This window comes from Oncorhynchus keta, chromosome 27, assembly GCF_023373465.1.
Source record: "Oncorhynchus keta strain PuntledgeMale-10-30-2019 chromosome 27, Oket_V2, whole genome shotgun sequence".
Lineage (NCBI taxonomy): Eukaryota > Metazoa > Chordata > Actinopteri > Salmoniformes > Salmonidae > Oncorhynchus > Oncorhynchus keta.
Genome location: NC_068447.1, coordinates 22,436,174 through 22,498,553, shown reverse-complemented (window position 1 = coordinate 22,498,553; position 62,380 = coordinate 22,436,174). Strand labels below are relative to the sequence as shown.

Below are 62,380 nucleotides of genomic sequence, written 5' to 3'. Positions count from 1 at the left end.
AATCCTCTGTACCATGCTCTCCTTGACACTTCCCACATCTTGGAATCTCCCTCCTATACAGTGCATTTGAAAATTATTCAGATCCCTTGACTTGGTTCCACATTTTGTTACATTACAGTCTTATTACATTTACATTTTACATTTAAGTCATTTAGCAGACGCTCTTATCCAGAGCAACTTACAAATTGGTGCATTCACCTTATGACATCCAGTGGAACAGCCACTTTACAATAGTGCATCTAAATCTTTTAAGGGGGGGGGGGTGAGAAGGATTACTTTATCCTATCCTAGGTATTCCTTAAAGAGGTGGGGTTTCAGGTGTCTCCGGAAGGTGGTGATTGACTGCGCTGTCCTGGCGTCGTGAGGGAGTTTGTTCCACCATTGGGGGGCCAGAGCAGCGAACAGTTTTGACTGGGCTGAGCGGGAACTGTACTTCCTCAGTGGTAGGGAGGCGAGCAGGCCAGAGGTGGATGAACGCAGTGCCCTTGTTTGGGTGTAGGGCCTGATCAGAGCCTGGAGGTACTGAGCTGCCGTTCCCCTCACAGCTCCGTAGGCAAGCACCATGGTCTTGTAGCGGATGCGAGCTTCAACTGGAAGCCAGTGGAGAGAGCGGAGGAGCGGGGTGACGTGAGAGAACTTGGGAAGGTTGAACACCAGACGGGCTGCGGCGTTCTGGATGAGTTGTAGGGGTTTAATGGCACAGGCAGGGAGCCCAGCCAACAGCGAGTTGCAGTAATCCATTTATTCTAAAATGTATTAAATATATTTTTTTCCTCATCAATCTACACAATGTGCCCCATAATGACAAATCAAAATAGGTTTTTAGCAATGTTTGCAAATGTATTAAAAATACAAATATAACATTTACACAAGTATTCAGCCTATCCTCAGTACTTTATTGAAGCACCTTTGGCAGCAATTACAGCCTCAAGTCTTCTTGGGTATGACGCTACAAGCTTGGCACACCTGTATTTGGTGAGTTTCTCCCATTCTTCTCTATAGATCCTCTCAAGCTCTGTCAGGTTGGATGGGGAGCGTCGCAGCACAGCTATATTCAGGTCTCTTGAGAGATGTTCGATCGGGTTCAAATTCAGGCTCTGGCTGGGCCACTCAAAGACATCCAGAGACTTGTCCCGAAGCCACTCCTGCAATGTCTTGGCTGTGTGCTATGGTTGTTGTCCTGTTGGAAGGTGAACCCTCACCCCAGTCCTGAGTGCTCTGGAGCAGGTTTTCATCAGGGATCTCTCTGTACTTTGCTCCATTCATCTTTCCCTCGATCCTGACTAGTCTCCCAGTCCCTGCCGCTGAAAAACATCCCCACAGCATGAAACGGCCACCACCATGCTTCACCGTAGGGATGGTGCCAGGTTTCCTTCAGATGTGACACTTGGCATTCAGGCCAAAGAGTTCAAACTTTGTTTCATCAGACCAGATAATTTTGTTTCTCCTGGTCTGATAGTCTTTATGTGCCTTTTGGGAAACTCCAAGTGGGCTGTCATGTGCCTTTTACTGAGGAGTGGCTTCCGTCTGCCATCTCCACAGAGCAACTCTGGAGCTCTGTCCTGAGTGACCATTGGGTTTTTTGTCACCTCCCCGACTAAGGCACTTCTCCCCCGATAGTTCATTTTGGCCGGGCGGCCAGCTCTAAGAAGAGTCTTGGTGATTACAAACTTCTTCCATTTATTAAGAATGATGAAGGCCACTGTGTCCTTGGGGACCTCCAATGCTGCAGAAATGGTTTGGTAGCCTTACCCAGATCTGTGCCTCGACACAATCCTGTCTTGGAGCTCTGCGTACAATTCCTTCGACTTCATGGCCTGGTTTTTGAAATGCACTGTCAACTGTGGTGCGACCTAAATGTGTGTTCCAAATCATGTCCAATCAATTGAATTTACCACTGGTGGACTCCAATCAAGTTGTAGAAACATCTCAGGGATGATCAATGGAGTCAGGATGAACCTGAGCTCAATTTCAAGTCTCATAGCAAAGGGTCTGAATTTTTATGTACATAAGGTATTTCTGTTTTTTATTTCTATTACATAAGCAAAAACGTCTAAAAACATGTTTTTGCTTTGTCATTATAGGGTATTGTGTGTAGTTTGATGAGGAAAATGATAACTTAATTCATTTTAGAATAAGGCTGTAACGTAACAAAATGTGGAAAAAGTCATAGGGTCTTGAAAACTTCCCGAATGCACTTCTGCAACATGACCTTAAACGTGGCACCTGAAACACCGCAGCAGATTCAGCACAAAAGCTCTAACAGGATAACTGAAATGTCATAACATGACTTTGTCAGATAAAGACTGATTCAAAACTCAAAAGGACAGACTTTGACACCTCTGTTTATCACCACACTCCCCACCAGGCCCAAATGATGGGTGTCACAAACATCAGGAATCTTCAACTTCAATTGCTCCACCTACCAGCTGACTTCATCAACCCTTTCCCTTAAAAAATATATTTTAATAATTCCTCCTCAGGGAAAGTCTATGCTTATTGACCATGTACACAGTTTAGCTGATTTTATAGCGGGTGCAGCAAAATGCTTGTGTTTCTAGATCCTCACAGTGCAGTAAAATGTCAAACACAAATAATCAAAAACGAGAAATAAAAAATAAAAAATGTCAGAACTAATCCAATAACAACCTAAATAATACTATCAGTAATCCAAATGCAATCTATGTGTATATACACCAAAAATATATACTAAGAATTACTTGTACAGCAGTAGATATATTACAGTGAGCTATGTCAAGAATCCAGTATATGAATACACAGTGTGAAAAACAGTATAAAATAAATGGTACGTGTCCTGGGTTTAATGTCTATATACTGTATACATGGGACAGCTGTGTTGACTGTGTGTGTGTGTGTGTGTGTGTGTGTGTGTGTGTGTGTGTGTGTGTGTGTGTGTGTGTGTGTGTGTGTGTGTGTGTGTGTGTGTGTGTGTGTGTGTGTGTGTGTTTGTGAGTATGGATGTGTGTGTGTGTATATGTGACTACAGGAGTCTGCTTGTGTATGAGGTGTGTGTGTATTTTGTATGTTTGTCTCTTACTACGTTTTTGATAATTTCCAATTATTATTACTCAATTCTATAGTTTGGGTAACACCAGTGATTTAAGTAAGAAGGTAATGCCACATAAAACAATAATCTGGTTTCCATTACGTGTAACTGTAGTACTGAATATTGAGCTGATAAGCTAGCACCAACTTTCTGAAGGACCTAGCAGATTTGTTAAACAGGTTTCATATTTTGCCTAGTTGATGTTACAGGGACAGTCAGTACAGAACATGTGTAACGGATGTCGTCTGGAGAGGTGCAGTGTGGTAAGTGTTCATGTCTTTTTTAATAAACAAACTGAACACTGGAACAAAACAATAAACTATGTGAACAAAACGAAACAGTACCGTGTGGCCCAAACACTCACATGGAAACAAACACCCACAAACCAAAAGTGAAACCCAGGCTACCTAAGTATGATTCTCAATCAGGGACAACAATTGACAGCTGCCTCTGATTGAGAACCATACTAGGCCGAACTCAAAAACAAAGGAAGTAAGGGCAGAACGTGACAACATGTGTCAATGCAACAGGTCAAAATGATAAAATTAGAAGAAAGGGGCTTTTGGATTCTTTACTATAGAAAGTGCCTATTCCGCTTAACGTGACACTGTATCATCTGATGTGTCTGAAGTATGATTCTGTTTTTATCAAGACTTCCTGCCCAAGATGAAGTGAGATTAAGTTTAAGAAAATCTTAGGACTGACTAAGATGTAGCATAGTGAAAACTAAGTAAAGTGTTTTTATTTTTTTCTTACAGGACTGATGAAAGCCCACTTCCAAATGTACCAATGATTCTGTATCTCTCCCTTTGAAATGCTTCCTGAGGCACGTGCCTTAGGAGAGCAGTTATTGAGACTGTGTACTTTACAGTTTAAAGGTACCCTGATCCGGCTGTTTAGGGAGCTCCCAAATTAAATAAGGCCTGGCCATTTTGTTTGTTTTTACCCTACATTTTACCACACACGCCAGCACCCACACATAAACCCACCTGTTATGAATATTTGTTAGTGGTGTTAATACTGTGTTTCATTTATTGTGTGGAGTTTAATATGGTTGTATTGGGGTTTTCCCAGGCTAGAAAGGATGCACCTTAAAGGGCACACAAAGGACATTTTCTGAAGTATCTATTGTCCGGGTTTTGCTTGCCCATATGTAAAGTCTCTTGATAAGAAATATACTGGGGGGCCTCCGGGGCGGCGCACAATTGGCCAGCGTCATCCAGGTTAGGGTAGGGTTTGGCTGATGGGGGCTTTACTTGGCTCTTTGTGCTCTAGCGACTCCTTGTGGTGGGCCGGGCGCCTGCAGGCTGACCTCGGTTGTCAGGTGTACAGTGTTTCCTCCAACACATTGGTGGCGGGGGTTAAGAAGCGCAGTTTTGCAGGTCATGTTTCGGGGGACGCATGACTCGACCATGACTTCGCCTCCTGAGCCAGTTGGGGAGTTGCAGCGATGAGACAAGATCATATTGTGGAGAAAAAGGGGGTAAAATACAAAAAAACACTTTAGGTGTGTCCAAACATTTGACTGGTACTGTATATATACTGAAAAACCCAGTGTAAACCTGGTACAACATTTTTTTGAAATGTTAGAAATGTCTTTAAATAATGAGTCTGAAATACAGGGAAAGAAAAGGGAAAGAAACACTCACTTAATGGGGTTGAATGACCTCTGTCCTTTGTATAAATGTAATATGTTCACACTGATAATTAGGAAGAAGATTATAATTTATCAGTAGTCATATGTGTGATTCGGACCAGGAGAAGGAGAGAGAGAGAGAGCGCTGCCCCAGCAGTGTTGTATTTTTTGGGATGCACGATATGAGTCATGTGTCAAAAGGGAAGAAGTGTATGTTATCCCTTTAACCCCCTGACCCTGTAACTCTGTGGTGAGATCGCCAAGATGATAAGGGAGCCAATTTAAAAAATGGTTTCAACTGTGTGTTGTTATTCTCTTTGACATTTGTGACCCGATTCAGGAAACTAGTCATATGTCGCAAGTCACGATTTCACAGGAAAGCTGTTTGAATGTAAAATATATTTAGCAAAATATGTTTTTTGGCACGGATGCCTCCTCGAACATGTGAACTTTCATGTGCCTTAATATCAAATGTGTATGCCATCTGTAAATACGATTAAAATTGTTAAATTACGAGCCTAGTTGGTTTAGCCACAGAAAAAGGGGGGCAACCTTCCCGCTAGCCATGACTGGCGGAGATAATGAGTGGGCTGGACATGCTGAGAGATGAAAGAGGAGGAAGGGAAGCGCTGCTAAGGTACACAATAGTGCATTTTGGTAGATAGAAGGTGCTCTTTGGTAAAAGGGGTAAATTGGTCATCAAAAATAAAGGAGGACCAAGGCACTCTTCATATAATTAATTAAAATGCCTTTATTAGTATGGCATGTTCAATAGAAACAATGTTTTTTGTCGGCTGCATGGCCTTCATCAGGGAGTACAAAAAAAAAGCAATACAATGTCCTCTTTTGAACAGCTTTTCCAATTAGCCCTAATTGGAAGAGGGAGTGGTTACACAATTAATTGGACACACCTAGTAAGCAATACTTTACACATTAAAAGGTTAAATACTGTAGCTATGTTATCATAAAACTACAACTCCAAGTATCTAGAAGTATTAGAACACCAAAAGGTAGTTCTAACCTTAAATATGACTGGGAGAAGTGTCAAGAATAAGAAAGCAATATATTCCATAGTACACTAGAACACAGCAAACATGAACAACAACAGTCTAAACATAGCTGAGGGCAATTGAGCAAAATGTCCACTAGATGACAGCACATAGACCCATCACATCCCTACAGGAAGGGTGAGCAATCCATATTGTCATTTAAACCAGGGTATTTAGTGGCCTGTAGTTTGTAAATCCATATCTTCATTTAAACCAGGGTATTTAGTGGCCTGTAGTTTATAAATTAACTACTTTCCCTTTGGTTTAACTGTTTAAGACGTCCCCTTTTCTAATAGAGGCCGGAATATGATCAATACCCATAGCTTGTAGGGAGGCAGGGTTGCCATGGTGTAGGGACTTGTAGTGCCTTGCCATGGGGTAGTCTTCATTGCCTACCCATATTGCATACTTGTGTTCCGCTAAGCGGTCTTGAGTGGTTTTACAGTTAATGAAATGCTTGACGTAATACTCCATCTTGTGGAGTGTCAACAAAATACTTCTTCTGTGCAATATTACTGCAATGGTTGCAATGGTTACATTTAAAAGAGCCCTTGGGTTTGTGGTCAAGACAAGTTTTGAGAGTCACCCGGAAGATAACTGTGGACTAATTTGTCATTTAGGGTCGGACATCTCTTAAAGCTTATGACTGGTGGCTCAGGAAAGACTTGGCGTAGAAGCGTATCACTTTGGATGATTCACCAATTAATTTTAATTATTCTATTAATGTTCTCTGCTTCAGTGCTGTATTTTGTAACAAAATACACTCTCTCTGATGTATCACGAGGCTCTCCCCTTCGCAACAAGTTCTCTCTGTCAAGTAATCCAGCCCTTATACCGGCATCTTTCAGGACCTGAACGCTGTAGCCCCGATTCAAGAAGCGATTCTCCAATTCAGCAGATTTGACACTGTAATCTGTTTCCTGATCACAAATTCTGCAGACTCTTTGGAATTTGCCATATGGAATATTTATTCTCATCTGTAGGCTTCCTAAAGATTGATGTGTGCAAACAACCTTTGTCATTTTTACTAATGTTGAGGTCCAAAAAATGAACGTTATCCTTGCTGTACTCCATAGTTAGTTTGATGTTAGGGTTAATGTTGTTAAGGTATTGGTGGAAGGAAATAAATTAATCTTCTAAGTCGGACCAGAACAGGCAAACATCATCAATATAGCGTCCCCACCATATAATCCTGTCAAAGAATGAAAATTAAGTCATTTTCCCATATACCCAAGTACAAACCAGCGTAGGAAGGGCTGTAAGCTCCCATGGCACACCCTTTGACCTGTTTAAAAATACGGTCCTGAAATATAAAGATGATATGATTAAGAGTCCATTCAGTCAGTGAGACAATGAATTCTGTAGGAGGCATCTCAGTTTCAGGTCGGGTAATCAAGAAATGGTGCATAGCTGCCAAACCTTGTTCATTCTCAATGGTGGTGTATAGAGACTCCACATCCATGGGGACTAAAAAGGAAGCTGTACCTATATTGTTCAATTCCCTCATTTTGTTTAACACATCTGTGGTATCTTGAAGATGGGCTGGGAGTGACGTCAGAAAAGGCTTGATAAAGTAATCAATGTACTTAGAGATGGGCTCTGTCAGACTTTCATTACCACTAATGACTGGTCTGATGAGGGATTTTCAAGATTTTTGTTGACTTTTGGAAGAAGGTAAAAAGAAGCCATACTGCCATTGAAAAGAAATCTGAACTCATTGTCTGAAATGTAGCCATTCTCCTTAGCTTCTGTGAGGATCCCTTTCAATTCAGAAAGGATCCCTTTCAGAAGCCTACCTTTTAGGGTTGAAGGTAAGAGATTGGTAGAATTCATCATTGTCTAATTGACGGTAGGCTTCTGTCACATATTTGTCTTCACTCCACACTACTGTAGCACCACCTTTCTGGTGTTATGCTCTCCACATTCTGGAGGATCGATTTTAGAAATAGGTGAATTCGAGTATGATAGCTAAGGATATGGAGAAAACACCAGTCTGGATTACATCATCAAACTAAGGGCATTTATTAATGGCATCAGACAGGAGACACATCCAACCATGATGTATACTGGTAAGATAGTCTAGCTAGCTACATTTTCAGATAATACACATTTCAGATTTTGACAGAAAGTGGTTTCATTTCAAGTGTACTGTTAACGTTAGCTAACGTTAGCTGGCTGGGCTGCTAGCTAAATTTGTGCATAGTTTTTTTCTTTGTATCTCAGACACATTTGCTTGACTGGTTAAAGCCATAGAACCTGGTTAGTTAGCTACCTGCAGATTCATGCAGGGTAGTAACATCATGAGTTGTGATTATGGTCCATTGTTTAGCTAGCTATCTAACGTAAACTCACGTAAACTCGTACATCGCCTTGGTCCGTACAATTGCCCTTATTTTAGCGCCCGACTTCCAGATCAACTGTAATGTCAATACCATTGTAAAGCACAATTTCTCCCCTTTCCAACAGAATCAATTACATGACCTAAACGCTGCCCGTTTCTGTATAATTCAAGCAGGCAATGAGCCCCGTCGTGTCTTTTTAAAAATGGCGGGTGGGGAAGCGAAACTAATGCGTGATAGTGAGAAGGAGAGATGTTGTGTGGGAAAATTGCTTTTTTTCACTCGATCTGTCCAACTTATCACCTATTCGCCTCTAGAATGTAAATAAAACACTATAGAGTTTATACAATGTTTCATTACATACCTATTTGAAGGTTTATGTCGAATTTTAATCAGGTTTTTAGGACGGTGCTAAAGTGATCTTAGAAGTAAAGAGCGGCTTTGAGAATGATGATCGCTTGCAATGATGACGCAAAAAAATGACTAGGTATCCCCCCTTACCCCCGTCACTGTCCATTTCTTGTTTTTAAAGGATGATAGAAGTGCTACACCTGGTAGAGAGAGATTGTAAGACAGAAACAGTTGCTTTATGCGTGCTGTACGTTACGATATGACACGTCAAGATGTAACGGAGGGTCAGTTTTTAAAACTTTTCTCCAATACTATAGAGCCATTACCATGTCGATCAACGCTTGAATAGAAACCTAGTTTACACGCCCGATTTTGACGTCAACACAGTCGCTACAGTCCCATTAATTTTTTTGTAGCCTCGTATGAATGTTGCGGTTGCGCACATTTGTACGGAATATGGTGAGTTTACGTTAGCTAGCTACATGTCTTAACAAAAGACTTCAATTTTGACAAAGTATTTTCTTTTCACGTTAGTGTACTGTTAGCTAGCTAGCTAACTTTAGCTGGCTGGCTCGCTATCTAACGTTACGTCATGCGTTGGGGATTCAGTGTTTACCTAGCTACCTATCTATCTACATTTCTTAACAAAAGACTCTCATCCTAGTGTGCCAGAATCCAAAATAACTGATTAATTTTTGAATGCTCAACACCCATTGAATATGTCCTGTGTCAGTAAATGTTGGCAACAAAGCGTAATTCAATTGTTGCCAGCAGCACAGTTACAGTCACCAACGCTCTGAACAACATGAAAACTGCCTAACCAGCTCTGCTAGAAGGAGTAAAATGGTCAGAGTGGGGTGTTCTCTCATTATGTGTCTGGAAGTAGCTAGCCAATGTTAGCCAGTTAGCTTGGGTGCTTGACTGTTGGTCGGAGCTTTCAGAACAACCCTTACTTACGCTAACCCCATTCCGTACAAATGTGCGCAACCACGACATTCAAACGAGGCTGCAAAGAAAACAAATGGGACTGTAGCGACTATGTTGACATCAAAATCTGGGGTGTGAACTAGGTTTCTTTTCAAGCGTTGATTGACATGGTAATGGCTCTATAGTATTGGAGAAAAGTTGAAAAAACTGACCAGATCGAGTGAAAAAAGCCATTTCCCAACACAACATCTCTCCTTCTCACAATCACACAATAGGTTTAGCTTCCCCACTCGCCATTTAAACAAAGACCCAATGGAGCTCATTCCCTTCTTGAATCATGCAGAGATGGGCATCATGATGGTCTCGTCATTGATTCTGTTGGAAAGGGGAGAAATGGTGCTTTACAATGGTATTGATGGAAGTATTACGTTTTTGGGGCACTAAAATAAGATCAATTGTACGGACCAGCGCGATGTACAAAAGTGAGTTAGTTTACGTTACTTATTGGCCAGAGCATCCAATATGCGCTCTGAACGCAAAACACTCTGAATTTACGAATGGACAATCTGACAGCACAGTTGCAGTCACCAACCCTCTGGATAACATAACAGCCTAACCAGCTCTGCTAGTGCGAGTAATGTTCAGTGAGATGTTCTCTCTCTCTTTCTCTTAGATGTCTGGAAGTAGCTGGCAAGTTAGTACAGAACACACGGGCAACCCTTAAATAGATGGGTGGGGCTAAGGCTTAAGAGGGTGTGAACAATGCTGAATGGGTGTAGACAAAGAAGGGCTCTCCAATTGTTGTATCAAAACATTGAAAGACGGTTTAATCAAAAGTGAGTTCGATCATCTTTCAAAGCAAAATTATTTTCCCATTGTTTCCTCAAATGCAATTTATGATATACCATTGTGTAGCTCTGAGTCTCTACTTGTATATAATGTAAAAGCAGAAATTCAAATGTTGCTACATAAGACCGAATCCAAGTGGTGAGTCACATTTGTCTTAGATATTTGTATTAAGAATATTGGTAGTAGTAATATTTTGTCATACAGTTAATAGTTTTTCTGGATTTCCTGAATCAGAAATGCCCTAAACACACTCTCTCCCTCTCTCTCTCCCTCCCTCTGTTTATTTGGGGTATCATTAAAAATGCATTGAGATACCGATCTGTCATTGACATGCCACTCGCGTCATAAGCTCCAGCTGAAATGTTATTGCCAGAATCCATAAATTAAATGATGTAATGAAGCATATGTGTAACTGTATGAAGGGAAGGTCTTAAGTTAAAACATTCTACTGCAATGGTTTAATAGGTAAGAGCTATGGAAACAATCTGATTCTACAGATCCCTTGTGTGTATTTTAGATTGTACAACCCAGAGTGAAAGGTTTGAAAGAATTAAGTGTCTGGTTTTATATGTTGATTTTGCTTACTTCATAGAAGAACCTCCTTTTGATAGAAGCTATAATCTAATGATTACCTGAAAATTGAACGATAATTATCACAGAGTGATAAGAGGGGGGAATGTGAAGGAACATTATGTGCTTTTCTAATAACCAATTAGACTAGGTTCATGAAAGTGACTGATTGATCATGAATGGGAGGAATCCTCAGTATTAGTAGAAGCAATTAGGCAGTACACCCAGAACATTGTTTTGAGAATGGAAAGGGATATCTCAGTTTCAAGGTCTCAGCTTGGAGAGAAGAAGCCTCGTGAGCTATTGGTCGGTTACATGCATGAACCAAAAGTTAATGATGAAATAATTATGAATAATGAATAATGTAAATCATGCAACTTGTCTGTCTTTTGAGTTAATAATATGACCTGAATTGTTTCAATGTGTACATATTGGATTACATGATGTGGCTTACTTTCTGTGATGCCTTGGATAGAACAACTGTCTGAGATATACAGTAATTAAACAATAGTAGTCCTAATACTAAATAAATTGTGAGAAATGGCTTGACATCCACTGTGCGGAGGTGGCAGAGATGATGGATTGCTGAAAAAGAATGAGAGAGACATAACATAAAACTTATATTTCAACTGATGATTTCTGCAGCTATTGAAATAGATATGTAGAAATATGATTTCACAACTTATTGTATGTGTTATTTACCAAAACAATGTGTTTATGTTTCTCTGTTAATTTTTCTGAATGGCTGTCCCATTTACTTTTTGAATGAGTGTCAGTCAACGCTGACTCAGTGTGTTTGGTGACTGGTGATGCAATGCATTTCCGCGATGTCTCCATACTGCTGTACTCTTTGTTGCTACTTGCCAGACCATTTCACTTTTAACTCTTTATAACAATTTAATCAGAAGTCAGGGCATTCCTATTTCTTGCACTTCGCCGTGCAGCACAGTGCTGTTGTGAAGGAGGTTGTCAAGGAAGTACGTTTGTGTTTATACAGGTCCTCCCTCTCTCACCTGCAGTCAACCAATCATGTCAATGCGGAGCTATACGTAGCCCTACACACTGTTAAAAAACTTGAGGCACACGGCAATGTGCTACGGAGCTGAAATTGGCTCCAGAGGCTCCGCAATTGCGCCACACTATCCATAAATTGTGTCACACCATCCATACGGCGCCCAATCAGCCTACTTTTCCAACATGATTGAGGAGAATTAAAAACAATACATTTATTTTTGATACTGTTGCAAAGCTAACTAAAAATCACATTCTCCAAGTGAGGATGACCTTCACTTCAGCAGTGATCAATTGACGAAAAGATCATGATCATTATAAAAAAAATGACAGACTCCTCTTACAGGAGTTTCTCCAAAACTCAGTTGTCCTGAGTCTGCATAAAACAGCCAGGAACTAGGATCAATGGAGACACACAAGTTTTTAAAATCCTGTATCTCTCAACACATTCACAAAAATAGTAATGGCCTCTAAACCCTCCAGCTGCCTACTGGACCGTAATCCAACGGAACTACTGACAGAGAAACTTCTTGTGCTTTGCCCTCCTATGTTGAACATAATAAATGGCTCCCTATTCTCCAGATGTTTACCAAACTCACTTAAAGTGGCAGTAATAAAGCCTCTCCTGAAAAAGACAAACCTTGACCCGGAAAATAAAAAAAACGATTGGCCTATGTTGAATCTCCCATTTCTCTCAAACTTTATAGAAAAAGCTGTTGCGTGACATTTCACTGTCTTCCTGAAGACACATAATGTATACAAAATGCTGCAGTCTGGTTTTAGACCCCATCATAGTACTGAGACTGCACTCGTGAAGGTGGTGAATAGTCTTTTAATGGCGTCAGACCAAGGTTCTGCATCTGTTCTTGTGCTCCTAGACCTTAGTGACGCTTTTGACACCATCGAACACCACATTCTTTTGGAGAGATTGGAAACTTTAATTGGTCTACACGGACAAGTTCTTGTCTGGTGTCGATCTTATCTGTCAGAAGATATCAGTTTGGCTCTGTGGATGGTTTGTCCTCTGACAAATCAATGATAAGTTCTATTTTAGGACCATTATTGTTTTCACTATATATTCTACCTCTTGGTGATGTCATTCGGAAACACAATGTCAACATTAACTGCTATGCGGACGACACACAGCTATACATTTTGATGAAACATGGTGACGCCCCATAATTGCCAACCCTGAAAGTCTGTTTCAGACACAAGGAAGTGGATGGTGGCAAATGTTTTACTTTTATACTTGGACCAAACAGAGATGCTAGTTCTAGGTCCCAAGAAACAATGAGATCTGCTGTTTAATCTGACAATTCATCATGATGGTTGTACAGTTGTCTCAAATAAAACTGTGAAGAACCTTGGCGTTACTCTAGACCACAATCTCTTTTTTGATGAATATATCAAGAATATTTAATGGGCAGCTTTTTCCATCTTCATAACATTGCAAAAATCTGAAAGTTTTTGTCCAAAAATGATGCAGAAAAGCTCATTCATGCTTTTGTCCATTCTAGATTAGACTACTGCAACACTACAGTACTAAAGTACTAAATACATTTCAGTTAGTGCTAAATACCTCTGCTAGAATCTTGACCAGAACCACATTTTTGATCATATTACTCCAGTGCTGGCTTCCTTTTAAGGTTAGGGCTGATTTCAAGGTTTTACTGCTAACCTACAAAGCATTACAGGGACTTGCTCCTACATATATATCTCTCTGATGTGGTCCTGCCATACATACCTACACATACACTACAGTCACAAGATGCAGGCCTCCTTATTGTCTCCTATAGAGCTCAATTTTGATGGAATGGTCTGCCTATCCATGTGAGATAGGGAGACTCTGTCTCGATCTTTAAGTCTTTACTGAAGACTCATCTCTTCAGAAGGTCATACGATTGAGTCTGGCCAAGGGGTTTGAAGGTGAATGGCAAGGCACTGGAGTGATGAACCGCCCTTGCTGTCTCTGCCTGGACTGCTCCCCTCCCTAAACTGGGATTCTCTGACCCTATGACGGGGGCTGAGTCAGTCGCTCACTAGTTCTCTTCAATGCCGTCCTTAGGAGGGGTGCGTCACGTCGTGCCAGGCTTTTTATGCAATACTCGACTTGAGTGGGTTGAGTCACTGACATGATCTTCCTGTCCGGTTTGAAGCCCCTTCAGACTTGTGCAGTGGAGGAAATCTTCATATACTCAGCCTTGTCTCGGGGTAGTAAGTTAGTGGTCTGTTGATATCCCTCTAGTGGTGTGGGGGCTGTGCATTGGCAAAGTGGGTGGGGTTATATCCTGCCTGGTTGGCCCTATCTGGGGGTATTGTCTGACAGGGCCAGAGTGTCCCCAGACAGAGTGTCCTCAGCCTCCAGTATCTACGCTGCAATAGTCTATGTGCTGGGCGGCTAGGGTCAGTCTGTCCTATCTGGTGAAATTCTCCTGTCTTATCTGGTGTCCTGTGTGAACTTAAGTACACTCTTTATCTCTCTGGACCTGAGCCCTAGGACTATGTCTCAGAAATCCTGGCTGTCCCCATCCCCAGTCCACCTGGTCATGCTGCTGATCCAGTTTCTACTGTTTTTCCTGCGGCTATTGGAGCCCTGACCTGTTCACCAAATGTGCTAACTTGTCGTGCTGCTGCTCCAGTTTCAACTGTTCTGCCTGTGGCTATTGAACCCAGACCGGTTCACCGGACATGCTACCTTGTCCCGGACCTGTTGTTTTTTACCCTATTTCTCTCTCTCCCTCTCCCTCTTTACCGTACCTGCTGTCTTGACCTCTGAATGCTCGGCTATGAAGAACCAACTGCCATTTACTCTTGAGGTGCTGACCTGTTGCACCCTCTACAACCACTGTGATTATTATTTGACCCTGCTGGTCATCTATAAACGTTTCAACATCTTGAAGAACAATCTGGCCTTAACGGCCATATACTCTTATAATCTTCAACCGGCACAGCCAGAAGAGGGCTGTCCAACTCTCACAGCCTGGTTCCTCTCTAGGTTTCTTCCTAGGTTCCCTCCCTTTCTAGGTAGTTTTTCCTAGCCACAATGCTTCTACATCCACATTGCTTGCTGTTAGGGGTTTTAGGCTTGGTTTCTTTATAAATTAATGTGGTTGATTAATTACAGGCACACATTCTCTTTCTCTCTGACATGCAAGAGTTCAAACAGTTTATCTTTCTGTTGCATGAGAGCGGTGAAAGAGACCCCTCCCTCTCTCACTCTGTTCCACCTTTTACTCGCTGTCGCACTTTAGCAGTTGATGTTATTCTTCAATAACACAGACACCAAAAAAAATCAGGAGTAGAAAAATATATTTATTCAAAGAGAACAAATCATAGTTGTTATGCTGGAAAGTAGATGCTTATTCTTCCCCGTCCTCAGTGTTTTCTCCACTGAACAAAGAGACAGGATGTAGTTTCTACCCAGACCTAGCCTGTGGTTGACCAATTAGCATTCCTTGCAGTAAAATTGACGCAAATCAAATCAAATCATATTTATTTATATAGCCCTTCGTACATCAGCTGATATCTCAAAGTGCTATACAGAAACCCAGCCTAAAACCCCAAACAGCAAGCAATGCAGGTGTAGAAGCACGGTGGCTAGGAAAAACTCCCTAGAAAGGCCAAAACCTAGGAAGAAACCTAGAGAGGAACCAGGCTATGTGGGGTGGCCAGTCCTCTTCTGGCTGTGCCGGGTGGAGATTATAACAGAACATGGCCAAGATGTTCAAATGTTCATAAATGACCAGCATGGTCGAATAATAATAAGGCAGAACAGTTGAAACTGGAGCAGCAGCACAGCCAGGTGGACTGGGGACAGCAAGGAGTCATCATGTCAGGTAGTCCTGGGGCAAGGTCCTAGGGCTCAGGTCCTCCGAGAGAGAGAAAGAAAGAGAGAAGGAGAGTGGCAGTGGCCAAATACCAAGTATCCCATTTCAGGCTCAATGTATAGACAATTTGGAACAATGAAAACCTTCCACATGTAGCTATGAGTCCCGGACTGAAATTCCTACACAGATCCTAATCAGATGTTGAACTGAAAAGCACTAGTTCTATTGCTCTCTAGCCCTCTTGACCTCTAGTCCGCTGCATTGTGTATTTATCTTAGAACATTCTTACACGCACATACCTCAGAGAATCATACTCCCACTTTCAGTTTGTGTCATGCACACACACATGCAATCACCTTAGCATATACTGTTGCCTTTAGACAACATATTATGAGAACTGGTTTCACAAATCCCCCTTCTCTGAGTAGACAAATTGTTTGGTCAGAGGGTCGCTTGGTCCAGTGTTCCGGAAAGCAAGTTCTTACTTGAAAAGGGGCCAACAATGTGTCCCAGTGGACTAGAGGCAGAGGGGTACAAGAAAACTAAGTTCCTCTCTAGGTTTCTTCCTAGGTTCCTGCATTTCTAGGGAGTTTTTCCTAGCCACTGTGCTTCTACATCCACATTGCTTGTTGTTTGGGAATTTAGGCTGGGTTTCTGTATAAGCACTTTGTGACATTTGCTGATGTAAAAAGGGCTTTATAAATACATGTGATTGATTGATTTCAGGCACACATTCTCTTTCTCTCTGACATGCAAGAGTGAAAATAGTTTATCTTTCTGTTGCATGAGAGTGGTGGAAGAGTGCCCCTCCCTCTCTCACTCTGTTCCACCCTATACTCTCTGTCACGCACATACCTCAGAGAATCATACTCCCACTTTCAGTTTGTGTCACGCACACACACATGCAATCACCTTAACATATACTGTTGCCTGTAGACAACATCTTATGGGAACTGGTTTCACAAATCCCTCCTCCTTCTCTGAGTAGACAAATTGTTTGGTCAGAGGGTCGCTTGGTCCAGTGTTCCGGAAAGCAAGTGCTTACTTGAAAAGGGGCCAACAATGTGTCCCAGTGGACTAGAGGCAGAGGGGTACAAGAGAGCCTGGATCCTCTCTAGGTTTGTTCCTAGGTTCCTGCGTTTCTAGAGAGTGTTTCCTAGCTACCATGCTTCTACATCCACATTGCTTGTTGTTTGAGGTTTTAGGCTGGGTTTCTGTATAAACACTTTGTGACATCTGCCTATGTAAAAAGGGCTTTATGAATAGATGTGATTGATTGATTACAGGCACACATTCTCTTTCTCTCTGACATGCAAGAGTGAAAATAGTTTATATTTCTGTTGCATGAGAGTGGTGGAAGAGTGCCCCTCCCTCTCTCACTCTGTTCCACCCTATACTCTCTGTCACGCACATACCTCAGATAATCATACTCCCACTTTCAGTTTGTGTCACGCACACACACATGCAATCACCTTAACATATACTGTTGCCTGTATACAACATCTTATGGGAACTGGTTTCACAAATCCCCCTTCTCTGAGTAGACAAATTGTTTGGTCAGAGGGTCGCTTGGTCCAGTGTTCCGGAAAGCAAGTGCTTACTTGAAAAGGGGCCAACAATGTGTCCGAGGGGTAAAAGAGAGGGCCTACGAGGGCGACAAATTAAATTAGGCTTAACAAGGACATTAAGAGGGAAAGTACCTGAGGATTAAAGAACATTATGGTGAAGTGGTAATTCACAGAGCCAGAGCACAAAGGATCCAACCAGTGCATTACTTCAAGAGAGAGGAGAGGTCATCTAGAACCAGACCCATGCAGACTTTCTACGCATCTCTCTAGGGATCCACTGTGCTGTTGAAATCTGCTCATATCCGCTAGCCTGACCAATCAGAGCAGGCTTGGAATGAATCAAGGACTGAGAGAATGGGTATTCTCCAGTTTCTTTGACAACATGTTGCTCTGTTCTAGGGAGCTTCAAAAGAGCTGAAAACCTTGTGTGTTTATTGAAGTGAGTTGCTTTAGGCTCTTGTCACCTTACCCATTTTGTGACATAATTTGTGAGAGGAGTGCTAATACACACATACATGTGTGCATGAAATAAAAACCAACCTACACACTGGAAAGAAGAATTATAACCCATTAGAAGAAAGAAGTATCAGAGTGAGTGTATGTGTGCATGTGAAGCAGAAGGAGGGTGGTCACTAACAGGGGAATAAAAGGATATGGAGGGGGTGGCTTGACACAATACATCTGTGGTTGCAGTAACGAGAGAGAGAGAGTTCTGAACTTATGTAAGAAGGAGTGGAGGTAAGATAAGAATGCGAAGCTGGGTTGGAAAATATAAACCAAAACAAGAGAGAAAATACATTGCCTGTAGTGAGGGAAGAGAAAGGAACAGGGGAAGGAGAAGCAGAAGGACTGCTTGTACAGAGACAAGTAGAGACTGAAAAGCTGAGAAGTTTTGCCAAACAGGATACTACTGAATTCCATTCAACATGGAAAATGTGAGCTTCTCTTTTTTAATTTTCAAATGTTCTGTGACAGTAGCTGATATATCTTATGATTCTATTTACATATTTCAACATTTTGAGTGTAATGTAACTGACTTGTATTTATTTTCTATGCTCACAAATTGTGTTGTCTTACCGCAGATGGCTTTCTATTGTGTATTTGTGCATGATGGCTTTGTATTTTAGCATGAATAAATGTGACTGTGGTGAACATGAAGTTCATTATGGTTCAAAAGCAGATACAGTTGTTTAAGTTATTCAAAGTTTTTACTGACACCAATGCAAATATTATGAAATGTATTCAAATGTACAGACTATTCGATAGAATCGAAGAGATTGTTGCCTTTTCTTAGATCTTTTCCATGAGACTGACAAAGGTTTTACATGCCTAAGTCTGAAAGTGCTTGTGCTCTGGTTTTGAAGTGTGTACAGATAAGATATTGGCCCGAAATGACTGGCCATCTACCTATAGAGACCATGCCAGGAAACCTGCAGACCTTTTCCCTTTAACGTAACATAACCAGTTTCTTACTTTTGTAGAGACAGGATCAAATGGCCTATTCAACCAATTTTTTATAGATCACATATCAGGCTCATTATGTTGGAAACATACAATGTTAATAGTCAGCTAGTTGTGCTTTGGAAAGTCATCGTGACCATCTACAGTCTATCATTTTCTGTACTGTATGTATTTTGACAAGAGAACTGGCAAGGAATTATATGTGGAAAACTGGGACCTCTTGTCACCTGGGGAATATCCTTGAATTCAGCAAGAATATTAGTGAATCGTTGATTATTGTAATTCTCCCTGATAATATCTCTCTGATCAGAGGTGGACTGTGTTGTTGTAACAGATGGAGCTGCCACCTCGACCAAATCTTTTTGACTTCCATGGAGTCTCCATGACCCACTATTTCACTGACAACTGGGAGAACATAAAAAACTTCCAGGCCAGGCCAGATGATATCCTCATTGTCACTTACCCCAAAGCAGGTCTGTGTGTGTGTTTGTGTGTGTGTTTGTGCGTTGTCAACATTTTGTAGAAATACATCTTTGACATGCATCTCTCTCCCCATTTCTCCATCTTCTCTCCCCCTCTTTCTCTCTCCCAGGTACCACATGGGTCTCCTACATTCTAGACCTGCTGTATTTTGGTCAGACAGCCCCTGAGCGTCAGACTTCACTGCCTATCTATGAGAGGGTGCCTTTCCTGGAAAGTGACTTCCATATTCTCCCTCCAGGTTAGAATACAACCCTGATATAACTCCACACTGAAACCTTTATCTTGATTACACGTCAATAAAGTCTGCGTAGATCAAATCTTTGTCATGCTTGAAAACAGAATCCGGAAAACACCACACACAATACAATAACCTAAGTCCTCATCAACAGACTTTTTACTGTCACAAAGGTGAAGGACTTTTTGAATGACTTGAAATCGTATACTGTGAGAAGTTGTGCAATTCACATATTCCAGCTACATGACAATAAGCAGGTTTACTGTAAAAATCATCCTTATCTCCAAAAAGCAACCGATTCAGTTCCCCACCCCTCTGTACACACAGGAACAGAGCTGGCAGACAAGTTATCCACCTCTCCTCGCCTCATCAAGACTCACCTCCCAGTCCAGTTGGTACCCAAGTCCTTCTGGGAGCAGAACTGCAGGGTACATTATATGTAACTCTCTGCTTGTAGTCTGTGTAGTCTGTGTATCTGACTCTGCTCATGTCTGCTGGTGTAGCATATGGTTAACATTTATGCGTCCTCAAACCTCCTGTGCTGCATTTTGTCCAGTAAGTGAACTTAATTAATGACACAATTTGTGTGAATCCCCAATGGAGGGCAGCATAACACAATACACTAACATTTGCAAACCTCTCTAGAACCAGCGTGCGTCTCCGTGTGGATTGCGAAGACTCCAGTCTTTGTAAACAGTTTTTGTTGTCCTAATTTTTCCTCTTCCATTTCCTTCTGTGTGGTTTGTTTAAGTGATATTGCCCGAGAAGCCGGTGTTAGGAGGATATATTGACATGGGTGTTGTTGGACCCGAGATGAAGTCGAGGTCCGGCAAACTGTACCAACATATCCTCCAAACACCGGCGTCGAGGGCATTATCACTTTTATACAACGGGTTGACAAATGTTCATTAAAAAACATTATTTTGATGAATTTATTCATACTTTTTCATCCTTCCATGGGATGTAGTCCCATCAAAAATCTAAGGTTGCTACCCAAGCCGGCTGGTTATCCTTTCTATCGGTTCGGTTGCCAGAGACGGGACTCAGTTGTTTTGTCTTTTTGTTCTGTATCTATAGACGCCCCTCAGTCGTTCGTTCAAAATGTTTGATTGCCATACTGGTTGGAGATTTTCTTATACCTTGCTTGCTAGCTCTCCAACTATGGCTAACTTACAGTCATGTCAAACAGAGCATCCAGAATTACTAGTGACATTTATTTGGATACATGCATAACAATTAACTAATGATGCGCGATTTCACCTGATGTAGAAAATGTGCTCACTCGTCAGGACACTGTTGTTCAGAGGAGCTAGCCAACAACACAGCTAACACACTCACTTCAAACTGAAGCTGAAAAGACTGCAAACTATCTGCATTTCACTTCATTTGACCTGTTTCCTATTGACATTTCTTTGGATATATCCATAAAAATGATGCCAGCTGATTCATGATTTCGACTGGCTGAGAAACGCTGCCTGCCTGTCTTTCTCGTCCTGACTCACAACACCTTCATCACTATGGGACCGCTGGAGACTGAATTTGAATATTGAAACAATGTTGCAAATGTCAGAGAGACAGACACCAATGTTTATACAAATGCTAGTCTAAAAGAAATGTGAGAATGTCTAGATGCTTTTTATAGTGGAGATCAAGTTTATAAATTGCCTGGATGGGCTGATGAGACAGTGGATTGCACAGTGAGATGGAACAGAGTAAATAGGCATTTCAACATCATAGCTTTAGCCGGTGGTAACTTGTGGAACAGACACCAGCTGTAATGTGGTTTTAACCAATCAGCATGCAAGATTAGACCCACCCGTTGTATAATTAAATAATATACTCTTACATCAAGTTATGTTGTAATTGCAACGATTTCTCTCTCTCTCTCTCTCTCTCTCTCTGCAGATAGTGTATGTGGCCCGTAATGCCAAGGACAATGCAGTGTCTTATTTCCACTTTGACCGTATGAACCAGGCACAGCCAGAGCCAGGAGACTGGAACAACTTCTTACAGAGATTCATGGATGGAAAGAGTGAGTGAAGGAGAGAATAAACGAGTGAATGAACGAGTCTGTGAACAAATAAATTACAATGAGTAAGAGAGATAGCACAGTACAGATGTTGATGAGGCTCTGTGATTCTGGCTTATTGATCACTATTTTTCCTGACTATATATGCAACTCTATCTATCTCTCTAACATCCTCTCATGTCCACATGGCTGCTTTCCTCAGTGGTGTTTGGTTCCTGGTACGACCATGTAACTGTCTGGTGGGAGAGGAAACAGACTCACTCAAAACTCCACTACGTTTTCTATGAGGATATGGTTGAGGTGAGTAGAACAACTACCTCCTGTGCCATAAAGGTTCTGACCTCTTTGCAGATTATGTCGCACATTAACGTACATAAAGGCAGTGTGTATGTCCGTGTTATATTGTTATATTGATACTCTCAAGAATTAGCTTTCAGTGAGAAAGAGTACTGTAGTAGGATGTCCCTTGTGGGTATCCGTAACCTATGTAGGACATGCACAGTATAGGCCAGTAGACATGCTGAAGCTTGAACCTTGTCGTGCCTCCTTATTTTAAATAATACTACATGGTGTCAGAATGGTTTTAATAATCACAAAAACGTGAAGGACTTACCACGTGAATCATACAGCCGACAGACTGTTTCAAAGCAAGGAAGGCACAGAAACAGAGATTAGCAGCGTAGATCATAATTGGGCTAGTTAACGAGAGAGGACTATGTTACTGCGGGCAACGTTACGAGAGGTAGAAGCCGAGATGGGTCCAGCTGCGACGTCATCTCTCAGAGCACACATCCCTCAGGGTCTCTATACTGCCACCTAAGGATATGGAATCTCAGTGCAGTGCAGCTCTCAGGAAAAGAGGGGCTTTTGAAAGGAGTGGATGTTTTGAAAGGAACCATATACGGAGAAGTGGAGTGCGAAAGGTGCCACTCAAGACATCGCTTGGGTTATCGGATGTTACTCATGGTCTCCACAGATGACAGTATGGAATTTCAGTTCTGCAAAAAATGCAAATCAAATGTATTTATATAGCCCTTCTTACATCAGCTGATATATCAAAGTGCTGTACAGAAACCCAGCCTACCCCAAACAGCGAGCAATGCAGGTGTAGAAGCACGGTGGCTAGGAAAAACTCCCGAGAAAGGCCAGAACCTAGGAAGAAACCTAGAGAGGAACCAGGCTATGAGGGGTGGCCAGTCCTCTTCTGGCTGTGCCGGGTGAAGATTATAACAGAACATGGCCAAGATGTTCAAATGTTCATAAATGACCAGCATGGTCAAATAATAATAATCACAGTAGTTGTCGAGGGTGCAACAGGTCAGCACCTCAGGAGTAAATGTCAGTTGGCTTTTCATAGCCGATCATTGAGAATATCTCTATCGCTCCTGCTGTCTCTAGAGAGTTGAATCAGCAGGTCTGGGACAGGTAGCACGTCCGGTGAACAAGTCAGGGTTCCATAGCCGCGGGCAGAACAGTTGAAACTGGACTGGGGACAGCAAGGAGTCATCATGCCAGGTAGTCCTGAGGCATGGTCCTAGGGCTCAGGTCCTTCGAGAGAAAGAAAGAAAGTTAGAAAGAGAGAAATAGAGAGAGCATACTTAAATTCACACAGGACACCGGATAAGACAGGAGAAATACTCCTGATATTACAGACTGACCCTAGCCCCCCGACACATAAACTACATGAAACTGGAGCAGCAGCACGGCCAGGTGGACTGGGGACAGCAAGGAGTCATCATGCCAGGTAGTCCTGAGGCATGGTCCTAGGGCTCAGGTCCTCCGAGAGAGAGAGAGAAAGAAAGAGAGAAAGAGAGAATTAGAGAGAGCATACTTAAATTCACACAGGACACCGGATAAGACAGGAGAAATACTCCTGATATTACAGACTGACCCTAGCCCCCCGACACATAAACTACATGAAACTGGAGCAGCAGCACGGCCAGGTGGACTGGGGACAGCAAGGAGTCATCATGCCAGGTAGTCCTGAGGCATGGTCCTAGGGCTCAGGTCCTCTGAGAGAGAGAAAGAAAGAAAGAGAGAAAGAGAGAATTAGAGAGAGCATTCTTAAATTCACACAGGACACCGGATAAGACAGGAGAAGTACTCCAGATATAACAAACTGACCCTAGCCCCCCGACACATAAACTACTGCAGCATAAATACTGGAGGCTGAGACAGGAAGGGTCAGGAGAAACTGTGGCCCATCCGATGATACCCCCGGACAGGGCCAAACAGGCAGGATATAACCCCACCTACTTTGCCAAAGCACAGGCCCCAGACCACAAGAGGTATATATTCAACCACCAACTTACCATCCTGAGACAAGGCCGAGTATATCCCACAAAGTTGTGTGAGTTGTCTTTGAACGTTAGCTACCTTTACTTATAAGAGCATACATTCATTTTACAATATTGAATATTATTATATGGGTGATACTCAATATTGAATATGGAATATTGTTGAATATTTAAAATAATAATAATTGAAATATCAAGCCATGGTGGTTCTAGTTGTTATAGAATTAGAACGTTTCTAGTATTTAAAGACTCTTTTTGAAATCCCCACTTCTCCTCATGTGGTTCCTTTATACACCCCCACTTTTCCTGAGAGATGCACTGAGAGATGCACTGAGAGATGACATATCAGTAGGTAGCAGCATAGAGACCCTGAAGGATGACTGCTCTGACAGGTGGCCTTGCAGCTAGACCCTATTGAAGAAGCTGGTGGGATTTCAGGTCTGGTGACTCCCAAGTTCAATGCGTTCTTGCGCAAACCTGGACAGGCCAGTGGCTAGGTGCTGACAGATTTCGCATTAGCTCCGCTGAGAATGTTGATTGTATGGTTTACACTATGGGTGATGAAGCCGAGGACATATTAAAGGCTTCACTGTTGACTGAGGAAGAGAAACTTAACTGCAGTGCCCTTAAAGATTTCGTAGGACAACAAAACATTATATTTGAGAGAGGTTGGTTTAATGTGCGCAAACAGAAGCTGGGTGAAACCGCCGACAGCTTTATCACAGCTCTTCACAAGCTAGCGGAACATTGTGAATTTGACAGCTTGGCTCACTCAGGAAAAAACTGATCCAAAATCAGATTTTAGTGGGAATAAGAAATATCTAACTTTCTGAAGTTATAGTTGGATTCACAGCTTACCTTGTCCAAAGCTGTAAATCACGCAGTGAGACAGTAAAAAACAGCAGGAAATGCTGTGCAGAGGAAGCTCTAAGCAGACAGAGTGAAGAGAGTGAGGAAATATATGCGTTCTCATACCGTGCTAAAAAACCTGAGGGGAACACAGAAACAGACGTGGAAAAAACAATCACGGACAGGGCCAGTAACCAGTTCAAGCGTTTGTGGCAAATGTGGGAAATCCCCTTTCCACAACTGGAAAGATTGCCCAGGAAAGGATGAGGAATGCAGGAAATGTCACAGGAGAGGACACTTTTAGCTGTCTGACAATCAAAGTTTTGAAAAATAAATTCTTAGACTACAAGGTGACTACAAAATCTGCCTCAAGAAGGATGACATCCCCAATGCCATTACCACCCCCCGCCATGTGCCTATCCCTTTATTGGTCAAAGTAAAGGACGAATTGGGGAGGATAGAAGAAATTGAGGCTGTGTCTAAAATAGAGACTCACACTGACTGGTGTGCTGGTTCCCAAATGCCAATGGGGACATAAGGATCTGCATGGACATGACTAACTTGAATGAGGCACTCTGCAGAGAGAGACACATCGAGCAGTTGCCGGCCCAGTTGGATGGCTCACAGGTCATCACAAAGCTGGATACCAGTCAGGATTTTAGGAGATACCGATGTCACCAGAGAGTAGGGCACTCACAAAATTTATAACACGGTTTGGCCGCTACTGTTTCAACGTTTTGCCATTTGGAATCGCTTCCGGTCCAATTACAAAGACGCATGTCCCAGCTGTTGGATGGGCAAAGTGGAGTCATAGTCCACGCGGACGCGTGCTTGATTGCGGATGGGACAGAGCAGAACATGAGGACTTACAGCAGTTCTGACTAGACTCCCGACACTGGCTTGAAACTCAATGAAAAAGGCACCTTCTCACAGTCAGAGGTCTTGTTCTTGGGACACAGAATCAGTGCAGCTGGAATAGAGCTGGACAAGGACAAGATCAGTGCCGTCACATACATGCTCCTCCCCCAGAAAGTGGCTGAAGTTAGGACCTTTTTAGGCGTGGTCACATACGTGGGTAAGTTCCTCCCACAGGTTTCAGACAAAACCGAACCCGTACGAGAATTATTAGCCAAAGGGAATGACTGGTCATTGGGTCACATGCAACATGCGGCGTTTGAGAAAGTCAATGGAGACCTGTCCCCACAGAGAGTGCTGGCCCAGTACCGTCCCCACGCTAAGACAAAGGTATCAGCACATGCATCGTCTTTTAGACTAGGGATTGTCCTCACTCAGATGCAGGACAACATGGACTGGCAGATAATACTTTTAGATAATACTACAAGTACAGTATCCAGTGTGTGTTTTCCTGCAGGATACGGGGAGAGAGCTGGACATGCTGTGCTCCTTCCTAGGTTTGTCTCCTTCAGCAGAGGAAAAGGAGAGGGTGAGAGGAGGAGTGCAGTTTGATACTATGAAGAAGAACAGCATGGCCAACTATTCCACCGTTCCAATCATGGATTTCGAGATCTCGCCATTCATGCGAAAAGGTACACGTCTTCATTTCTCCCCTATACCTCTCTCTCTGTCAGTTGTTCTCTCCTCCCCTCTCTCTATATCCACCACCTTTTCTTTGCACATGACTCTCTCTCACTCTCCCCCTCTCCAGGAAAGGTTGGTGACTGGAAGAACCATTTCACTGTAGCCCAGAGTGAACAGTTTGATGAAGACTATAAGAAGAAGATGAAGAACACCACCATACAGTTCCGCACTGTAGTCTAGGGGTTGTGGTCAAGTTGATTGTCTGATTGTTTGTGGTCAGGTTGATTGATTGTGTATTTGGCGCACATAGACTTACGATAGGCTTGGCTGGGGTGTCAGTCTTCCATTGGTCCACAGTTAACTGGGTTATAGTGTTGAATATACAGGGTGAGGATCATATCGTATCATATCCTGGAGTGTGAATGAGAAAGATCATGAAGTGTCTTATATCATTTTTTTGAGAATGATTGATGCTACTTTGAGATATGAGCTATAGGTTGAGAACTAAAAACAAAAGTAAAATGAGGACATGCTGCACAGAACATTCTTAGCAATGTGAGCTATTTGTAAATCCTCTTGCCTGGTCTGTTTTTCAGTGTCTGAGAAAAAAACAGTGAGAGTCGATACAGTAGTAAATATGTAAATGGAGAAGAGCATAGTTAAGCATCAAGCATGGTTTTATTCTGTTTCAAAAATATACATACTTTGAAACTGTAACAATTCCTACTCGTATACAGTATACAGTATGACTAAACGTAATACATTAATGTTTGTTTGAGTGCATTTTTTTTACAGGGACAGTGCACATTAATTAACATTTCAGTAAAAGTGCCGGTTTAGCCAGCCGCAGTCCCTGAAGCAGGTTATTAAAAACAATTACAATACATACAATCAATGAGCAGTGAGCACACGCAGAGCAACATAGGACAAGCAAGACGTAGCATACAGACAGAGCAACATAGGACAAGCAAGACGTAGCATACAGACAGAGCAACATAGGACAAGCAAGACGTAGCATACAGACAGAGCAACATAGGACAAGCAAGACGTAGCATACAGACAGAGCAACATAGGACAAGCAAGACATAGCATACAGACAGAGCAACATAGGACAAGCAAGACGTAGCATACAGACAGAGCAACATAGGACAAGCAAGACGTAGCATACAGACAGAGCAACATAGGACAAGCAAGACGTAGCATACAGACAGAGCAACATAGGACAAGCAAGACATAGCATACAGACAGAGCAACATAGGACAAGCAAGACGTAGCATACAGACAGAGCAACATAGGACAAGCAAGACGTAGCATACAGACAGAGCAACATGGCACAAAAAGCAACCAGACAAAATCCATAAATACAAACAAAGTGTTTCCACACCTCACAAGCTACAGGCAACAGACAACATGGAAAGCGGCAACACACAGCTAGGGATTATGTTCACCAATCTGATTGACCTTTAGCCATGTCTTCATGTTTTTTGTGAAAGTGTGATACGTGAGAGTCCACACAGTAACAAATATGTAAATGGAGAAGAGCATTATTAAGCATCAAGCATTGTTTTATTCTGTTTCAAAAATATACATACTTTGAAACTCTCACAATTCCTACTCGTATACAGTATACAGTATGACTAAACGTAATACATTGATGTTCATGTACTTGTACTTAAAATATTATGAAATGTCTTTATGACCCAAAGCGATTAAAGAGCGAGTAATTTGCACATACACACACCCTCCACTTTTCACAGCTGTCTCGGCTGTATGTTCACTATGCCTGTGAAAAGTCTGACACTTGCACTGTAAAAAGGGGGATGGGGCTGTTGTTCATCTGAAGTGATTCTACTGTTTGGAATGATAGAAAATTACACTTTGGTTCTTCCAACCTACTTTATTCAATTTGCCTGATATCAAATAATGTATTTTTTATTTAATGAAAGTTTCTAAATTCCTTCCAACTGTCACGATCATTAGAATAACTGGACCAAAGCGCAGCGTGATCTGGGTTCCACATCTTTTTATTTCTAAATAAAACTCACAGAAAAACCAAAACAATACATCTCAAAATGAAACGTGAAGCTAACAATAATACTAACAGGCAACTATCCATAGGCAAGATCCCAGAAAGCACAAATGGGAAATGGCTGCCTAAATATGATCCCCAATCAGAGACAACGACAAACAGCTGCCTCTGATTGGGAACCATACCTGGCCAACATGGAAACATAATCCCCTAGATGACCCACCCTAGTCATATCCTGACCTAACCAACATAGAAAATAAAAAGCTCTCTATGGTCAGGGCTGGGCATCTATGGTCCGGGTGGGCATCTACTGTCGGGGGCGGTTCCGGTGCGGGGCGAAGCACCCACTCCGCTCGCGGATACGTTATCCTCAATGGCGGCTCTGGTGCGGAGATTGTCACCGGAGGCTCATCGCTGGGGACTCTGGACCGTAGATCGTCGCCGGGGACTCCGGACCATGGTTCATCGCCGGGGACTCTGGACTGAGAACCACCGCTGGAGGCTCAGGACCGCAGACTGTCGCGGGAGGCTCTATACCGCAGACTGTCGCTGGAGGCTCTGGACCGAAGACTGTTGCTGGAGGCTCTGGACTGCAGACTGTCGCTGGAGGCTTTGGACTGCAGACTGTCGCTGGAGGTTCCAGACCGTGGACCGTCTCAGGAGGTTCTGGACCGTGGACCGTCGTAGGAGATTCCCGGATTGTGGACCGTCGTTGGAGGTTCCGGACTGTGGACCGTCGTTGGAGGTTCCGGACTGTGAAACGTCGCCGGAAGCTCTGGACTGGGAACTGTCACCAGATGCTCTGGACTTGGAGCTGTCGCCGGAAGCTCTGGACTGGGAACTGTCGCCGGAAGCTCTGGACTGGGAACTGTCGTCGGAAGCTTGGTGCGTAGGGCCGGCACTGGTGGTACCGGGCTGGTGGTACCGGGCTGGTCGCGTCGTGGCCGCGAATCCTGGCATCGTCGCTGTTCTTCCCTCGCTACCTCCGCCTGCTTCCATGGCAGGCTTCTGTCTTCTGCCATAATCTCTTCCCACATCCAGGATGTCTTCAACTCCTGGCTTTCCTCCTGGGCACACTGCTTGTTCCGTTGTTGGTGGGATTTTCTGTCACGATCGTTAGAATAACTGGACCAAAGCACAGCGTGATCTGGGTTCCACATCTTTTTATTTCTTATTGAAACTCGCTGCATAATCAAACAATAAATCTCAAAACGAAACATGAAGCTAACAATAGTACTAACAAGCAACTATCCATAGACAAGATCCCACAAAGCACAAAGGGGAAATGGCTGCCTGAATATGATCCCCAATCAGAGACAACGACAAACAGCTGCCTCTGATTGGTAACCATACATGGCCAACATAGACACATAATCCCCATGATGACCCACCCTAGTCACACCCCGTCCTAACCAATCATAGAGAATAAATTGCTCTCTATGGTCAGGTCATGACACCAACAACTCATTTGCATGCACATTGAATAGCGGCAGGGGCAATGTAGTGGTGACAGCTTATCAGAAGAGTTGGAGGTGTGGCTAATGGGGGCTTTTTTTCACACGTGAGAGTGAATGTCATTCCAGTTAATGTGGTCTATTGTATTTTATATTAAATGTTAAACTTCTACACTGCCAGCATCTGTAATGATACTTAAATAAATGCATGTGGTGCCTGATGAGGCTTTATGTTGAGGTAGCCAATGCTTGGTTATTATCTCCTCAACTACTGTATGAGCATTCACCTGGGACATCTGACCTCCTCACCAGACCTCCTTACCAATTAACATTACAGAGTATCTTTTTGTATTGATTGTTGGTGTCAAACAAGCAACCGGTCGATAAAGAAGGTTGATGCAGTTGGTGAAAGATGTGTACAAGCTTCACACAGTGCCCAGAAACACAGTATGCAGCCTAGTCTCTGGTCAGGAAAGAATTAGACACACATACACTGTTGAAAGTGATTTAGACAGTGTGTTGAGGACAATGCAGGAGGTTTAAGGGCACAGAAAGACAAACACACTATCTACGTGGACACTGCCCATTCAGTAGCCTATCAGGTGTGTGTGTGTGTGTGTGTGTGTGTGTGTGTGTGTGTGTGTGTGTGTGTGTGTGTGTGTGTTGTTTTTTGATGGAAGGGGGATTGAATATGTTTGGGGTCAGGTCAGGTTTGTAAAGGCATCCACAAACATGGTCTGTTCCTAGCAGAACTCAGCGAGGTGAAGCAAGCCTGTTGGGGATAGGGCTGTCCCCGCTGGAGTAATTGCGTGCCCATAGTAAACATTTTTTTTTTTTGTCAAAAGTTGCTAATATATGCAAATAATATTATTGAATAGAAAACACTCTAAAGCTTCTAAAACCGTTAAAATTATGTCTGTATGTAAAGCAGAACTCTCAGGGCAGTCATTCTCCCAAACTCTCTCTTGTCATCAGAAAAGTTGGCCCAACTTTGACATCACTCAAGAGAGTTTTGGCAGGCCGAAACCTTTCGGTCACGCGAAAAAACAGGTCACTTTTATGCACGCTCTGCTCCGGTCCTGTCTTTTTTCCAAGATTGATTATACAATGCATGCGTTTCTGTTCGTCCTCACGATTGCTGTACACCTTTATAACATGTTAAAGCTTGATTATGAACTTAGTTTGATAAGTTTAGTCGACATATAATATGTAAGTTTGACGTTTTGGTGCGCATCCACTTGACTTTTGGCTACATTTCAACCGAAATGTGTCGTGTTTGAGAACCGAAAGACACAGACTGCAAAACTAAATGCTGTTTTTGGTAAGTATAATTCCTTCCAGGTCTTCTGATGGAAGAACAGCAAAGGTAAGGGAATATTTATGTGGTAAATTTGGGTTTGTGTGGACTCCAAGATAGAGGAGCCATAATGCTACTTTTTGAGCGCCGACTCATAGTATAGCCTTGTGAACGAAACCTGTAACGTTAAAAATAAATGTAACACAGCGATTGCATTTAGAAGAAGTGTATCTTTCTATATATATGTAGAACATGTATATTTACTCAAAGTTTATGATGTGTATTCCTTGTTAGCTGACGTTATCTGCCGGAGCTATCGTCATTTCTCCGGACATTTGAGTAGCATTTTTTGAACGATGCGTCATTGTAAACAGAGATTTATGGATATTGTTACGGATACAGTTATTCTGTGTGTGTGTGTATCCTGTGTGTGTTGTTTCTTTTCTCTCCTTCTCCCCTCACAGGTGAAAATCACCACTCCCCAATCAGTCAACAATCAATCATCAATCAGAAGACACACCTCCTCCTATTTCCTAACCTATCACAGTTCCTTCCCCATGGTTTAAAAACCCCATAATTTGTTTGTTCTAGAGCTCAATCTCTCTGTAAATGCCATGTCTGTAGGTCTCTGTGGTTCACTCTCGCTTTGTGTCTTAACCTCTCTTTTGTTTAAGCACCTCATAGCACTTTGTCATCACCTGTGAGTATTGTTTTTGGTTATGAAAAGGGGGAAACCAAGACAAATCGCCCATGGGCATACACTACCCGTAGGTGAACTTTGTTAAATACACTAGTTAGAACTGGGCGGACCACCCACTGTATTTTTAGTTAGTTAGTTAGCTGTTGTTAAAGTAGGCTAGTCTAGCTTAGGGGTGTGTTTTTGTATACTTATTGTTTCTTTCCTTGGGTCCAGCTCAGCCCCTTTTCCTGCTCCCCCCATTACCGTGTGTTTATAAATAAACCTGGAGTTTGACGGTAGATTTCTGTTGTCGTGGTTATTTCGTTCACACTTTTACTTTGTCACAATAATAATTTGCATGAGTTATGTTACGGGTCTCATTACCATCCCCCCTAGACTGTCGGGCCAAAAGGGATTCGTAACAGATATATATAGCATATTATTGAAAAAAACATAAATGTACTGTGTAACATGTTATATTACTGTCTGTCATCTGATGAAGATTTCAAAAGGTTAGTGAAATTATTTTTCTTTTAATCCTGCGTTTGTTGATTGCATATTTTTTCCAACTTGGCTATGCAAATGAGCTATGTCTGCGGTGGTGGTTTGACATAAATATGTGCTATGTTTTCGCCGTAAAACATTTTAGAAATCTGACTTGCTGGGTAGATAAACAATGTGTTTATCTTTCATTTGAGCCATTGGACTTGTTAATGTGTGGAGGTTAAATATTTTTAGGAATATTTTTGCGTTCCATGCGCCACCTTCCAGCTGAACCCTAGTCCCCTTCTGGTTAAAAAGCCATTCGCTTGAAAAACAAGAAACAAGCAGCAATTCTACTGTTTGTCCTCTTGAGATGGTGTTGTGGGAAATACTGAATCAAATACTTATCAGATACCGGAGCTTGTGAATTCAAATAGACTTTATTACAGAGAGTAACAAAGCCAAGCAATTCCATGAAAGAACTGACTCTTCATTCTTCGTGATTGGTTTTATACAGTTTTACCCTTACATAACATCATCACTCCACTTTGTGAATCTTGTTGTCTTACTTAGTTTCCATTCTCTTATTGGCTCAGACATTGAGGCATAGATTCTATTGGTGGCGTGACAGGCATACTCCTACTGGTGCCTATCACTGATTAGCTAATGTTCCTGTCAAAGGTCTTCAAAAGTTCAGGCCGATGTTGTCTATGTATGATTAACCCATGTGTATGTCCAATAGCCTTCACAAGATGGCCCATGGCCCAGACCAGGCACATCTTGTTAATCTACCATGCCTCATCCACACAGATTCTGCTTGCGTTCATTTTTTTACGTTTAATGTTTAACTCGATGTTGTTGCAGCTTTGTACACTCACATGGGCTTCAGCCTTCATTCTGCTTACACATGTCTAATATGTCAACTCATATCAAATTTTCTTTCTAATTCAAAGAGAACAGTATAGTTACCAAGAATCACCAGATGGCATACAAAAAACACAGCCAGCACACTTCCTCAAATAGTCTGAATTAATCTAAGATAATTCAATCATTTTTACGTTTTTGCCGAGGAGGTCTTGGTTGAGGAATTTTACATCTAACTAAGATGTTTGGTGCACTATATTTCAAGTGAAAAAATAGCTTGAAAACTAGCCGTCTGTCATTGAATGAAGTGAAGAATCCCTACTGTTGACCAATCACAGAACTTCAATTTACCTCAAGAATGTGTGCTTCAACAGCCCACAATACCAAAACGAACAAAAATTACACAAAATGTTGTCATAATATTTCCCTCAAGGGAAAATAAAATGATGGAAGAGAGAATGGGGAGGAGACAGGAAAGGAGGAACACAGAGAATAAATTAGGAGTAATTTTGTAAGCTGTGCATTCACCCTGAGGTATCTTACTCAGAGAGAGCAGGGTAAGTCAGTTATTTTGGTATGTTGGAATTGCTATCATGTGTATGGTTTTACTGTCACCATTTGAGAAACATTAAGACTTAGGCTTTGTTAAAAGGATCCGACCCTTTATTTGATGTTTCGCCTAAAATGACATACCCAAATTAAACTGCCTGTAGCTCAGGACCTGAAGCAAGGATATGCATATTCTTGATACCATTTGAAAGGAAACACTTTGAGGCTTGTGAGAATGTGAAATTAATGTAGGAGAAAGTCGCTCTGGATAAGAGCGTCTGCTAAATGACTTAAATGTAAATGAGAAAGTAACACATCAGATCTGGTAAAATATTATACAAAGACATTTTTTTAAACCTTTTTTTTCTGTAACATCATCTTTGAAATGCACGATAAAGGCCATAATGTATTATCCCAGATCAGGCACAATTTATATTTTGTCCACTACATGGCAGCAGTATATGTGCAACATTTTAGACTGATCCAATGAACTGTTGCATATCTGTTCTAAATGTTGTATCAACACTGACCAAGTGTGCCTAATTTGTTTAATTAATACATTGTCAAGTTCATAATTGTGCACTCTACTCAAACAATAGCATGGTATTATTTCACTGTAATAGTTACTGTAAATTGGACAGTGCATTTAGATTAACAAGAATGTAAGCTTTTTGCCCATATCAGATATGCCTATGTCCTGGGATTTTATTTGTTACTGATAAGGTAATTTATTTTGAAGGTAATGACTAAAGAATTCCACCCTGAAACATAATGATTAGATTATGTAACATATATAATGAATAATTAGACAAACGTAACTATTAGTAATTATTTGATTATGTAACATGTATAATGAATTATAATGATAAACTTCAGTCTAATAAGGTTTGGTCGAGACAAGTAGAAATGTGGGTGTGTGATTAAGAAAATACAGAGAACATTTAAACTGTGCATGACCTGACCTAGATCTCTGAGAAACTTGTGGCAGGAAAGTGAGTCCCGTCAAGGTCCCTCTAATCTCGGGAGGATGGAACTGCCAGCTTGGTAGTGATAAACGAGTGGTGAGAACTATGGGGAAAGATACATCCCACCAACTTTTGTGTGTCTGTCTGTGCGTGTATGTGCGTGTAGTAGGTAGGGAGGGCATGTCTTTGTATTATGGACTTTAGAACGTTCTTGTGAATAAAGAGACAACCTTTTGCATAGGCTGAGTCTTTTCCTAATTATTATTAAACCCAGAGTCTTACAAACCTCGGGGATTGGTCAAAGCTTAAGTAATTGTTAGTTATCATCATTGGGATTGAAAATTCTCGTGACAGCTTGGTCCTTTGAGCCAGATCTCAACATCTGCTTCTGTCGTTCCATAGAGACACCGAAAACCGTGCACGGGCGGATTAAATATCCGTAGAATAAAGACCTGTCCCCATTCGGAGGGTTCTGTACAGGCCGGTAGCAAACTGGTATGCGACAGAAACGGTGACGAGATCCAACCAACATTGAAACCTCAGCTGCAATTAATAAGGTCAGTGCTTTTTATTCACGAATATAGGGGATAACATCTGTATGATTGCATAAATAAATGAGGTAAACCATTTTTATGTACTCTGGGTGTTAGACGCTAAAATATCCGAAGGAGTTTATATCTGGTGACCTGTCTTTAGAATTTTGTGTGGAGAAAAATGTTTTAACTTCCTATGGCAGGGGGCAGTATTGAGTAGCTTGGATGAATATGGTTCCCAGAGTAAACTGCCTGGTGCTCAGGCCCAGAAGCTAAGATATGCATTAGTAGATTTGGATAGAAGATAGTCTGAAGATTCTAAAACTGTTTGAATGATGTCTTTGAGTATAACAGAACTCATATGGCAGGTGAAAACCTGAGAAAAAATCCAACTAGGAAGTGGGAAATCTGAGGTTTGTAGGTGTTCAAGTCTTTGCTTATCCAATACACAGTGTCTATGGGGTCATATTGCAATTTCTAAGGGTTCGACTAGATGTCAACAATCTTTAGAACCTTGTTTCAGGCTTCTACTGTGAAGGAGGAGAGAATAAGAGCTGATTGAGTAAGAGGTCTGGCAGAATGTCATGAGCTCAGTCAGGCGTGCGCCCGTGAGAGGTAGCTGTGTTCCTTTTCCTTTCTAAAGACAAAGGAATTCTCCGGTTGAAACATTATTGAAGATTTATGTTAAACATCCTAAAGATTGATTCTATACATCGTTTGACATGTTTCTACGAACTGTAATGGATTTTTTTGACTTCATCTGGCCTGCGCATCGTAAATTCGGAGTTGTGAACTAAATGTGCAAACAAAAAGGAGGTATTTGGACAAACTTTGGACTTATCGGACAAAAAAAAATATTTATTGTGGAACTGGGATTCCTGGGAGTGCATTTTGATGAAGATCATCATATATAAGTGAATATTTATAATGCTATTTCTGACTATGTTTTTCTGTGACTAGGTGCTGACCTAACATAATCGCATTGAATGCTTTTGTCGTAAAGCCATTTGAAATCAGACACCGTGGTGGGATTAACAACAAGTTTTAAAACTGTTTGAATGATGTCTGTGAGTATAACATAACTCATATGGCAGGCGAAAACCTGAGAAAAATCCAACCAGGAAGTGGGAAATCTGAGGTTTATAGTTTTTCAAAGCTTGGCCTATCGAAAACACAGTGTCTATGGGGTCAAATTGCACTTCCTAAGGCTTCCACTAGATGTCAACCATCTTTAGAAACTTGTTTGAGGCTTCGACTGTAAAGGAGGGGCTCATAAGGGCTCTTTGAGTCAGTGGTCTGGCAGAGTGCCACTAGCGGAACCCCTAACCATAATGATGTTGCACTGCCTAGGGCTTCCACAAGATGTCAACAGTCTATAGAAATTTGAATGAGACTTCTACTGTGTTGTGGGACTGAATGAGAGCAAAATCTATCAGGTAACTGGCAGTCAGCCATTTTCTGATCATGCGCATTCCTCATGGTATCCACTTGCGTTCTGTTGCTCATCAAGACACAAAGGAATACTCCGGTTGGAACTTTATTGAAGCTACATGTTAAAAACATCCTAATGATTGATTCTGTACTTAGTTTGAAATGTTTCTTCGACCTGTAATAATACTTTTTGAAGTTTTTGTCCGACGTAACGCTGACAAGAATGAGCGTTTGGATATGTATACAAAACGTGCGAACAAAAGGAGGTATTTGGACATAAATAACGGACAAGTGAATATTTACAATGCTATTTCTGACTTCTGTTGACTCCACAACATGGCGGATATGTGCATGGCTTTGTGCGCTTACTCAGATTATTGCATGGTGGGCTTTTTCGGTAAAGCTTTTTTGAAATCTGACACAGCGGTTGCATTAAGGAGAAGTTTATCTAAAGTTCCATGCATAAGACTTGTATTTTCATCAACATTTATGATGAGTATTTCTGTAAATTGATGTGGCTCTCTGCAAAATCACTGGATGTTTTGGAAGCAAAACATTACTGAACGTAACACGCCAATGTAAACTGAGATTTTTGGATATAAATATGAACTTTATCGAACAAAACATACATGTATTGTGGAACATGAAGTCCTATGAGTATCATCTGATGAAGATCACCAAAGGTTAGTGATTAATTCTATCTCTATTTCTGCTTTTTGTGCTTTCGTCGTAAAGCCTTTTAGAAAACAGACACTGCGGTGGGATTAACAACAAGTTTATCTTTAAATGGTGTAAAATACTTGTATGTTTGAGGAATTTTCATTATGAGATTTCTGTTGTTTGAATTTGGCGCCCTGCACTTTCACTGACTGTTGTCATATCGATCCCGTTAGCGGGATCTAAGCCATAAGAAGTTTTACAGCTAGTAGGGTTGGAGTCAAGCATTTTCTGGTGGTCAACTCTCAAAAATGTGATTATTTATATCTATTATAATCAACAGCGTTTCATCAACTACACCAGGGATGCGATAAAAGGGTTAGCAGAACAAACAGATGCAACTAGTGGCGAGGAGAACCCCCCCATTCAGCTGAAAAGGTGGCACGGGGAATTCACAAATATTCTTTAGAAATATTTAACTTTCACACATTAACAAGTCCAATACAGCAAAGGAAAGATAAACATCTTGTTAATCTACCCATCACGTCCAATTTTTTAAATGTTTTACAGCGAAAACACAACATATATTTATGTTAGACCACCACCAAATAAAAAAAAACAGCCATGTTTAACAGCCAAAGATAGAGTCATAAAATCATTAACCTTTTGATAATCTTCATCAGATGACATGTTACACATGTTACACAATACATTTATGTTTTGTTCGATAATATGCATATTTATATCCACAAATCTCGGTTTACATTGACGCCATGTTCAGAAATGCCTCCAAAATATCCGGAGTAATTACAGAGAGCTACGCCAGATAACAGAAATACTCATCATAAACTTTGACGAAAGATACATGTTCTACATATAATTAAAGATACACTGGTTCTTAATGCAACTGCTGTGTCAGATTTTTTAAAAACGTTATGAAAAAAGCCTACCATGCAATAATCTGAGACGGCGCTCAGACGTAAATATATTTCTCCGCCATGTTGGAGTCAACAGAAATACGAAATTACATCATAAATATTCCCTTACCTTTGATGATCTTTCATCAGAATGCAGTGCAAGGAGTCCTAGTTCCACAATAAATAGTTGTTTTGTTCCATAATGTCCAACACTAGTGTCCAATTAGCTGCATTTGCTAGCACTTTCAGCTCACGTGCCCAAAAGCTGATGCTGGTCCAGGAGAACTCAGACGAAAACTTCAAAAATATATATTCCAGGTCGAATAAACTGGTCCAACTAAGTAGAGAATCAGGATGTTATTTTCATATATATCCAATAACGTTCCAACCGGAGCATACGTTTTCATCTACAGAGTAAGTGAGTGAGACATTTAAACGTGTTAACCCTCGCAAGGCTGCAGGGCCAGAAGGCATCCCCAGCCGTGCCCTCAGAGCATGCGCAGACCAGCTGGCCGGTGTGTTTACGGACATATTCAATCAATCCCTATACCAGTCTGCTGTTCCCACATGCTTCAAGAGGGCCACCATTGTTCCTGTTCCCAAGAAAGCTAAGGTAACTGAGCTAAACGACTACCGCCCCGTAGCACTCACTTCCGTCATCATGAAGTGCTTTGAGAGACTAGTCAAGGACCATATCACCTCCACCCTACCTGACACCCTAGACCCACTCCAATTTGCTTACCGCCCAAATAGGTCCACAGACGATGCAATCTCAACCACACTGCACACTGCCCTAACCCATCTGGACAAGAGGAATACCTATGTGAGAATGCTGTTCATCGACTACAGCTCGGCATTCAACACCATAGTACCCTCCAAGCTCGTCATCAAGCTCGAGACCCTGGGTCTCGACCCCGCCCTGTGCAACTGGGTACTGGACTTCCTGACGGGCCGCCCCCCAGGTGGTGGGGGTAGGCAACAACATCTCCACCTCGCTGATCCTCAACACTGGGGCCCCACAAGGGTGCGTTCTGGGCCCTCTCCTGTACTCCCTGTTCACCCACGACTGCGTGACCACGCACGCCTCCAACTCAATCATCAAGTTTGCGGACGACACAACAGTGATAGGCTTGATTACCAACAACGACGAGACGGCCTACAGGGAGGAGGTGAGGGCCCTCGGAGTGTGGTGTCAGGAAAATAGCCTCACACTCAACGTCAACAAAACTAAGGAGATGATTGTGGACTTCAGGAAACAGCAGAGGGAACACCCCCCTATCCACATCGATGGAACAGTAGTGGAGAGGGTAGTAAGTTTTAAGTTCCTCGGCATACACATCACAGACAAACTGAATTGGTCCACTCACACAGACAGCATCGTGAAGAAGGCGCAGCAGCGCCTCTTCAACCTCAGGAGGCTGAAGAAATTTGGCTTGTCACCAAAAGCACTCACAAACTTCTACAGATGCACAATCGAGAGCATCCTGGCGGGCTGTATCACCGCCTGGTACGGCAACTGCTCCGCCCACAACCGTAAGGCTCTCCAGAGGGTAGTGAGGTCTGCACAACGCATCACCGGGGCAAACTACCTGCCCTCCAGGACACCTACACCACCCGATGTTACAGGAAGGCCATAAAGATCATCAAGGACAACAACCACCCGAGCCACTGCCTGTTCACCCCGCTATCATCCAGAAGGCGAGGTCAGTACAGGTGCATCAAAGCTGGGACCGAGAGACTGAAAAACAGCTTCTATCTCAAGGCCATCAGACTGTTAAACAGCCACCACTAACATTGAATGGCTGCTGCCAACACACTGACACGGACTCAACTCCAGCAACTTTAATAATGGGAATTGATGGGAAATTATGTAAAATATATCACTAGCCACTTTAAACAATGCTACCTAATAATGTTACATACCCTACATTATTCATCTCATATGCATACGTATATACTGTACTCTATATCATCTACTGCATCCTTACGTAATACATGTATCACTAGCCACTTTAACTATGCCACTTTGTTTACATACTCATCTCATATGTATATACTGTACTCGATACCATCTACTGTATCTTGCCTATGCTGCTCTGTACCATCACTCATTCATATATCTTTATGTACATATTCTTTATCCCCTTACACTTTGTATAAGACAGTAGTTTTGGAATTGTTAGTTAGATTACTTGTTGGTTATTACTGCATTGTCGGAACTGGAAGCACAAGCATTTCACTACACTCGCATTAACATCTGCTAACCATGTGTATGTGACAAATAAAATTTGATTTGATTTACAGACAAATGCACAAAAGGGAAATTGCATTCTGCCAGGACAGTGACTCATTCCCCTCCCATTCGGTCAAAGTTCACACTAGAGGCTCCATTCCATGTTCTACTGAATGAGGACATCTAGTGAAAGGCGTAGGAGGTGCTAACAGATCCATATCTTATTTGGAAGTGAAGAGGCGATGACTTAAAATTAGACCCGCATTCAGAATTTCACTTCCTGTTTGGAAGATTGCCTGCCCTATGAGTTCTGTTATACTCACAGACATAATTCAAACAGTTTTAGAAACTTCAGAGTGTTTTCTATCCAATAGTAATAATATTATGCATATATTAGCAATCTAGGACAGAGTAGGATGCAGTTCACTATGGCCACGCAATTAATCCAAAGTGAAAATACTGCCCCCTATCCCCAACAAGTTAATGACATGGCAGAATAGAATAGCATTGAATATGTTACTGGCCGAGAAGGGTGGTGTGTGTGTGTGAAATTCGGATCAGCATGCTGTACTTACATTCTTAAAAACACAGCTCCAGACGGATCAGTGACCAAGGCCCTGGCAGGTTTAACATTTGTAGGCAAACATATCAATGGAGCGTTATTCCTCTCTATGTTTGAATAATTTAATTTAATCGCTAAAAGATTCTGTTCAAGTTTCATATCCAAGCATAAACAATACTGTGGTGATCCTTGATCGAATACATGTCCGACTTTTACAGATGGAGCTGCCACCTCGACCAAAACTCTTTGACTTCCATGGAGTCTCCATGACCAACTACTTCACCGGCAACTGGGACAATGTACAGAACTTCCAGGCCAGACCAGATGACATTCTCATCGCTACCTACCCCAAAGCAGGTCTCTCTCAGACTGAGGTTGATGTTTCATTAAAGATTGTGTTTGGGTTTGTGAATGACTGTGTACGTTTCTCCTATCTGTATTCCTCTCTTAGGAACCACATGGGTCTCCTACATTCTAGACCTGCTGTATTTTGTCCAGACAGCCCCTGAGCGTCAGAGACCCATCTTTGAGAAAGTTCCTTTTCTGGAGTTGCTCATTCCTCTTTACCCTCCAGGTTAGAATAGAGAATTGGAAAACATAACCATACCACTCCCATTTGTCATTCTTATGTAAAAAAATTATCTGATGTCTTCAAAGCAGTAACTAAAATCTTCAATATCATGACAGACACTGCTGAACAGTGATAATATCCATCAAACATTATTTTGCATTATTATATTGTTTGTCCTAGGGGTGGAGGTGCTGGACAAATTAACCACCTCTCCTCGCCTCATCAAGAGTCACCTCCCAATCCAGTTGCTGCCCAAGTCCTTCTGGGAGCAGAACTGCAGGGTGCAGTATTTGCAACTTGTTCTCTATGTTTCTCAACTATATAACCACTATATACACTGCTCAAAAAAATAAAGGGAACACTTAAATAACACATCCTAGATCTGAATGAATGAAATATCTTCTTAAATATTTTCTTTTTTTACATAGTTGAATGTGCTGACAACAAAATCACATACAAATGATCAATGGAAATCAAATGTATCAACCCATGGAGGTCTGGATTTGGAGTCACACTCAAAATTAAAGTGGAAAACCACACTACAGGCTGATCCAACTTTGATGTAATGTCCTTAAAACAAGTCAAAATGAGACTCATTAGTGTGTGTGGCCTCCACGTGCCTGTATGACCTCCCTACAATGCCTGGGCATGCTCCTGATGGGGTGGCGGATGGTCTCCTGAGGGATCTCCTCCCAGACCTGGACTAAAAGCATCCGCCAACTCCTGGACAGTCTGTGGTGCAACGTTGGTGGATGGAGCGAGACATGATGTCCCAGATGTGCTTAATTGGATTCAGGTCTGGGGAACGGGCGGGCCAGTCCATAGCATCAATGCCTTCCTCTTGCAGGAACTGCTGACACACTCCAGCCACATGAGGTCTAGCATTGTCTTGCATTAGGAGGAACCCAGGGCCAACCGCACCAGCAGATGGTCTCACAAGGGGTCTGAGGATCTCATCTCTGTACCTAATGGCAGTCAGGCTACCTCTGGCGAGCACATGGAGAGCTGTGCGGCCACCCAAAGAAATTCCACCCCATTCCACCATGACTAACCCACCGCCAAACCGGTCATGCTGGAGGATGTTGCAGGCAGCAGAACGTTCTCCACAGCGTCCCCAGACTCTGTCACGTGCTCAGTGTGAACCTGCTTTCATCTGTGAAGAGCACAGGGCGCCAGTGGCGAATTTGCCAATCTTGCCAATCTTGGTGTTCTCTGGCAAATGCCAAACGTCCTGCACGGTGTTGGGCTGTAAGCACAACCGCCACCTGTGGACATACCACCCTAAAGGAGTCTGTTTCTGACCATTTGAGTAGACACATGCACATTTGTGGCCTGCTGGAGGTCATTTTGCAGGGCTCTGGCAGTGCTCCTCCTTGAACAAAGGCGGAGGTAGCGGTCCTCCTACGGCCTCCTCCACGTCTCCTGATGTACTGGCCTGTCTCCTGGTAGCGCCTCCATGCTCTGCACACTACGCTGACAGACACAGCAAACCTTCTTGCCACAGCTCGCATTGATGTTCCATCCTGGATGAGCTGCACTACCTGAGCCACTTGTGTGGGTTGTAGACTCCGTCTCATGCTACCACTAGAGTGAAAGCACCACAGCATTCAAAAGTGACCAAAAGATCAGCCAGGATGCATAGAAACTGAGAGGTGGTCTGTGGTCCCCACCTGCAGAACCACTCCCTTATTGGGGGTGTCTTGCTAATTGCTTATAATTTCCACCTGTTGTCTCTTCCATTTGCACAACAGCATGTGAAATTTATTGTCAATCAGTGTTGCTTCCTAAGTGGACAGTTTGATTTCACAGAAGTGTGATTTACTTGGAGTTACATTGTGTTGTTTAAGTGTTCCCTTTATTTTTTTGAGCAGTGTATAAATGCAATCTCTCTGTCTCTCTCTGCAGATAGTGTATGTGGCCCGTAATGCCAAGGACAGTGCTGTGTCTTATTTCCACTTTGACCGCATGAACAGGACACAGCCAGAGCCAGGAGACTGGAACAACTTCTTACAGAGATTCATGGATGGAAAGAGTGAGTAAACGGGAGAATAAAAAAGTGATTGAATGAGCAAGTGATAATAGTCCCCATTCACACTATGAATGTGTCTACTCTGCACTTCCTCAGTGGTGTTTGGTTCGTGGTACGACCATGTGACTGGCTGGTGGGAGAAGAAACAGACTCACTCAAAAATCCTCTACCTCTTCTATGAGGACATGGTTGAGGTGAGTAGAATGCTGATGCTCGTTGTGTGTTACAGTAGTATTAAGATGCATCTAATGAGCTCAGTGCACACATATGCTCAAGAGCCATTCTAACTGCTGCTCTAGGAGGTTAGCTGTTTTTCCATCCAATGTGTATGTGATCCTACAGGATACGGGGAGAGAGCTGGACAGGCTGTGCTTCTACCTAGGTTTGTCTCCTTCAGCAGAGGAGAAGGAGAGGGTGAGAGAAGGAGTGCAGTTTGATAATATGAAGAAGAACAGCATGGCCAACTATTCCACCCTCCCAATCATGGATTTCAAGATCTCTCCATTCATGCGAAAAGGTAGACTTCTTCATTTCTCCCCTATACCTCTCTCTCTGTCAGTCGTTCCCTCCTCCCCTCTCTATGTCCACCACCTTTTCTTTGCTCATTACTCTCTCTCTCTCTCCCATTCTCCCACTCTTCAGGAAAGGTTGGTGACTGGAAGAACCATTTCACTGTGGCCCAGAATGAACAGTTTGATGAAGACTATAAGAAGAAGATGAAGAACACCACCGTACAGTTCCGCACTGTAGTCTAGGAGTTGTGGTCAAGTTGATTGTCTGATTGTTTGCAGTCAGGTTGATTGATTGTTTATTTGGCACATATGGACCTACGATAGGCTCAGCTGGGAGAATAGAATGGAGAATAGCATTATTAAGCAATAAGCATTGTTTTATGCTGTTTCAAAAATATACATACTTTGAAACTGTAACAATTCCTATTTTTATACTGTATACAGTATGACTAAACGTAATACATTGATGTTTGTTTGATTGTATTTATTTTTACAGGGACAGTGCACATTAATCAACGTTTGAGTAAAAGTTCTGGTTTTAGCCAGCCGGCTAATTTTCAACCGCAGTCCCTGGGCAGGTTATTAAACACAGTTACAATACATACAATCAATGAGCAGTGAGCACACGCAGAGCAACATAGGACAAGCAAGACGTAGCATACAGACAGAGCAACATAGCACAAAAAGCAACAAGACAAAATCCATAAAAGCAACAAAGTGTTTCCACACCTCACAAGCTACAGGCAACAGACAACATGGAAAGCGGCAATACACAGCTTGTCACGGCCGTCGTTAAAGAAAGACAAATGTGCAGCGTGGTGAGCATACATTTTCTTTTTCTTTTGTAAAATGTCATCAACAAAACAAGAAATATCAAAAACGACCATGAAGCTTACAAGGGCTATAGTGCCACTAACTCAAGTCAACTTCGAACAAATAACAAAAGGAAAAAGGTTACCTAAGTATGATTCCCAATCAGAGACAACGAATGACAGCTGTCCCTGATTGAGAACCATACCCGGCCAAAACAAAGAAATACAAAAACATCGAAAATAGAACATAGAATGCCCACCCAAATCACACCCTGACAAAACCAAAATAGAGACGTAAAAATCTCTCTGAGGTCAGGGCGTGACACACCTAGGGATTATGTTCACCAATCTGATTGACCTTTAGCCATGTCTTCATGTTTTTTTGTGAAAATGTGATACGTGAGAGTCCACACAGTAACAAATATGTAAATGGAGAAGAGCATTATTAAGCATCAAGCATTATTTTATTCTGTTTCAAAAATATACATACTTTGAAACTGTAACAATTCCTACTCGTATACAGTATACAGTTTGACTAAACACAATACATTGATGTTCATGTTCATGTACTTGTACTTAAAATATTATGAAATGTCTATATGACCCAAAGCGGTCAAAGAGCCAGTAATTTGCACATACACACACACACCCTCCACGTTTCACAGCTGTCTCAGCTATATGTTCACTATGCCTGACACTTGCACTGTAAAAAGGGGGATGGGGCTGTTGTTCATCTGAAGTGCTTCTACTGTTTGGAATGATAGAAAATTACACTTTGTATCTTCCAACCTAGTTTATTCAATTTGCCTGAAATCAAATAATGTATTTTTTAGATCAGTGTGATTTTTGTTATTTAATGAAAGCTTCTAAATGGCTTCCAACAACTCATGTGCATGCACATTGAATAGCAGCAGGGGCAATGTAGTGGTGACAGCTTATCAGAAGAGTTGGAGGTGTGGCTAATGGGGGCTTTTTTTCCACACGTGAGAGTGAATGTCATTCCAGTTAATGTGGTCTATTGTAATTGATATTAAATGTTAAACTTCTACACTGCCAGCATCTGTAATGATACTTAAATAAATGCACGTGGTACTAAAGTTCCTGATGAGGCTTTATGTTGAGGTAGCCAATGCTTGGTTATTATCTTCTCAACTACTGTATGAGCATTCACCTGTGACATTTGACCTCCTCACCAGACCTCCTTACCAAGTAACATTACAGAGTATCTTTTTGTATTGATTGTGGGCGTCTAACAAGCAACCTGGCGCTAAAAAAGGTTTATGCAGTAGGTGAAAGATGTGTACCCGCTTCACACAGTGCCCAGGCACACACTCTGCAGCCTAGTCTCTGGTCAGGTTAGAGTTAGACACACATACACTGTTGAAAAGTGATTTAGACAGTTTGTTGAAGACAATGCAAGAGGTTTAAGGACACAGAAAAGACAAATACACTATCTACCCAAGGACACTGCCCATTCAGTAGCCTATCAGGTGTGTGTGTGTGTGTGTGTTTTGATGGAAGGTGGGGGATTGAATATGTTTGGGGTCGGGTCAGGTTTGTAAAGGCATCCATAAACAGGTTTGGTTTGTACTCGGCAAGGTGAGGCAAGCCTTGCATTCTCCCTTAAAAAGCCATTCGCTTGAAAACAAGAAACAAGCAGCAATTCTACCGTTTGTCCTCTTGAGACAGTGTTTTAGAAAATATTGAATCAAATACTTTTCAGATACCGGAGCTTGTGAATTCAAATAGACTTTATTACAGAGAGTAACAAAATCAAGCAATTCCATGAAAGAACTGACTCTTCATTCTTAGTGATTGGTTTTATACAGTTTTACCCTTACATAACATCATCACTCCACTTTGTGAATCTTGTTGTCTTACTTAGTTTCCATTCTCTTATTGGCTCAGACATTGAGGCATAGATTCTATTGGTGGAGTGACATGCATACTCCTACTGGTGCCTATCATTGATTAGCTAATGTTCCTGTCAAAGGTCTTCACATGTTCAGGCCGATGTTGTCTATGTATGATTAACCCATGTGCATGTCCAGTAGCCTTCATAAGATCAGACATAGCCCAGTCACGTCTTGTTAGTCTACCTTGCCTCATCCACACAGATTCTGCTTGCGTTTCAAGATCTCTCCATTCATACGAAAAGGTAGAATTTTCCATTTCTCCCCTATACCTCTCTCTGTCAGTCTTTCCCTCCTCCCCTCTCTATGTCCACCACCTTTTCTTTGCTCATGACTCTCTCTCTTTCTCCCACTCTCCCACTCCTCAGGAAAGGTTAGTGACTGGAAGAACAATTTCACGGTGGCCCAGAGTGAACAGTTTGATGAAGACTATAAGAAGAAGATGATGAACACCACCATACAGTTCCGCACTGTAGTCTAGGAGTTGTGGTCAAGTTGATTGTCTGATTGTTTGTGGTCAGGTTGATTGATTGTGTATTTGGCGCACATAGACTGACACCCCAGCCAAGCCTATCGTACGTCTTCCATTGGTCCACAGTTAACTGGGTTATAGTGTTGAATATACAGGGTGAAGATCATATCGTATCATATCCTGGAGTGTGAATGAGAAAGATCATGAAGTGTCTTATATCATTTTTTGAGAATGATTGATGCTACTTTGAGATATGAGCTATAGGTTGAGAACTAAAAACAAAAGTAAAATGAGGACATGCTGCACAGAACATTCTTAGCAATGTGAGCTATTTGTAAATCCTCTTGCCTGGTCTGTTTTTCAGTGTCTGAGAAAAAAACAGTGAGAGTCAATACAGTAATAAATATGTAAATGGAGAAGAGCATAGTTAAGCATCAAGCATTGTTTTATGCTGTTTCAAAAATATACATACTTTGAAACTGTAACAATTCTGTTTAACAAAAATACTGAGTGGAGGGGGAGCCAGGCCATTAAGGATCTTGAATACAAGACATTCTTCTGTGTATTGCACACGATTTTCCCAACTCAGGAGCTCATGCTTTCTGAGGATGTAACAGTAATGATGGTGATTGGGCTTCCTATCAAGCACTTTGAGAGACTTTGTTATAGGCAGTTATAGGCAGTTATAGTCAATGAACTAATCACTGATCATAATCTTGATGTGATTGGCCTGACTGAAACATGGCTTAAGCTTGATGAATTTTACTGTGTTAAATGAGATCTCGCCTCCTAGTTACACTAGTGACCATATCCCCCGTGCATCCCGCAAAGGCGGAGGTGTTGCTAACATTTACGATAGCAAATTTCAATTTACAAAAAAAAAAAAAAAGACTTTCCGTCTTTTGAGCTTCTAGTCATGACATCTATGCAGCCTACTCAATCACTTTTTATAGCTACTGTTTACAGGCCTCCTGGGCCATATACAGCGTTCCTCATTGAGTTCCCTGAATTCCTATTGGACCTTGTAGTCATAGCAGATAATATTCTAATTGTTGGTGACTTTAATATTCACATGGAAAAGTCCACAGACCCACTCCAAAAGGCTTTCGGAGCCATCATCGACTGCGTTTTGTCCAACATGTCTCTGGACCTACTCACTGTCACAGTCATACTCTGGACCTAGTTTTGTCCCATGGAATAAATGTTGTGGATCTTAATGTTTTTCCTCATAATCCTGGACTATCGGACCACCATTTTATTACGTTTGCAATTGCAACAAATAATCTGCTCAGACCCCAACCAAGGAGCATCAAAAGTCGTGCTATAAATTCACAGAAAACACAAAGATTCCTTGATGCCTGTCACGGTTTTCATGTGGTGAAGGAGAGTCGGACCAAACTGCAGCGTGTATATTGCGATCCATGTTTAATCACACAACGTAACACGAATCCAAAACACAAACTCTACAAAACGTAGTGAAAACCGAAACAGCCTTAACTGGTGCAAACTGACACAGACTAAGGACATCAAGACACTCACAATCACACACAATACAACCAAAGAATATGGCTGCCTAAATATGGTTCCCAATCAGAGACAACGATAAACACCTGCCTCTGATTGAGAACCACTTCAGACAGCCATAGACTAACCTAGAACACCCCACTAAGCTACAATCCCACTACCTACACACCACATACAAAAACCCATGTCACACCCTGGCCTGACCAAATACATGAAGAAAAACACAAAATACTATGACCAGGGCGTGACAATGCCCTTCCAGACTCCCTCTGCCTACCCAAGGGGGTCAGAGGACAAAAATCAGTTAACCACCTAACTGAGGAACACAATTTAACCTTGCGCAATACCCTTGATGCAGTTGCACCCCTAAAAACTCAAAACATTTCTCATAATAAACTAGCTCCCTGGTATACAGAAAATACCCGAGCTCTGAAGCAAGCTTCCAGAAAATTGGAACGGAAATGTCGCCACACCAAACTGGAAGTCTTCCAACTAGCTTGCAAAGACAGTACAGTGCAGTATCGAAGAGCCCTCAATGCTGCTCATTCATCCTATTTTTCCAACTTAATTGAGGAAAAAAAGAACAATCCGAAATGTATTTTTGATACTGTCGCTAAGCTAACTAAAAAGCAGCATTTGTCACACCCTGACCATAGTTTGCTTTGTATGTTCTATGTTTTGTTTGGTCAGGGTGTGATCTGAGTGGGCATTCTATGTTGGATGTCTTGTTTGTCTGTTTCTGTGTTTGGGCCTGATATGGTTCTCAATCAGAGGCAGATGTTAGTCATTGTCTCTGATTGGGAGCCATATTTAGGTAGACTGTTTTGTGTTGGGTGTTGTGGGGGTTGTCTCCTGTGTCAGTACCACACGGGACTATTTCGGGTTTTCACGGTTCTTGTTTTGTAGTTTATTCATGTATAGTTTTATTATTAAAGAACCATGAATTATAACCACGCTGCATTTTGGTCTGCCTCTCCTTCCCAGGAGGAATCCCGTTACATCATTCCCCAAGTGAGGATGGCTTTCACTTCAGCAGTAATAAATTCATGAACTTCTTTGAGGAAAAGATCACGATAATTAGAAAGCAAATTACAGACTCCTCTTTAAATCTGCGTATTCCTTCAAAGCTCAGTTGTCCTGAGTCTGCACAACTCTGCCAGGATCTAGGATCAAGAGAGACACTCAAGTGTTTTAGTACGATATCTCGACACAATGATAAATAATCATGGCCTCTAAACCTTCAAGCTGCATACTGGACCCTATTCCAACTAAACTACTGAAAGAGCTGCTTCCTGTGCCTGGCCCTCCTATGTTGAACATAATATATGGCTCTCTATCCACTGGATGTGTACCAAACTCACTAAAAGTGGCCTCTCTTGAAAAAGCCAAACCTTGACCCAGAAAATATAAAAAAACTATCAGCCTTATCGAATCTTCCATTCCTCTAATTATTTTTTAGAAAAGGCTGTTGCACAGCAACTCACTGCCTTCCTGAAGACAATGTATATGAAATGCTTCAGTCTGGTTTTAGACCCCATCATAGCACTGAGACCGCACTTGTGAAGATGGTATATTACCTTTTAATAGCATCAGACCGAGGCTCTGCATCTGTCCTCATGCTCCTAGACCTTAGTGCTGCTTTTGATACCATCAATCACCACATTATTTTGGAGAGATTGGAAACCCAAACTGGTCTACATGGACAAGTTCTGGCCTGGTTTAGATCTTATCTGTCGGAAAGATATCAGTTTGTCTCTGTGAATGGTTTGTCCTCTGACAAATCAACTGAAAATTTCAGTGTTCCTCAAGGTTCCGTTTTAGGACCACTATTGTTTTCACTATATATTTTACCTCTTGGGGATGTCATTCGAAAACATAATGTTAACTTTCACTGCTATGCGGATGACACACAGCTGTACATTTCAATGAAACATGGTGAAGCCCCAAAATTGCCCTCGCTAGAAGTCTCTGTTTCAGACATAAGGAAGTGGATGGCTGCAAACTTTTTACTTTTAAACCCAGACAAAACAGAGATGATTGTTCTAGGTCCCAAGAAAGAAAGAGATCTTCTGTTGAATCTGACAATTCATCTTAATGATTGTACAGTCGTCTCAAATAAAACTGTGAAGGACCTCGGCGTTACTCTGGACCCTGATCTCTCTTTTGACGAACATATCAAGACTGTTTCAAAGACAGCTTTTTTCCATCTACGTAACATTGCAAAAATCAGAAACTTTCTGTCCAAAAATTAATCCATGATTTTGTTACTTCTAGGGTAGACTACTGCAATGCTCTACTTTCCGGCTACCCAGATAAAGCACTAAATAAACTTCAGTTAGTGCTAAATACGGCTGCCAGAATCCTGACTAGAACAAAAAAAAAATGATAATATTACTCCAGTGCTAGCCTCCCTACACTGGCTTCCTGTTAAGGCAAGGGCTGATTTCAAGGTTTTACTGCTAAACTACAAAGCATTATATGGGCTTTCTCCTACCTATCTCTCTGATTTGGTCCTGCCGTACATACCTATACGTACGTTACGGTCACAAGACGCAGGCCTCCTAATTGTCCCTAGAATTTCTAAACAAACAGCTGGAGGCAGGGCTATCTCCTATAGAGCTCCATTTTTATAGAATGGTCTGCCTATCCATGTGAGATACGCAGAGTCGGTCTCAACCTTTAAGACTCATCTCTTCAGTGGGTCATATGATTGAGTGTAGTTTGGCCCAGGTGTGTGAAGGTGAACGCAAAGGCTCTGGAGCAACGAACAGCCCTTGCTGTCTCTGCCTGGCCGGTCCCCTCTTTCCACTGGGATTCTCTGCCTCTAACTCTATTACAGGGGCTGAGTCACTGGCTTACTGGTACTCTTTCATGCCGTCCCTAGAAGGGGTGCGTCACTTGAGTGGGTTGAGTCACTGATGTGATCTTCCTGTCTGGGTTGGCGCCCCCCCTTGGGTTGCGTCGTGGCGGAGATCTTTGTGGGCTATACTCGGCCTTGTCTCAGGATGGTAAGTTGGTGGTTGAAGATATCCCTCTAGTGGTGTGGGGGCTGTGCTTTGGCAAAGTGGGTGTGGTTATATCCTTCCTGTTTGACCTTGTCCGGGGGTATCATCGGAGGGGCCAAAGTGTCTCCTGACCCCTCCTGTCTCAGCCTCCAGTATTTATGATGCAGTAGTTTATGTGTCGGGGGGCTAGGGTCAGTTTGTTATATCTGGAGTACTTCTCCTGTCTTATCCAGCATCCTGTGTGAATTTAAGTATGCTCTCTCTAATTCTCTCTCTCTCTTTCTTTCTCTCTCTCGGACGAACTGAGCCCTAGGACCACGCCTCAGGACTACCTGGCATGAGGACTCTTTGCTGTCCCCAGTCCATGGCCGTGGTGTGTGGGAGCAAATATAACACATAGACAAATGCATAAGATGTATAGAATAGCTGAACACTAAAAACAGACTACATGAAGGGAAGGTGACACAGGTGCTAGGACATACCAAGGCCAGAGGGATATACAAAGGAGGGGGTCAGTCAAATGACCAATAGACATAGTTCGCATACTTTTAGGACGTAGAGATGCAGAAGGAATGACAGAGAAGACACATAGTCTGTTGCTCTGAGATAAAGACACACATGCATAGTAACATATTGAGCTAAGTGCAGAGCCAAAGCATAGGGCTGTAAAATAGAGGAATGTATAGTATTTTTAGTATAGCTGGACACGCTAGAAACTGAGGAGACACATAGTCTGCTGATCCTAGATAATACACAAACAAAAGAATGCATTTAGCTAAGTGCAGGAACAAAGCAAGGGTCTTGTCATCATTATAATCTGACGGAAAGCAGGTATGGGCGTTATTGAGCTGAACAAGCAGGATGCACGGATTGGAATGTAACTTTATTTGCATGTAGGATGGGCTCATATGCAATATGTGGATAAATACTGGAGCCAGGGCTCTGGAAAAGATGTGTGTTCCGCGGGGCACTCCGGCTTACTATACTGTTGTATTAAAGCCTGATTGATTTCACAAAGTTCTGGTATGCGTTGTATTTGATCCGATTTTCCACCACAGGTGCTGCTCCAGTTTAAACTGTTCTGCCTGCAGCTATGGAATCCTGATCTATTCACCGGACGTGCTACCTGTCCCAGACATGCTGTTTTCAACTCTCTAGAGACCGCAGGAGTGGTAGAGATACTCTTAATGATCGGCTATGAAGAGCCAATTGACATATACTCTTGAGGTGATGACTTGCTGCACCCTCGACAACTACTGTGATTATTATTATTTGACCATGCTGGTCATGTATGAACATTTGAACATCTTGGCCATGTTCGGTTATAATCTCCACCCGGCACAGCCAGAAGAGGACTGGCTACCCGTCATAGCCTGGTTCCTCTCTAGGTTTCTTCCTTGGTTATGGCCTTTCTAGGGAGTTTTCCCTAACCACCGTGCTTCTACACCTGCATTTCTTGCTGTTTGTGATTTTAGGCTGGGTTTCTGTACAGCACTTTGAGATATCAGCTGATGTACGAAGGGCTATATAAATACATTTGATTTGATTTCATTTGTAGACAGACTGAATGGGGTTTAATGTTGTACAGCAAGCTTGGGCCCAACTAGACAAGCAGTATGTTAAGTGAGGGAGTATTATAGATTTGAAGTACAGTTTTGCTACCTCTGTAGTCAAACAATTTTGTATAAATCGGAAATTAGCTAGGTTGAATTTGGTTATTTGAATTGCCTTTTTCATCTGCTTTTTAAAAGAGAGGTTGGAATAAAGTATGATGCCAAGCTACCTAAAACCAGATACCACCTGGAGCTTCTCCCCTGACACTTAGACGTTCTGGCTCAGTAGCATCTGTTGCCCTCTTTGTGAAGAACATGCAGACAGTTTTTTTCACATTGATTTGCAAACACGAGTCACTGAGCCAATTTGTAACCTGGACCATTACAGTACTGAGTTCTTGTGCAGCTTGTTGTTTGCTCTTTCCATGCACATATATCACTGTATCATCTGCATATATTTGAACTTCAGACCCAGTAGTGACAGAAGGCAGATCATTATGGGGATAGGGCTGTCTACTGCCCCCGCTGGAGTAATTGCGTGCCCATAGTAAACATAATTTTTTTTGGTCAAAAGTTGCTAATATATGCAAATAAAAAATATTATTGAATAGAAAACACTCTAAAGCTTCTAAAACCGTTTAAATTATGTCTGTATGTAAAGCAGAACTCTCAGGGCAGTCATTCTCCCAAACTCTCTCTTGTCATCAGAAAAGTTGGCCCAACTTTGACGTCATCGCCCCACCCTTCCCAAGCACTTACAGGTCTGGGAACAGTCTCTCTGTCTTCAGTGCGATCTCAGCTTTCAATGGGGCTTCTCATTGTGAGAATCGCACGCTCACGAGAGTTTTGGCGGGCCGAAACCTTTCGGTCACGCGAAAAAACAGGTCACTTTTATGCGCGCTCTGCTCCGGTCCTGTCTTTTTTCCAAGATCGATTATACAATGTATGCGTTTCTGTTCGTCCTCACGATTGCTGTACACCTTAATAACATGTTAAAGCTTGATTATGAACTTAGTTTGATAAGTTTAGTCGACATATAATATGTAAGTTTGACGTTTTGGTGCGCATCCACTTGACTTTTGGCTACATTTCAACCGAAATGTGTCGTGTTTGAGAACCGAAAGACACAGACTGCAAAACTAATCGCTGTTTTTGGTAAGTATAATTCCTTCCAGGTCTTCTGATGGAAGAACAGCAAAGGTAAGGGAATATTTATGTGGTAAATTTGGGTTTTGTGGACTCCAAGATAGAGGAGCCATAATGCTACTTTTTGAGCGCCGACTCATAGTATAGCCTAGTGAACGAAACCTGTAACGTTAAAAATAAATGTAACACAGCGATTGCAATCAGAAGAAGTGTATCTAACTGTATATATGTAGAACATGCATATTTAGTCAAAGTTTATGATGTGTCTTCCTTGTTAGCTGACGTTATCCACCGGAGCTATCGTCATTTCTCAGGACATTTGAGTAGCATTTTTTGAACGATGCATCATTGTAAACAGAGATTTATGGATATATATAGCATATTATTGAAAAAAACATAAATGTACTGTGTAACATGTTATATTACTGTCATCTGATGAAGATTTCAAAAGGTTAGTGCATTATTTTTCTTTTAATCCTGCGTTTGTTGATTGCATATTTTTTTCAACTTGGCTATGCAAATTAGCTGTGTCTTCGGTGGTGGTTTGACATAAATATGTGCTATGTTTTCGCCGTAAAACATTTTAGAAATCTGATTTGCTGGGTAGATAAACAAGGTGTTTATCTTTCATTTGAGCCATTGGACTTGTTAATGTGTGGAGGTTAAATATTTTTAGGAATATTTTTGCGTTCCATGCGCCACCTTCCAGCTGAACGTGGGGGGGGGGGTTCCCAAATTGGAACCCTAGTCCCCTTCTGGTTAATGTACAGGCTGAACAGGAGGGGCCCCAGTATTGACCCTTGGGGCACACCCACATCAGAGCTAAGAGTGGGCGACAGCTCATTGCTCACTCTGACACACTGAGTTCTGCCTTCAATGTATGACTTCATCAATCTTAAGGCATCGGGGGCAAAGTTGAACTTGGACAATTTTGTGATGAGTCATGGTTAGGCCTTCCTTAGGTCCAAAAACACAGACCCAACAACGCCCCTTTTGGCCGTTTCCGTTGAGTGTTTCGCTCTGAAGCCAAACTGCATGGAGTGTAATGTGAAGGGGCTGTTGTTGAGGTGGGCAATCAGTTGTTCTGCTACACACTTTTCAACAACCTTCGACACCACAGGTAGTATACTAATGGGCCTGGAGTTACTCACGTCAGCAGGGTCACCCAATTTAAAGATGGGCGTTATCTGGCCGACTTCCATACCCTTGGAAACACCCCCAGACCAATAGATGTGTTGGTGACCATAGTAATGGCGCCAAAGAGTGACTATTTGTAGTTTTTAAGAAAATTGAGTCCAAACACATCTTTGGCTTTAGAGTTCTTTCGTGAGCTCATCACCTTGTTCACCTTTGACTCAAAATCCTCCCTTATGATGAAGACAGGTTGAGCGTCATTTATTAGCAGTGAGCCCAAGAAACAAGTGGAGGGGTTCTGTGTCAGTACCCTGACTGAGTCAATAAAGTAGAAATTGAAGGCTATTGCTATTTCGACTGCATCCTGTGTTAGACTGTTATTCACCATGATTTCTAGTCTTTTTGCAATGTTACTATAGTCTTTCCCAGTTAACTGTTTTAGAGTCTCCCAGATTAATTTAGAATTTCCCTTTGCTTCACCAATTATGTTAATAAAAAAGTTTGCCTTGGCCTGTCTGATTTCTTTCATCACCTTATTTCTCAACATGGTAAACCTACGTCTGTCATGCTCTAATTTGGACTTTTTAGCTGTTTTTAAAGCATGATTTCATTCTTTCATCAGTTTCCAGATATCTCCATTTAGCCAAGGAAGAGTGCTCTTTTGGTCAGGGTTGGATTTGATTTTCTTCAGGAAACCATTTGTTGTAGTGTGTACTTGTATTTCATGTACTTGTATTTAAATTAATATGAAATGTCTATATGACCCAAAGCGGTTAAAGAGCCAACAATTTGCACATACACACACCCTCCAATTTGCACAGCTGTCTCAGCTGTATGTTCACTATGCCTGTGAAAAGCATGACACTTGCACTGTAAAAAGTGGGATGGCGCTGTTGTTTATCTGAAGTGCTTCTACTGTTTGGAATGATAGAAAATTACCCTTTGGTTCTTCCAACCTACTTTATTAAATTAGCCTGAAATCAAATAATGTATTTTTTAGATCAGTGTGATTTTTTCAAACTTAATTTAATGAAAGCTTCTATGTTGCTTTCAACAACTCATTCGCATGCACATTGAATAGCAGCAGGGGCAATGTAGTGGTGACAACTCAGAAGAGTTGGAGGTGTGGCTAATGGGGACATTTTTTCCACACGTGAGAGTCAATGTCATTCCAGTAAATGTGGTCTATTGTATTTGATATTAAATGTTAAACTTCTACACTGCCAGCATCTGTAATGATACTTAAATAAATGCACGTGGTACTAAAGTTCCTGATGAGGCTTTATGTTGAGGTAGCCAATGCTTGGTTATTATCTTCTCAACTACTGTATGAGCATTCACCTGTGACATTTGACCTCCTCACCAGACCTCCTTACCAAGTAACATTACAGAGTATCTTTTTGTATATGCCCATATTTAGCTTTAAATGGATCGTCAGGGTTATGAATATAGGGTAATCAATACCTGACATGATGACTCCTTGCTGTCCCCAGTCCACCTGACCGTGCTGCTGCTCCAGTTTCAACTGTTCTGCCTTATAATTATTCGACCATGCTGGTCATTTATGAACATTTGAACATCTTGGCCATGTTCTGTTATAATCTCCACCCGGAACAGCCAGAAGAGGACTGGCCACCCCACATAGCCTGGTTCCTCTCTAGGTTTCTTCCTAGGTTTTGGCCTTTCTAGGGAGTTTTTCCAAGCCACCGTGCTTCTACACCTGCATTGCTTGCTGTTTGGGGTTTTAGGCTGGGTTTCTGTACAGCACTTTGAGATATCAGCTGATGTACGAAGGGCTATATAAATACATTTGATTTGATTTGATTTGTAGACAGACTGAATGTGGTGATGAAGTGCTATGAGCCAGCGTAAGACAATTTATATCAAACTCAGTCTGGGCATTTGATCATAACATCTCTGGCATTTAAATAAAGATAATTGTTTGAAGAAATGACACAGTCTCTCTCAGTAAGAATTTCCACGACACTGGGGCAAAGGTTCACCTTTCAATAGGACAACGAACCTAAGCACACTGTTTTTGCTTCGTCATTATGGGGTATTGTGTGTGGATTGATGAGGGGGGGGGGGTGGAACGATTTAATCAATTTTAGAATAAGGCTGTAACGTTAAAAGTTAAGGAGAAAAGTTAAGGAGTCTGAATACTTTCCAAATGCACTGTATGGCAGAACCAAATCGGAGATAGGTAGCAAGTCCATGAAATGTTTTGTAGGTTAGCAGTGAAACCTTAATCAGCCCTAGCTTAAACTGGAAGCCAGCATAGAGAGTCTAGCACTGAAGTAATATGATAACATTTTGGGGGTCTAGTCAAGATTCTAGCAGACATACAGTATTTAGCAATAACTGAAGTTTATATAGTGCTTTTCTCCGGGTAGCCGGAGAGTATAGCGTTGCAGTAGTCTAATCTAGAAGTGACAAAAGCATGGATGAGCTTTTCTGCATCCTTTTGGGGCAAAAAGTTATAGATTTTTGCAATGTTACAAAGACTGAAAAAATCTGCCCTTGATAGGTTCATCAAAAGAGCGATCAGGGTTCAGATTAACGCTGAGATCCTTCACAGTTTTATTTGAGACGACTGTACAACCATCAAGATTGTCAGATCCAACAGCAGATCCATTTGTTTCTTGGGATCTAGAAATAGCATCTCTGTTTTGTCTGAGTGTAAAAGTAAAACATTTGCTGCCATCCACTTCCTTTTGTCTGAAACACAGGATTCCAGGGTAGACAACTTTGTGGTTTCACAGTATTTCATCTAAATGTACAGATGTGTGTCGTCCACTTAGCAGTGAAAGTTGACATTGTGTTCCCGAATGACTTCACCAAGGGGTGGAATATGTAGAATGTATAGAATATAATATCTCTCTCTTTTAGACAGAAAAGATCTAAACCAGACAATAACTTGTCCGTGTAGCCGTATTAACGTTGTGAATGATGGTGTCCACACACACACACACACACACACACACACACACACTCTGGATCTCCTCAACTACTGTATGAACATTTACCTGTGACATCTGACCTCCTCACCAAACATCCTTACCAAGTAACATTACAGAGTATATTTTTGTATTGATTGTGGTCGTCTAACAAGCAACTGGGTGATCAAAGGTTGGGGCAGTAGGTGAAAGATGTGTGTACATGCCTCACACATTGCACGGGCACACACTCTTCAGCCTAGTCTTTGGTCAGGTAAGAGTTAGACACACCCACACTGTTGAAAGGTGATTTAGACAGTGTGTTAAAGACTGTGCAGGAAGTTTGAGGTCAAAGAAAAGACAAAGACACTATCTACCCCAGGACACTGCCCACTCAGTAGCCTATCAGGTGAGTAAGTGTGTGTGTGTGCTTTGATGGAAGGTAGGTGATTGAGTATGTTTGGGGTCCGGTCAGGTGTGTAATGGCATCCGCATACCTAGGTTGGGTTTGTTCCAAGCAGAACTTGGCAAGGTGAAGCAAACGCCATTCACATGAAAAACAAGAAAAACGTGGCATATTTACCGTTTGTATCTCTTGAGGCGGCTTGTCAACAACATAGCCAGTGCATTTCCTCAAAATAGTGAGAATTGATCTAAGCTCATTCAAGAAATCTGTAATTAATTTGGAAGTTTTTGCAGAGGAGGTCTTAGTTGAGAACTCTAACTAAGAGATTTGGTGCAGTATTTCTCAAGTGAAAATTTGCATGAAAACTAGTCTTCTGTCATTGAATGACAACAAGCACTTAATAAAAAAATCCCAACTGTTGACCAATCACAGAAAAACGTCTAACCTCAAGAAAAAATGTTTGCTTGAATAGCCGTGAAAACCCCCCACCATACGGTATTGAACACCAAAACGTACAAAAACGTCACAAAATGTTGTCATAATATATACATGGACTGTTTCAACTGGGAAGCATATGGTAAACTTTAGGTAAAGTTTGTTTGCTCAATCCTGTGTCCAGCAGCCATTGCAATGGTCAGCTGCCACCCAGTGGTGTATTTCTGGTCGTGTCAGTGCCCCCTGGTGATTTAGTATTGACATGAAATACTGTGAGGGAGAGCAGAAAAGCCCCTCAACTCTGGAGTAGATCCAGAACAAACCTGACCCTGAAGAGCAAAAGAATGAAGAGAGAATGGGGGAGGAGACAGGAAAGGAGGAGCACAGAGAATAAAAGAGGAGTCATTTTGTAAGCAGTGCATTCACCCTGAGGTAACTTACTCAGAGAGAACAGGGTAAGTCAATTATTTTGGTTTGTAGGAATTGCTTTCACGTGTAGTACGTGTAGTTTTAACTGTCATAATTTGAGAAATATTAAGACTTAGGCTTTGTTAACATTTGTAGGCGATCATATCAATGGAGCAATATTCCTCTCTATGTTTGAATAATACAACCATCCAGATCACTTAATATATCCAAGCATAAACAATACTGTGGTGATCCTTGATCGAAATCATGTCCCACTTTTACAGATGGAGCTGCCACCTCGACCAAAACTCTTTGACTTCCATGGAGTCTCCATGACCAACTACTTCACTGACAACTGGGACAATGTACAGAACTTCCAGGCCAGACCAGATGACATTCTCATCGCTACCTACCCCAAAGCAGGTCTCTCTCAGACTGAGGTTGATGTTTCATTAAAGATTGTGTTTGGGTTTGTGAATGACTGTACGTTTCTCCTATCTGTATTCCTCTCTTAGGAACCACATGGGTCTCCTACATTCTAGACCTGCTGTATTTTGTCCAGACAGCCCCTGAGCGTCAGAGACCCATCTTTGAGAAAGTTCCTTTTCTGGAGTTGCTCATTCCTCTTTACCCTCCAGGTTAGAATAAAGCATTGGAAAACTTACCTCTCCTATTTAGTCATTTCTTCGTAAAAAAATGTATCTGATGTCTTCAAAGCAGTAAATAAAGTATTTAATATCATGACAGAAACTGCTGAACAGTGATAATATCCATCAAACATTATTTAGCATTATTATATTGTTTGTCCTAGGGGTGGAGGTGCTGGACAACTTAACCACATCTCCTCGCCTCATCAAGAGTCACCTCCCAGTCCAGTTGCTGCCCAAGTCCTTCTGGGAGCAGAACTGCAGGGTGCAGTATTTGTAACTTGTCCTCTATGTTTCTCCACTATATAACCCCTATTTATAAATGCAATCTCTCTCTCTCTCTCTTTCTGCAGATAGTGTATGTAGCCCGTAATGCCAAGGACAATGCAGTGTCTTATTTCCACTTTGACCGTATGAACCAGGCACAGCCAGAGCCAGGAGACTGGAACAACTTCTTACAGAGATTCATGGATGGAAAGAGTGAGTGAAGGAGAGAATAAAGGAGTGAATGAATGAGCAAGTGATAATAGTCCCCATTCACACTATGAGTTTGTCTACTCTGCACTTCCTCAGTGGTGTTTGGTTCGTGGTACGACCATGTGACTGGTTGGTGGGAGAAGAAACAGACTCACTCCAAAATCCTCTACCTCTTCTATGAGGACATGGTTGAGGTGAGTAGAATGCTGATGCTAGATATGTGTTACAGTATTATTAAGATGCATCAAATGAGCTCAGTGCACACATATGCTCAAGAGCCATTCTAACTGCTGCTCTAGGAGGTTAGCTGTTTCTACATCCAGTGTGTATGTGATCCTACAGGATACGGGGAGAGAGCTGGACAGGCTGTGCTCCTTCCTGGGTCTGTCTCCTTCAGCAGAGGAGAAGGAGAGGGTGAGAGGAGGAGTGAAGTTTGACAACATGAAAAAGAACAGCATGGCCAACTGTTCTACCGACCCAGTCATGGACTTTAAGATATCTCCCTTTATGCGCAAAGGTGTGTTTGTGTGTGAGAGAGAGAATGAGAGAGAGAAATAAACATTAAACTGCTGGCGCTCAGCTCTTCCAGCTATCACAACAGACACACATAAACACACTGAGAGACACAACGTCGTCACAGACACCAACACATATGTGCCTGTACCTGGTGTGGAGACATTGGAATACTTTATACTGGATCTACTGAATGATCAAACTATCAATATACCTGTTTGTCTGTCTGTGTCTGTCCGTCCGTCCGTCCGCCCGTCCGTCCGTCCGTCCGTCCGTCCGTCTGTGTCCAGGAAAGGTTGGTGACTGGAAGAACCATTTCACTGTGGCCCAGAGTGAACAGTTTGATGAAGACTACATGAAGAAGATGAAGAACACCACCATACAGTTCCGCACTGTAGTCTAGGGGTTGTGGTCAGGTTGATTGTCTGATTGTTTGTGGTCAGCTTGATTGTCTGATTGTTTGTGGTCAGGTTGATTGTCTGATTGTTTGTGGTCAGGTTGATTGTCTGATTGTTTGTGGTCAGGTTGATTGTCTGATTGTTTGTGGTCAGGTTGATTGTCTGATTGTTTGTGGTCAAGTTGATTGTTTGAATGTTTGTGGTCAGGTTGATTGTTTGAATGTTTGTTGTCAGGTTGATTGTCTGATTGTTTGTGGTCAGGTTGATTGTCTGATTGTTTGTGGTCAGGTTGATTGTCTGATTGTTTGTGGTCAAGTTGATTGTTTGAATGTTTGTGGTCAGGTTGATTGTTTGAATGTTTGTGGTCAGCTTGATTGTCTGATTGTTTGTGGTCAGGTTGATTGTTTGAATGTTTGTGGTCAGGTTGATTGTCTGATTGTTTGTTGTCAGGTTGATTGTCTGATTGTTTGTGGTCAGGTTGATTGTCTGATTGTTTGTGGTCAGGTTGATTGTTTGAATGTTTGTTGTCAGGTTGATTGTCTGATTGTTTGTGGTCAGGTTGATTGTCTGATTGTTTGTGGTCAAGTTGATTGTTTGAATGTTTGTGGTCAGCTTGATTGTCTGAATGTTTGTGGTCAGCTTGATTGTCTGATTGTTTGTGGTCAGCTTGATTGTCTGATTGTTTGTGGTCAGGTTGATTGTCTGATTGTTTGTGGTCAGGTTGATTGTCTGATTGTTTGTGGTCAGGT

General features: G+C 42.0%; 3 protein-coding genes and 1 long non-coding RNA gene across 8 annotated transcripts; all 4 read left to right on the top strand.

The window, feature by feature from the left end:
* Positions 1–17,979: 17,979 nt before the first annotated feature.
* Positions 17,980–27,828, top strand: LOC118370700 (cytosolic sulfotransferase 3-like). The gene is made up of 8 exons (XM_035755775.2): positions 17,980–18,129; positions 18,990–19,128; positions 19,248–19,376; positions 19,701–19,801; positions 21,279–21,405; positions 21,605–21,702; positions 25,921–26,095; positions 26,215–27,828. The coding sequence occupies exons 1-8, from the start codon at positions 18,121–18,123 to the stop codon at positions 26,325–26,327; spliced, it is 891 nt and encodes a 296-aa protein (XP_035611668.1). The 5' UTR covers positions 17,980–18,120; the 3' UTR covers positions 26,328–27,828.
* LOC118370701 (cytosolic sulfotransferase 2-like) lies at positions 17,980–45,750 on the top strand. 3 transcript variants are annotated; one of them, XM_035755777.2, is made up of 9 exons: positions 33,389–34,503; positions 34,810–34,964; positions 40,959–41,097; positions 41,192–41,314; positions 41,492–41,592; positions 43,217–43,343; positions 43,437–43,534; positions 43,683–43,857; positions 43,983–45,750. In XM_035755777.2, the coding sequence occupies exons 3-9, from the start codon at positions 40,959–40,961 to the stop codon at positions 44,093–44,095; spliced, it is 876 nt and encodes a 291-aa protein (XP_035611670.1). In that variant the 5' UTR covers positions 33,389–34,503; positions 34,810–34,964; the 3' UTR covers positions 44,096–45,750. The 3 variants fall into 3 exon arrangements, with proteins under 3 accessions (XP_052337916.1, XP_035611670.1, XP_052337917.1); XM_052481956.1 differs by lacking the exons at positions 33,389–34,503; positions 34,810–34,964 and adding an exon at positions 17,980–18,129; XM_052481957.1 differs by lacking the exon at positions 33,389–34,503 and having other exon boundaries at positions 34,702–34,964.
* LOC118381234 (cytosolic sulfotransferase 2-like) lies at positions 17,980–61,757 on the top strand. Of its 3 annotated transcripts, none has more exons than XM_052481954.1 (8): positions 17,980–18,129; positions 59,881–60,019; positions 60,112–60,234; positions 60,408–60,508; positions 60,597–60,723; positions 60,817–60,914; positions 61,063–61,237; positions 61,524–61,757. In XM_052481954.1, exons 1-8 carry the CDS (start codon positions 18,121–18,123, stop codon positions 61,634–61,636), a joined length of 885 nt encoding a protein of 294 aa, XP_052337914.1. In that variant the 5' UTR covers positions 17,980–18,120; the 3' UTR covers positions 61,637–61,757. The 3 variants fall into 3 exon arrangements, with proteins under 3 accessions (XP_052337914.1, XP_035624084.2, XP_035624085.2); XM_035768191.2 differs by lacking the exon at positions 17,980–18,129 and adding an exon at positions 58,659–58,756 and having other exon boundaries at positions 61,524–61,729; XM_035768192.2 differs by lacking the exon at positions 17,980–18,129 and adding an exon at positions 58,765–59,643 and having other exon boundaries at positions 61,524–61,728.
* On the top strand, positions 46,689–47,475 carry LOC118370702 (uncharacterized). Its single transcript, XR_004822856.1, has 2 exons — positions 46,689–46,822; positions 46,946–47,475. It is a non-coding gene; the product is annotated as an uncharacterized LOC118370702 (long non-coding RNA).
* Positions 61,758–62,380: the final 623 nt, after the last annotated feature.

Bases quoted from the DNA above. Each gene is read 5' to 3' on its own strand.
- LOC118370700 (XM_035755775.2), top strand. The intron at 21,703-25,920 runs GTGAGTAGAACA...GTTTTCCTGCAG, and splicing joins TCTATGAGGATATGGTTGAG to GATACGGGGAGAGAGCTGGA. The intron at 26,096-26,214 runs GTACACGTCTTC...CCCCCTCTCCAG, and splicing joins CTCGCCATTCATGCGAAAAG to GAAAGGTTGGTGACTGGAAG.
- LOC118370701 (XM_052481956.1), top strand. The intron at 41,098-41,191 runs GTCTCTCTCAGA...TTCCTCTCTTAG, and splicing joins CGCTACCTACCCCAAAGCAG to GAACCACATGGGTCTCCTAC. The intron at 41,593-43,216 runs GTGCAGTATTTG...CTCTCTCTGCAG, and splicing joins TCTGGGAGCAGAACTGCAGG to ATAGTGTATGTGGCCCGTAA.
- LOC118381234 (XM_052481954.1), top strand. The intron at 60,509-60,596 runs GTGCAGTATTTG...CTCTTTCTGCAG, and splicing joins TCTGGGAGCAGAACTGCAGG to ATAGTGTATGTAGCCCGTAA. The intron at 61,238-61,523 runs GTGTGTTTGTGT...GTCTGTGTCCAG, and splicing joins ATCTCCCTTTATGCGCAAAG to GAAAGGTTGGTGACTGGAAG.